Source organism: Chaetodon auriga, chromosome 19 (assembly GCF_051107435.1).
Source record: "Chaetodon auriga isolate fChaAug3 chromosome 19, fChaAug3.hap1, whole genome shotgun sequence".
NCBI classification, from domain to species: domain Eukaryota; kingdom Metazoa; phylum Chordata; class Actinopteri; order Chaetodontiformes; family Chaetodontidae; genus Chaetodon; species Chaetodon auriga.
Window position 1 is genome coordinate 15,349,157 of NC_135092.1, and position 71,571 is coordinate 15,420,727.

The 71,571-nt window shown below is 42.0% G+C and overlaps 3 protein-coding genes across 7 annotated transcripts; 1 reads left to right on the forward strand and 2 right to left on the reverse strand.

The window, feature by feature from the left end:
• Positions 1-2,359: 2,359 nt before the first annotated feature.
• ak1 (adenylate kinase 1) lies at positions 2,360-10,371 on the reverse strand. Of its 2 annotated transcripts, XM_076757887.1 has the most exons (7): positions 10,263-10,371; positions 5,128-5,165; positions 4,357-4,392; positions 4,077-4,240; positions 3,492-3,608; positions 3,220-3,411; positions 2,360-3,130 (listed from the first exon to the last, which is right to left on the reverse strand). In XM_076757887.1, exons 2-7 carry the CDS (start codon positions 5,132-5,134, stop codon positions 3,065-3,067), a joined length of 582 nt encoding a protein of 193 aa, XP_076614002.1. In that variant the 5' UTR covers positions 5,135-5,165; positions 10,263-10,371; the 3' UTR covers positions 2,360-3,064. The 2 variants fall into 2 exon arrangements, with proteins under 2 accessions (XP_076614002.1, XP_076614001.1); XM_076757886.1 differs by lacking the exons at positions 5,128-5,165; positions 10,263-10,371 and adding an exon at positions 4,502-4,619.
• Positions 10,372-11,033: 662 nt separating this feature from the next.
• gpsm1b (G protein signaling modulator 1b) lies at positions 11,034-35,485 on the reverse strand. 3 transcript variants are annotated; one of them, XM_076757841.1, is made up of 14 exons: positions 35,197-35,485; positions 24,978-25,199; positions 24,371-24,506; positions 24,001-24,143; positions 22,922-23,045; positions 21,487-21,602; positions 21,156-21,311; positions 20,952-21,060; positions 20,745-20,859; positions 18,818-18,888; positions 18,547-18,717; positions 13,403-13,565; positions 13,109-13,314; positions 11,034-12,967 (listed from the first exon to the last, which is right to left on the reverse strand). In XM_076757841.1, exons 1-14 carry the CDS (start codon positions 35,256-35,258, stop codon positions 12,767-12,769), a joined length of 1,995 nt encoding a protein of 664 aa, XP_076613956.1. In that variant the 5' UTR covers positions 35,259-35,485; the 3' UTR covers positions 11,034-12,766. The 3 variants fall into 3 exon arrangements, with proteins under 3 accessions (XP_076613956.1, XP_076613955.1, XP_076613954.1); XM_076757840.1 differs by lacking the exon at positions 35,197-35,485 and adding an exon at positions 27,002-27,266 and having other exon boundaries at positions 13,403-13,562; XM_076757839.1 differs by lacking the exon at positions 35,197-35,485 and adding an exon at positions 27,002-27,266.
• A 15,630-nt stretch (positions 35,486-51,115) lies between these two features.
• On the forward strand, positions 51,116-62,853 carry lhx3 (LIM homeobox 3). Of its 2 annotated transcripts, none has more exons than XM_076758286.1 (6): positions 51,116-51,558; positions 57,240-57,411; positions 57,560-57,762; positions 59,479-59,630; positions 60,671-60,842; positions 61,637-62,853. In XM_076758286.1, exons 1-6 carry the CDS (start codon positions 51,489-51,491, stop codon positions 62,068-62,070), a joined length of 1,203 nt encoding a protein of 400 aa, XP_076614401.1. In that variant the 5' UTR covers positions 51,116-51,488; the 3' UTR covers positions 62,071-62,853. The 2 variants fall into 2 exon arrangements, with proteins under 2 accessions (XP_076614401.1, XP_076614399.1); XM_076758284.1 differs by lacking the exon at positions 51,116-51,558 and adding an exon at positions 54,363-54,459.
• The last annotated feature ends 8,718 nt before the right edge of the window (positions 62,854-71,571 follow it).

Here is a 71,571-nt window from a genome sequence, read left to right on the forward strand (position 1 = left end):
ATTTAGAGGCACAGGCTATGCCACGGTTGGCTTTCATTTAAGGTACTCCATCACATCTGAGACCAGCCAAAAGACACTTCTACAGTAGCACTCTCCTTCAATGGCTTTCCTTTTTATTGGAGCCTACCCCTAACTCTGCACCCCCACCCATGAGTAGTGTTTCAATAACAGGAAACAATCGGCCATCGTCTTTCATCACAGGTTGACGTTGGTTCCCGCACGGTGCCACTGGGTCTCTGTGGTGCCAGCCAGCCATTCCGCCACAATACATAGAGAGAGGAGTGAGAGAGAATCAAGTGTATACGCCAGCTTTCTCGTTTCCTTATCGTCCTCTAAGGGGGGATCTGACGCATGGCTTTGCAGCGGTCATATCCGAGACTGATGCTAGACGAACAGAAGCCTGTCAGCCTTGCAAAGTCATTGAATGTACATCTGCAATCCCATAGGCAGCCAATTGACAGGGCCTTCATTATAGAAACATCCCATTTGAAAAATCGTATCTGGCTTTTGAATGTAATTCAAGGTTTTTGCTGGAGGTGCAGTTAGGATTCAGTTAATTGGTTAATTTTACACTAGAGCCACTAAGCCCCATGTAATTGTCTGTGACAGTCTAAAAAGGGGGTTATTTTCTCAGCAAGCTAGCCATGTTTAAAGCTGTGAAGGTCCCTGTATCGCCCATGGATGGATAACTGACTGGTAAGCCCCATGATTCCCATGAAAGACTGCATGACCAGGTTACATTCAGCCAGGCAGCCTTTCTTTGGAATTCATTACCTACTTATGGAGTTAATTTTGGGGGTACTGGCTTTTTTAATTTAGCACAGTGATCAGACAGCAGAAACAAAGGCACTGTGTATGCATGCATACATGTATCCATATAATATGCATACAAAGAGCATGTTTTTTTTTTTGAGCTGCTATATTCCACAGTACATTTTCCACCTGATTTATTTTAGTATTACCAGCCTAATTGAGAAAGTTGATACCAAACCGGTGTGTGATATTCATAGCTGGTTGCACATTACCCCTTATAATTATGTCAGACTCTATAGCTACACTTAGCACACACAATTATGTAGGTGCATGCTCATTTTAGGCTCATTTTATCGGTCTTGGTGGAGGCCTTATGCAGACTGTTACATCTGCAAATTGGCAATTTTCTTCTGAACCCATTTCTATACTCACTAAACCCTGTTTCAAGGATTTAACTATTAGTGCTGCAGGTAGGTGGAACATGCACTAGGCTTTTTCCATGTGGCCGATTATTCCGTTACCCAAACTTAATGCACTGATGTAGTGTTTTTGAGAGATCAAGAACTGAACATATATCTTGCCTGTCATTTATTGTAGGGCCTTTACATTGCTGTTGTATTTTTATTTGATCATGCAGGCAAGATGACTAGATGTAGTGAGGTTTGAGATGACAGTTCCATATCATACCAAATTAAAAATGGTGTAGCTCAGTGCTGTCTGGATTACTACCACAGGAGCTCAGACATTTTCAAAATGGACGCATAGAGGTTTCAAATAAATTGTGTTGAATGCTCAAATGCTCTGCACTTGGTAGTCCAAGGGGTCATCTTCAAACTTAGTTCATACTGGCTGAAGTTACTCCCTGAAGTCCAGGACTGTGGAGACTCGTAGCTTCCTCTCTCCCCCACATTCACAGACATGTGTGTCCTTCTTTCTCACTCTGCTGTACGTGATAAAGACCACTGCCACCTCCTTTCATCCCCTTTGTTTTGCACCTTTATGAGGTAAGAGCGGCATTCCAAGCATTCAAGCCTCATCCTCGATGACTTTATGAAAGTGCTTACGGACGCCTCTTCTTGATTGACTTTCCGATAGACACATCCTGTCCCCCCTCAGAAGCCGTTTTCCTCTTCCTAATCCCTACAGCGCAGAGTCATGATCAGAGCTCTCCTTGGAGGGTTGTCCGGATACCTGTTGCAGTGTTTGCTTGGCCAGCTGGATGTGTGTGTGTGTATGTGTTTGTGTGTGTGCGTGTTTGTGCGTGTCTGTGTGTGAGGAAGGTGAGAGGTAAAGGAAGACCTGCTGATCATCACAGGCTCAAAGGAAAAGTTATAATAACAGTGGTGAACTATGGCTGCAGCTGTGTGTCCTGCATCCTGTTGTGTCTACATGCTCCAGCACCTTGACCATGTTATTTTAAAAAAAAAAGTTTCCTTTTTCAACTGCGAAGCATTGTCCAAGTCCCTTGTTTATGTGTGTGTCTATGCGGTTTTCCAGGATTATGCATAATATATTCTTGAATAGCAGTGATAGATTGCATGTCATAAGAAGTGCACCTTTTAAATATTCAAACACTGGCACCACCAATGAACTAATTTCAAATATATATGTTTTTCTCTTACACTTTAATGTTCTTTTCGTTACATATACCATTTGATAGACACTCATGTTGCATGTGTACATCTTAATGAAAAAAATAGAATGTATCTGTGCTTTAAATATAAGTTGTAAATATATGAAGTCCGTAATGGTTGAGAAAAGTGATTAAAAAATTCTGTCAAAGTACATGTATGCAGAGTTTCACCAGTTTGTCCACAGTGGCTGATCTCTGCCATTGTTCAATGGCACAATCAAAACGTAGGCTATTATTTTCCCATGAATCTGGACTCCATAGGGAACAAGAGGGGAAAAGTGCAGGTTTGCCCCAGAGTGAGCATGGTGCCTTAGAGGCTGGGAGATGGTTGACACATCCTCTGTAGAGTCATGTCATTTGTAAACATCCACATACATGTTCAGCACAGAAACAAGACTTTATATAAAGAAACAAATAGATTTGTTGATGCTGCTTTAAGCAGATTCATTGTTGTGTGAGCTTAAAACTGTAGAGTCCTATTGCTGCAGTAGGAGTAGAGTTAAGGCATCTTTGATCCTTAATGGCCTTCAGTATTTTTAACCAAAATGAGTGGGAGGAGTATTATTTCTGTTGTTGTTCATGTTTTTGTCCTTATGAAACCAACTCTGAGAAAATAATAAACAAAATAAAAATAAAACAACAACAACCAGACACAGCTCATCCAGTTATGTTGTTTTACTACAGTGCATCAATAGCTTTACAGACTTGGCCGAAGACCTCGTCCACTTGCAGCTCAGAGTCGACCTGGGCAAAGCAAGATGACACAAAGTGTGAGAATATATGCACATATATATCATTTATTCAGTTTTGTCCATCGCAGCTGTTGTACTCACCTTCCGGACAATGCCACGGCTCTCATAAAAGGCAATGACTGGCTCGGTTGCTTTGTAATACAAGTCCAGGCGCTTCTTGATGGTCTCCTCGTTGTCATCAGAACGGCCGCTGGTCTCGCCGCGCTTCATAAGCCTCTTGACCATGGTCTCTGCTTTTGCGTCGACGTACAGCAGCAGGCAGGGTTTGCCGATCTGAGACCAAAGACAGTTTGCTGGTTTAAATTTTTTTCTTTGTTGCGGGGATGAATTACAGACCAGCATCTCATGCCTACCTTCTTCTCAAACTCCTCGCCCTGCTTCACCTCACGGGGGTAGCCATCAATAAGGAAGCCCTTGGAGACATCAGCCTTGGCGATCATGGCGTCCTTAATCATGTCTAAGACTGTGTCCTGAAAGCACACCCAAGACATTATGATCAACCTTCACAATGATACAGCATTTCTGGTAGAAAATACACTCAAGTGCCAGTTTATTATACTGACAGGTGTTCCTGTTATTTTGTCCTCCCCATTAATATCAGTGAGGATAGGGTCAATAACAGGAGCACCTCTCTGTATAATGCAATGCAATTCAACAGCACCACAAGCTACATCCCCCAAAATGACCATAAAGTTCAGTCAGTGCCTCTTTAAGACAGTTTCAACAAAAACTGAACCTTCTAGCCTTCGTGACAGTTGGATTTTTTGTAGGACTGTTGTATTAGACTGCATTAGTTTTTAACTCCAGTGTCGGTATACCCAATAAACTGGCAACTATATTAGCATGCATTGTAAGAACATACATATTTCCGACTCATCTGTGCACACATTTTTTTTTTTGAAAGTTATTAAATTAAATGATAGGTCCCAGTCTCTTACCAGGGGCACAAGCTCTCCCTTCTGCATGATGGCCTGGAGCTGTTTGCCCCTCTCAGAGCCAGAAGCCACCTCAGCACGGAGCAGGTCCCCAGATGACAGGTGGGTGTAGCCATACTTTGCAACTACCTTCTCACACTGGGTGCCCTTTCCAGAGCCAGGCCCACCTGCAAAAGGAAGACAAAAAACATCAGTATAGCATGAAGGGGACTAGCTGTCAGTAGTTAACTGTGTTGTGTGGTGCAAAAATGAGTCAAAATTCAGTGAGCGTGAGTGTACTCACCCACAACAAAGATGATCTTGGCATCTTTAATTTTGTCTAAAACGAGCACGAACAAAAGAGGTGTATGAGCACATACGTGTGATATGGAAAAGTTCTTCGAGCCAAAAATAAAAAGTTAAACAAGTAAAATACTTTTGTAACAAACCATCTCGATCTCCATAGTCAGATGCGGAGGAAAGGCATTCAGCAGAATCAGCGGTACACATATTTCCCATGTTTTAGGTTGCAGAGCACAGTGTCGCCTGGTCAACTGGACTGTTTTGACTGTGCTTGCTTTGCCGGAGGTTTGTACTAGTATTCAGTGTTGCCATGGCAACTGTTGTCACCTAATAATGTTACATAGCCAGGTATAACAGTTCACAGGGAACCACAGAAAAAGTCTGAGTTATAAATCTAACAAATGAGAAAGGAAATTGACAAGGAAACACAAGATTTTGACTTTACCTATGCTGTATGGTAATGTGAGCAACTATATCATATGACAGTTGCATTATTTCACATGGTGGTTTTGTTAATTGAATTGAACATCGTACTGATCTATTTCTTTAAATAAATATGGAATAGCACATCTAAGTGCAGTATTTTGTTCTGTGAGCAATGTTAAATGTAAGACTCTACTGTATTCTCAAAAATCACCAAAAGAGGGCAGTAGAGTCTAAGAAAACAGTCTGCCTCTGCCTCGTTTTAACACCCAAGATTAACAATAAAAATACAACTTAACATTTTCATTATTGATCATCATTCATCAGTCTTACGTGGTATATTATTTACCTGCCATTGTGTTGCTTTAGATGAGTGTCTTCCTCAAACTTGAAGACAGAAAAGGACAGAAGAGGAAGTCAGATCACTGTAGCAGACATTTTGACGAAGACAGAAAGTCTAGTAGAATTTGAATGAGGTCACACTTTATTCAGTGAGTCCACTGTGTGGTAAACTGACATTCTGTATATAGTGAAGGGTTCATTTTGAGGGGTTAATGTCAGGATAGATTGATGTTTTTATCATTTGATATTTTATCAAATATGAACTTGGGCTCTCCAAATAAATTGCTTCCCACTGTGAATTCTAAAAAATACTCAGTTGTTTATTTTTACCTGTATTCAAGGTCATGCAGTTATTTCCACAAAAGCATTTCGTTTAAATGTTGCATAGCGATGTCATGTATTCAAAGAATCAGTATTCAATGAAAATTCTCTATTTGTACAGTGTATATTGTGAAATACAGTAACATTATCCACTGTTACCAAGAAACCCACTTCTCTGGCAGCATCCTGCTCTTTGTGGACTGGGTACCCTTCAGTTCCAGGCCTGTTAATTCATGCTGTGAAGTTTTTCACCTCCCACACATTTGTAGAAGTAGCTGCAGTGCTAATAGTATTAGTATTGCTGGTAATGCTATTGTCTGTATTCACATATACATCTCTCCATTTAAAGGATGAGTAATACTATTTTTGTAATGTAAATCAAATGGTAAAATGTTGCTATATATTTAACCATGTTGGGTTGCACCCTTTAACAGCAATTCAATTATTGCAGTAGAATAAACAGTAGAAGCTTCTGATTGAAGCAACAGGGTTCGCTTAGTGCTGCCAGTTAAGGACAAGACTACATCAATTCTAGTCCCTCAACATTTGATCTGCTCAGGAAATGCCTATGAGCTCTGTACTAACAGAACTGAATATATCTAAAGAAGACAACAGCCACACGGCTTCCTGTTTACACTTCTCTTTTAGCTGACTAAAAGACAGAAGAATGAGGAAGGAGATCGAGGGAGCCACTGGTTCTGGCATGTCTGAATAGATATCTTTAACTAGCTGCTTGCCGGTGTCAGGTGTCACAGCTTGAAAATAGGTGCATCTGAAAGAACTGTCTCAGTAGGTGTTGCCTTTGCCAAAATGACCAAATATTCTTGCATGTACTTGCAAATTGGATTTTGCCTTTACTGAAAGTCTGTTGTCTGTTTTGCATGTATTTGAAGTAAATCTAATATCTTCGTTACAGCTTCTACTCACTGATGTTTGAAGTTATTTGGATTTGGAATGCAACCTTATGTCACCTGTAATGTGCAGCATACTGTCTATATCTACTATTATGTTACAGTGATATTCATCTTCCCATACAGTTTTGCATTCGGCAGTTTTGCCTGTTGTATTTGCTTGCAACCCAGTTACTCACATCACACGCACGTGTCCACTGTGGTAATCAAGTAACCTGAGAAGTTGCTGGTCTGAAGTTTGTGAACCCAGTTTTGTGACTAAGGCAAAGGGCCACTTTCTTAGGTTACGTGGTGAGGTCCAAGCTTAGATTTACAACCCTGGTGCCAAAAAAGTTGGAACGCTTTTAACATAAGTAAAACAGAATGTGGTAATTTGCTAATTCCTTTTGACATTTACTTAGTTGACAACAGTACAAAGACAAGTTGGGACAGGAGTGTTACTGCAGGAATATGGGAGCTCATATATCAAGCAGCACTCAGCCCATTCATAAACAGATGTTGCAAGTTCAAAAAAAAGTTCATATATAAATAAGTAAAATGTTGATGAAAGTAAGGAAATTTAATTCAAAGAGATATCCACATAAACAAGCAACATGCAGATATAAGACATTATCTCATATAAAGCGGATTGAATGCCAATGAAAGAATAACCTCCTAAATTTAAGTGGAAAATATATGGAAGCGCATAAAAAATACTATACTAATGATACTAAAACAAGCACAATTAAGATATGCAGTGGTAATTACAGTAAAATGAAACACCATAAACTAGTCATAGAAAGAGGAAATATGAAAATGAAGCAATCACTTAAAAGCTGCACTGGAGTCTGCAGATCTCACACAAAGATGAGGGACGGTAACCGAAAACGTACGCTCACCCTTAATGTAATGGACGACCAGTGCAATGATGCTAAAATTGGAGTGATATGACAGGACCCCCTTGATTTAGTTAATAGTCTGGCTGCTGAGTTATGCAGTTATGAGAGTAAGTGAGAGTTCAAACAGGTAGAAAGAGAGTTTAATGGTTTCAAGGCATGTATGACATTTTCTGCAACATTATGTTGCATTATGTTTTATCTTGGAAATCTTTCTTAATCTACTAAAACAAACTTGGATGATATTTCTGGCATGCTGCTCAGAGGATAATAGTGGCTATCAGAAGTTCTGTTTTGTTGCTCTTAAACTGTGGGAAGTTAGCTGCCATCCAGTCCTGGACACTGGATAAACAGAGTGCAGTCTGGTTAGATTGTTCATTTTGTGTGGTTAAAAGTAAGGTATAACTGTGTATCATCAGCATAATGGTGAAGCAAGATGTGTTGCCAAATGCCAAAGAGGTCACACATGCAGTAAGAATAAAACTGGTCCCAGAATAGCTCCTTGTGGCATTCCACAGGAGATGCTAGCTGCTGATCATTGAAAAAATCCCGCTGGAAACAAAACATTTCCTGTTTTCTAGGTGAGAGGAGAACCATTCCAGTGCAGCTCCAGTCATTCCTGCACATTTCCTCAGTCAGGCACACATCCAGAGATAAGGAACCTGTTTATAATATTGAGCAGATAAGGTGCAATGGCCTCCATCATCTCTTTGAAAAGTTAAGTGGGGAGAAGTGGCAATGATGTCATGCCCAAATGTGACTCAGTGTCAAGGTCATGTTGTGACTTGGGAATAAAGCAATTCAATAATTCCAATTTAGGGCTGGGGATATCCACAGATGATGCAGGAGGACATAAATGTGCTCTAATGTTATTGATCTTTGCTATTATTGTTATTATAAGGTTGCAAGAAATCTTTTAATGATTAATAATCCAATTGATTTCCATTTTGAGTATAGTCGTGGAAAAATGTTGATTTATACAGATAATAAAAAACAAAGTAGATAAAACAACATACATATATTTTAATTTGTCTTTCTGTGAAGACTTATTTTCTAAATTTCTAAGTTTGATGGGTGACCCTATAAACTGCCTATTTTATTTAGCCCAACTTTACAAGAGATACAAATGGGGGAGAGACATTAGATTTAATAAGACTTCAGTATGACCTTGTGACAATGTGGCACATGCCTCCTATTCAAACACGATAGTGCTAGATTGATAACTAGGCTTGAAGGAATGTTGGGGATTATAAAGGTGGCATTAATTATTTTACTGTGGCACTGCAGCAGAGGTTATACTATACTGCACATGGTTCAAATGACATATATATATACACATATGTGTCAACAGCTAATTTCCTGGTTCACCATGAAGATCTACATTAGCAGAGTATACACCAGTGCTGCAAATGCTATCAGCTTGTTCTCTGCCTGTGCAACACTCCTCAGTACTGGTCGTGCTGCTTCTCAGGTGTCCAGTTTTATGTCAGCGGACGTTAACCCTGTGGTCTGTGTAAATGTCACTTGGAGGATGGCATCTGAGTCAGCACAGAGCCTGTTTGGGAATCCCTCTCTGGCCTATTATGGTGCCATCGTCTGGGTCCCCTGCTTCTTTGGCATGTCAGACGTGTCCCGGTTCAAATATGGTGCAAACAACGTGACTCTCACTGTGGGAACTGCACTGAATCCTGCATGGAATTATGGAATGAAACCCACCATGCATTACATTACATGCATCACATGGCTTTGCTGCAGTGTGATTGTGTTGTGTGTGATGTGTACCAAAGCAGGCTGTATCAGTGCTGGAAATGTGGCAAGATGTTTGAACTGGACTTTATCATTTGTGAGCAAAGCTCTATGAATGTTGCACTTAGATTGGCTCCATGTTGTTTCTCCTTAAAATGCATGACTTTCTTACGACCACATACATAATGTAATACCATGCAACTGAGTGTGCTAAGTCAGAATGTATTAGAGATCCTGATACATGCAGACACATTTTAACATGTGATTTTTTGTAATTCTATCCTTGAATTGAAATATGGAGATGCTGGACTCACCGCAACCCCCACCCCAACGTTAGGCCATCTCGCCTGTCCCACCCTCCTGTCTTATTACTGTTTTTTAACATTCAGCCCAGCTAAAAAAAGACTCAGTCAGTCTGCAGCTGTTAGGGGATAGCATGTCAACCATTCTGAAAAATCACATGGGGATGACGCTTTCACTGACTGCTCCTAGAAGAAAACAGGGGTGAAGACAATGTACAGAGCACATGATCCATTAGTTCATTCTCTCCGTGTACCGTTTGTTACCAAGGCACCCTGCAAATTAATTGAGCGTACTGTCCCTTTAAGGGAGAACAGGGGACCCTTTGACGTCAGTGCAGTAGGAGATATTCCGTGATGTTTGTGAAAGGATGGAGCGAGATCACTTTGGTGTTAGCTGTGGCTGTTGTGGACGTGTTTGTGTTCCAATTTTCAAGCTTTGGCTCACTTGAATGTGCAGCACTCCACTCACAGGAATCAATAGTACTCAGCCCCTAATCAGATGTTAATGACTATTTCTGGGGCTAGAAGCATGGTAGTGCAATTAAAGAGCTAGAGCAGCTTGTATGAAAATGGCCTTTAATGGGTTTAGATGGAGGATAATGTAAACATGTTGGTGAAGGCAAACCGTCTGCAATGAAATGTCTGAGCGAATGTGTGGAGGAAAAAATAAGAAAGGCAAGACATATTTTTTAGCACAATTAAGATGTCCTTTGAGTGGCATCAGTGTGAATGACAGATAAGAGCTATGTGCCTTTGCACTATGTAGAAATGCCAGATCTTATGGCCATGTCAACCATTTTAAACAGTGTGACTAACCAGTGACAGTTCACCATTACAGTCTGTTATTCTCACTCTCCATCCCATCAAAACAGCCCTGCCCACACTCCTTCTCCCTGACATTTCCTCATTCGTCTGACAAAGTTAGACCCAGTCCCTGTCATTTCATGCTCGCTCTTCCTCTATGGAGCCTTTGTCCTCTGTACTGACCTCTCTTTCGCGCTGTGGCTCTAGATCCCAGTGCAAGGGGCTGCTGTCCCTGGATCCCCGTGTGTGTGTGTGTCTGCACAGTTCCTGCTGCACGGCAGCCCTCCCTCCCCTATGCTATGCCTTTTTATAGCTCAGCTGAGCCTGCTCAGCACCGTTGCATTCTGGGTAAGAGGGAGGAAGAACACATAAGCACAGGGAGGGAGGGAGAGACGGACGGGAGGAGGTAGGGGTGAAATTAGAAGCAGAGAGACAAGGAGGGGGGCTTTGGCAGAATGTATGACTATTCGTTCAGATGTTTGTTTTGAACTTAAAATTTGGTGCTTGTGAATATTGGAAAGTGGAAATATTACGTCAAGCATGGGTGTAGGTGTCATGATCACATATGTGTCATAACTGAGATATGTGCTTGGAAAGTGCTCCATTTGTCAATGAAAAACAAAAGCTAAATAAACATCTTTGTGTTTTAATGAATTATTTACATTCCTGCTGAATCGTGGTTATGCAAAGCAAACCGGAAGTTAACCAACCAGTATGACCAGCCCTTTGTGCTTTGTGCCACCAAAGATTAGAGCTTGGGAAATCCAATCCACTGATTGTGCAGTTCTCAGTGGGTCTAGGAATAATTTTTCTGTGTGCTGGAATGTGATCTGTCCATGCTTTAGAGATCAGTGTTACTCATATAATATTTCAAGCTTAAACAGAAGAATTCACGTTTGCAAACTTTACACTTTTACTTTTAGCCAAAAGTAAATAAAAAACAGAGCCCAGAGAAACATCTGAAACATTTTATTAAAAGCATGAGGGGACATATTCATGTCCTCAAATGGAACATAAATACAAAATATATTTATATGTACAAATTATGGCGAGAGACAAATAGAAGCGTACCAGATACTTTCTAAAAATGTTAATTCACAGAAAAAGAAAATATTAACTTTAGCTCCCAATCTGTTGTTTATCAAAGATAGATAATCAAGCATAACCACTATGAACTTGGTACATGATCCACCCTCGTTCAGAAAATCTCTAAGGTTCATAAGCTTTGAGGTACAAAAATGAGGTATGCACTACTTCTGAATAAAAAGCAAGCCCATCGTTTAAGTCAAATAGTTTTTGTACAGTACCATTATACAGATGCTCTGTACAGCAAAATATCTTTCATAGCAACAGATGGATAGAAATGTACAGATACCGTGAAATGATACCAGATGAAGTGATTTGCAAAAATCTCCACGTTTATGTCACGAGTTGGCAAAGCATTGTCACTGGAACCAGAAGAAAGATCGTCATACTGGCAGTATATCGCAAAATTATTCTTACAACGTTGTCCTACAAATACTCCAGAGAAGACTGTGCTCCGTATTTCACAGATGTAATACAACGTTTTGACCACAGGGAGGCAGCACACCAGCAGCACAAACAGAACTAGTGCTTCAATATTGTCCAAAGTATTAGATTCCTCAAAATGTGACGCGTCCACCTTTTCCTTCAGCTTCTATTTCTGTGTGAAGAAATGATAATAATGGCAGTAAGCAGTAGTTTGTTATCAGACGTTGAGAGCATTGTGGGCAGCAGAAAGCATTACTTCAAAAGCTAAGCAGAAGCGTTAACTGTAGCTCGAATTATCACACAACTTCAGTCTTCACCCTATAAAATAAGCAGCTATTTCACTGCCACCGCATACTGTGAGAAAAGATGCATTTGTATAAATGCAAAAAAACGCACATAAATAACATTTATGTGAAAAAGCATATTTCACTCAGTTTGTCAGTTCTAATGATTCTTATTCTGTTGTACAAATCAGAAAAAATGAAGTGTGGTCATCAGTCAGTGGAAAGTTTAACACTGGATGGACATCCCTAATACTGTTACTGCACAAATAACACCAGTTTACTATGAGAGGAGGAAACCTCAAAAATTGAATGATAACAGCAGCATTGATCAGAACTGACCTGAAGACAGTTCGTGTATAGATTATCATTCATGTTTTTAGAAAACTGGTTCAAATTTCAGTGCAAATCTGTCATTTCTCTGCTGTTTTCATCAACTTTGTTTCGATCAGTAACTCTTCTCTCGCTGTAGGTCTCCGCGTTAATCGTCCAGATTACACTGCATGCCCATCAAGTGCCTCTACAAAACACGTCTGACACCAGGAAATACAATCTTGAGTCTGGAAAAAAAAAATGCTGATTAAGGCATTAGATTGAGTACATATTTCATGTTTGTTGCTATCATGTCAGCCAAAAAGTATTTTCTTCTTCCCCCTCACCCGCTCATCTTAAACTCTGCTTGTTTTCCTGTTATATTTACACACATTTAGAACATAATACACCGAGCAACATTTGACAGGGTGCCACCCATTGCACATGGAATTTGTCTTGTTATTGAAAATCTCGTTAGTTCACCCTTCAAGCGCTGTCTTCAAACGTCGGCTCACGCTTCTTACACAGCTTCCCGCTTTCATTTTCTTTGACACGAAGTTGTGCAGCATTCTTCATCGAGTCCTAGCTGGAAAATCCACCAGGCGGCTCTGGGTCGGGGGACTGAGGGCTGTCCTGCTCGTCTGTGGGCAGCTGGACGCGCTGCTCGTCCATACGCTTGGCCTGCACCCTCTGGATTAGACTGAAGAAGTCTTCGTCAGGCACTGTGGGGGCGTGGGGGCCTGCTTCTGGTGGGGAGCACCGCTGGTCATCAATCCTTGAGGACTACAGTCGGAAAGATTCAGAGACTTAAGAGTGTAGAGGCAATGTGACCACTGAATCCATGCTTGAGTCTAAAGTCTATAAGACTAACAACAAGAATCTAAGAGGATTAAAGCCTTGAGTTCCTGTCATATGTGAACTTACCTGGCACTTGATAAGCATGTTGAAGAAGTCATCGCTGGGTTCTTGATGGTCTCCCTCGCCCACCAGGTGTCCGAGATTGTTATGTGTGATCCTCAGGCCTGGAAGGCTACCAACGTTGACCCGCTGGTCATCAAGACGGCGGCTCTGAGAGCTGGCAATCAAGTCGAACAGCTCCTCGGTCTGGGGGGAAGTGGTGATCGCAGGATCTAGGAGAAGAGAGGAGAGCCCGGTGAGGGTAAATATTGACAGCCAACAAAGGCTTGAGCAGGTATGCGAATGCTGGTCTCCACCAACCGATCATCTCGTTCAAGGATGGCACGGAGTTGGCGGCACTTTCTCCGTTGTCTCCGTTATGTGGCTCATCAAGATGGCAGCGCTGGTCATCCATGCGGCTGCTCTGGAACTTGCTGAGGAGGTCAAAGAAGCAGTCTTCATCGGAGGGGTCACGGCCCAGCTTCTGGAGGGAAAATGATCAGTTAGTAAAACTCTCACCTATTCAGCACAAAAGACTAAAGCGCTTATCTGCTGAAATCCTGTGACTTTAATCCACATCATTAGGTCATCAAATGTTCTCTGCTAATCGTCTGGATATCGCCTCCAGTCCTCGATGCATTTTCTCATAGACGCTTGTATTTCACTGCTTTCTTCAAAAAGCTGAGACATGATACTGAGGCCAGTGAAGCGTCTGAGGAGGATGCAGTTCACTACACTTTGTCGCGATTATGTTGAACTGTTCCTCGATCCGACAGACATGATGTGCAGACAAATGAATTTGCTCGATGCCAGAATGAGTTTGGATGAGGATTTTCATGATGGCTGGCTTGTTGATGACAAAAACATAATCTGATTAACTCACAAGGGATGGCCTTCCTGATGAGATTACCTTGGCCTGGATACTGAAGGTGGTACAATATCATGAGATGTCATGTAAAAATAAAGAACCCATTTGTGTTTAAGTAAAATTGGCCTATAAAATCAGATGGAAATATATAACTTGACTATGACAGAGTACTAATACAGTATATGCAGTGTCACTGTGTACTGTTATTCTAAAAGGTCTTCACGAGCAGCAGAACTGTTGAACACCAATCATGTGGCAGCGCTGGAAAAGAGTATATAGGTCTAATCAATGACCAATGATTCAATCACTGATCGACTGAAAGCTATTTCTGTGTTCCGTCCTCACTGCCGGTCAGCCTCTGGCGGCGCTCTGTTTGTTCTGAGATAACACCAAGAGGTGCTCTCTCACATCACACTGATTGATGCTCCCTCTCCCAGAGTCACAGTCTGGCTAATGTGTTCAAGCTCTGAAACTGAAGTGGATGACAAATACACCAAAAATGCTTTAGCTTCAAAGAACACCGTGCCAGCAAAGCAGATGCGGAATTTATTATGTTTGACCTGCGCTACTGAAGTATCCTGGCCATCAGACTACGATGTTATGACACCGAATGGGAGCTCATCTCCTGGACAGCTGTAAAACGATTTGCACACAAAGAGGAAAATAAAAGCGAAGCTGCTGCCCGCTGAAAAAAAAATCTGACAACATATGAAACTGCTGCAGAAGCAATTCACCTATCAGATAAAAGAAAAATGATCCAATAAAAAAAAAAAAAAAAAAACAGGCCTTCAGCTCTTTCTTTGAACAACATAATAAAGCACAAAAATTGTACTTTCTCCAATTTATCCTGCAAATTTCATGGGCTCTACTTAGAAATGTCTGGAGTCTGTTCCAAGAAGCAGGTTTACTGAGACGTCTGGATAACTGCAGAGTAAAAACTGGACACCCCCACCTTGATCCCTTAAAGCTTTAAAACTGAGACACTTTTTATCTTTAACACCATGCATCTCAAAGCAACGAGTTAAAACCTCCACAACATGGGCTGTAGACCAAACTTTAAAACGAACCAATGAAATATCCAAAATTCATTTTCAGCTTGTTAAAAAAAAAAAGCTACCTATGCTGGAAAAAAGTCATAGTTTAAACATAAATAACAAATAAATGTAGGCATTATTACAATATACTATATAAAATACACGTGTGATGTTAAAAAACATGTAATTCTATCAAAAGCACTGAAAGACACATGAAAAACTTATGCTACACTATACAGATTAGTTCAAAATATCACAGATGCATATTGTTTTGTGTTGAATCACGTGCCCTTGTACACATTAAACTGATCTAAATGTTAATTAAGTAAACTAACCTCTAATAAAAATGCACCAGTCCCAAATTAAAAGATTCCCAACGTACCACAGAGCCAGAATAAGATAGAGCACCTTTCAAACCAACCAGTGGATGGAGTTAAACTCCCTTTGCCTTGCAGCAGTATGTGAAGTAGGTCAGCGTCAGCAGACACCTGATTTCCCTCAGCTCTATTCTAGGAATCTTCTCTATTGCAACTTTTGTTTTGGAAAATCAAACCAGACTTCAGACAAAGCAGAACTTCTGCTGGTTACCGTTAAAAAAAAAAAAAAAAAAAAAAGTTCTTCGCTGACACCGCACCAGCTCGCTGAGAGACAGAGTGAAATGTATACACATGCCGTAAAACTGCAAACAGAATGTGTCAAAAATGTAAAAGGGAAAGAGAGTTAGTGACCTCTGATGTCCTCTGCACCATGTTGTTGCTGAAAAAAAAGAAATGAAACATCTTACCAGCAGCTCTTCTTCTCTGTCCTCTAGCTATCCCGCTCTCTCTCTCTCATGTCTCTCTGAGCTCTCTCTCCCCTCTTGCTCTGTCCACACGCCTGGCTCACACCTCTTTCACCCATCACTCTCTCTCTCTTTCTCTCTGCCCCCCTGCTGTACTCGACTCCCTCCCTCTAATTTCCTCTCCTCTATCCCTCTATTCCAGCCTTCTTTGAATCTCCACCGTCCACTCCCTCTTCCTCCTCCTCTCTGCCTCCCTCTTTTTTCTTTCTCTCTCTCTCTCTCTCTCTCTCTCCTGCAGGCCATTTTTGTCCAGCTCACCCACTGTGGGAAAACAACTCATTATGGGAAGTGGGGGGGGGGGGGGGGGGGGGGGGGGTTGACCCTGTGGGGAGGGTAGCAGTTCTGTGATCAAGGTCACATTATCAGCAGAGAGGGAGAGTTGGCGGCAGAGAGGAGAAAGGGGGTGGAAAGATGGGTGCAGGGGTACAGTTATGAGCAAATTGCATGCCAACAGCGGCAGCCAGCTGGGATCAACCACCTTCGAGTGATAAGAACCGCCAATGACAGTACTTTATTCTCCAAAAACTACCTGACAAAGCTCTATGATGGATCAATCATGATGGCGGGCGCATGAAATGCTCTTCTTCCTGTGACTGTTATTTAGTTGCTTTTTGCACACTAATCAGCTGTGACTTATAGCAGTGTCTGTCCTTGGCCCCATGGTCTCTGTGCGGATCTCCTCACTTCCCTCTCTGCATTGTCCAATTAATCAAGTAGGCCAAAGGGACAGAACATGAGAGAAAGGAACACGTGATTATGATGAGAGGGAGAGACAAGAGGGAGAGGTAGGGAAATTCGGCTGTGTGTATCAAAGGGAGAGGGGGAGTGAGTGTGTGAACGGAGGAGAATAAAAGACAAAGGCAGATTTTTCTACATTATAAACCTCTGATAGAACATTTAAAAGAAAGTATCCTCAATGGACAGATCGCTAACACACTGCGACTGTCAGAACATAGCTTTTTCCTCAGGATACATAAAGCGCTACGACTAACCAGTTCAACTCTGCAATAGAAGAAGACTGCTGTTGATTTATTTCAGCTAGATGTCTTCAGTGAGGGTCATCAACTGGTGAGGATGCTAATCTTTAGCCTGGGACATGCAGCTTTAGCCTCAGTCTTTTAGCTTAGCACAGCTTAGCCATCCACTGTGTATTTCAGACCCTTTGACAGGGTTGTTGTTTTTTTAAGATGCATCAGCTGGAGACATTAAAAAAGCTTCATTAGCTAGGTAGCAGCTGATAAAATCTGCTGGCGACAGCTGCCATTTCTGCCCGTGAAATCAACCATCGTTGGCTGAATCAAGAACTCATCGTTTCAAAAATTGCTTAGAATTTCAAGTGTTAAATCTTCCTCTGTTATCACTGTAACCTGCATGGAGTGTGAGAAGATGGAGCTTGACAGGCGTAGTAGCGACAGCAACAAGGAGGACATCACTTAGCGATCTATAAAATCAAAGAACTGAACTAAAGCAGAATGAAATTCATTGAATTGTAGTTTGAGGTGTTTGTAGGTTCATTTCTACAGGATTATGAGGAATAAGAGGAAAGAGTGGCTCCGAAACACGCCTGTCTTGATAAGAGGCAGATTTGAAAAAGGCTATGCTTCAGTGTCATCAGGATTACCAGCATTTAGCTCTGGGTGCTATTTCCAGCCTCTTGTGATCAACTATCATCACGCAGTCCAGTAATTTTCCCTTTTCTAACGTGTCAGCTTGCTGATTACAGCTGTTAGCATTGTCACAGTCGCACGGCGTGATTCAGTGCTGTGGGGACACAACAGCTGCAAAATGGCACATTCGTTAACAATCTAGTTCACGGCAAATGGAGCACCGCTGGTATTTAATGAGAAGACACCTTTCGCACTGTATCCATGCTATACTGTATAACCTCATGGGAAATTAAGGGAAAAGTTCCCAATTTAATCTCTCTAATTTCTCTCATTTCCTCTTTAAATCAGAAGCCCTGAAGACATTTTGGACAGGGGGTGAAGAGGCGAGAATGGAAAAAGCAGTTAAGTGAATTCAGCCGTCAGCGCTTCAGGTCTCCTTGATGCTTTCTATGAGGAAAATTTACACCCGTCTTTTCTCAGGTGGGTTCTCAGTGATTGAATTAAAACGTGGGCATATCTTAGATTTACAGCAAACGTGAACTACGGGCTGATATTACACATTTTGGTGGGCTGACTAACCCTCTGAGGCATGAGACAGAATGTTAAGTGTCAGCAGTCTTTTTTATTCTGCTGTCAGTAAAAAAAAAAAAGAGGGAAATACCGAAGTTTAATGCTTTAACCTGAGGCTTCTTATCAACTAAAGCTGCAGTCACTAAGTTTCAGAACTAAGGAGTATTTGTGGAAAGTGGACAGCCGGATGGGTGCGGGAACGTGTGGCGTCGGAGAAAGCAGAAGTTAGACTTCATATACGTGAATTTCAAATTAGAAAAAAATATGAGCAGACTTTCACAAAAGGCTGATACATAAAAAAAAATCATAAGCTGAAGCCAAAAAATTGAAAAGGATAGCTGCTTTCCTGCTGAGAATTAGATGAGAGCTACTACCATGAGCCAGTTAGCTTAGCTTAGCAAAAAGACTGAAAACAAGTGGAAACAGCTAGCCTGGCCCGACGTGGAGGTCAGCTTATACATGGCAGTGCATAAGGGACATAATTTGGGGTGAGCTAATAAGAAAATAAAGACAGCCAATACGAAGATGAAGCTACATCTACTCACTGGCACTGGAGGCGGGACTTGCACAGTGATGTCTTCGGTGTCTACAGGAGAGTCCAACCACGGCCTCTCATCTGATGACTGACTGTCAGGGTAGCCTTTTCTTTTACCTGGCTGTGACAGCTGACTCTTGGATCTCCTGGGTATGCTTTCCAAGTCTTGGTTCTCACCGTTCTGCAGTGAAAGAACATGCTGTTAGAGTGGGATTGATAAGTCTCTGGGGAGAGGATCACGTTTACAGGCACATTTCTCTCTGGAGTGTGTGAGAAATCACCTTATCTGAAGAGTACTTCCACAGTTCTACACTGTCCATGCTGTTCCTCTTGGTGAATTTGGGTCTTGCTCCTACGAAAAAGAAAAATTCAAGTACATTAAAGCATCTCGCACCTGGAGAATCTCTCAAACTTTAGTCTGAAATCAAATCAGGCATGTGAGACGCTCTTTGTCTTCTCTCTCTGCTGCAGCCTGTCATGTCACCATTGGTCCCATGATGCTCGGTGTGATATGCGGTTTGGGCAGACAACTGAGCAAACAATCTGAATAAGAGTCTGTTTGCCTGCTCTGCACCAGAGGGGGAAATGTAGGACATGGGTGTGAGTTTCTGCCCGGAGGAGCGTTCATGAGCGCAAACATCACGCAGGTAAAGATAGTACAGTTTCTCCAAGCTTCATTTCATGTGTTTATGATGCTCCCAGTAATCTAGAATAATAGTTCTATGTTTTTGAGGATGAAAACAGACAAAGTATTTTCCTTTACTGGCCGTAAATGTAAGACTCTTCATGTTACCCCCAAAACACACACTTTTTGCTTTCTCTCACATTTAGCCTCAGCTCAGACATAACACAGACGCTGTCGGTGTGTGTTGTCTGTCTCACCGTAAGCTGGTTTTACATTTAAATGGCCAGCTTGTGTAAACATACACTATTCCAGTTAGCTTACCCAAGCCCACACGTGTTATTTCTGTCAATCACTGGAGTTAAAAGAGCAGAATCTACAAACCATTTAAAAACTGATTTTTAAAGCCTGTTATCTGGAGTGTTAAGGTGGCTGATAAATGGGCATTTACTGAACCCCTCAGTCGAGTTTCTGCATTTAAAACTCCTGGTGTAAGCTCCACGGCCGTCATTTGGTGTTCCCATTTCTGAGAGATGGAAGGGCAAGTATAGCTCCGAGACAGCTTCCCCCAACCACAGTTTACAGAGTGCAAATAGACTCTGTTTTACATTCACACTCAAAGGCACACACACAAATACAAGCACACACACAGAGTAAGGCTTTTCATGTGCCGCACCCTTTCCCTTACCATGACTCTGGAAACAAAGTAACTTGCTTACACAACACTGAAGAAATCAGGTTACACGAGTGCACCTGAAACAGTGATAGAGAAGACAACTATGGCCCAAAGTGACCTAAAATCTTCAGGTCGTGGAGTCATCCCACCGTCAGTGAAGGCACCGCGAGATTCTGCTCTGCTTGTTTTACTAAACCTATGGTTGCGTGTCAATTTAAACATTCTATATTAAGTGAAATCAGCAGAATAAATCATACAGAATTGTACAGAACTCCATTGATAGTAAACCTGAACTCAGATGACCTTTGACACCGACTCAAATTATGTACCAATAAATCATTACTTCATTGGGAGATCACACTTGTGAAGTGGTTTAGCATACTGTATGTTTCCCAGCTGAAATTCTAAGCTAATGTTCACATTGCTTTTAAATGATAACAAATATACCCAACTAATAGATTTAATAAACGGTCAATGGACCGTTAAAAAAGCTCTTCATAATATGCAATAAAAGCTCTTCAGTAACGCTAAAGGACAAAGAGCGCAACTCTGTTCACACACATCACATCATCACATTATCTGAACAAGCATAATTGGTGGGAACAGTGGCAATGTAATGTTTTAACGACATAGTAATAATAAGCGGCTTCCAGTATTATTCCATTACAAACATCAAAAAGAGGGAATATGACAAACATACAATAAATTAAGGGCTCTACTATTTGCTCTGCGGAGAGTTAGATGAGGACAGCGACTCTCACGTCTGTCTGTTAAATATGAAGCTACAGCCAGCAGCCAGCTACCTTAGCTTAGCATAAAGACTGGAAACAGGGGGAAAGGCAGCAGCTCGAATGCTCAGCACTGACACATTATATCTCATATAAAAGGTAAAACGAACTTTCTGTATCACCTTGCATCTCAAACTCTGAACTGGAGGGTGACAGGTCGCTCTCATTGACCCCCAGCGCCTCCATCAGCTGCTCCACATTCATTCTGGCTGTCAGCTCCCCATTTCTGTCTCCAATCTGAGGAAGAAACAGAGACAAATAAAGCCAGATGGGTCAAATTAGGTTGATTGCAAGAAGCCTTAATTTCACCAAACAAGCTTTTTTCTCACTTCTTTTGAGATGTCCAGGTGCTTTCGGGCATAGTGGAGAGCTTGTTTGTGGTTCGCTAAAGACACGTACGCATTTCCCAGACTCCAGCAGGCACGGCCCTCACCAACTCTGAAGACACATGAACATACAGACAAATGCTAAAAACTCACTGTCCTCATGCATGTTTGTGTGTATGCATTAGATATTGCTCATGCTCAGTCTACCTGTCAGTCAGCTCCTGGGCTATGTACAGGTGTTTCAGGTGGTAGTCTATGGCCCTCTCATACTGCTGCAAAAGAGTGTAGGTGTTTCCAAGGCTGTAACAGGCCTGAGCCTCCATCACCTGGTCCCTCAGCTGCCTGGACAGCTGCAAAGTCTTCCTGCAGAGAAAGAAACAGAGGGATAAACTTAAGCGGAGGAAACATTGAAGATGAAGGGGATAACAAAGGGAATTATTTCTTCACATTCAATTTGCTGCAGTCACATCTTCACTTTGCAGAAACTGCTTCACTTCACCTTCCCGCCACTAGATGTCAGACTCTCCTCGTTCCTCACCTGTAGTACTCCGTGGCTGTGTTGAACTGGCCCAGGAATATCAGGGCATTGCCCAGGTTACTGTAAGCTCGCCGTTCGGCCGCTTTGTCCCCGAATTCTTTGGCTATGGATAATCGCTGTGAAAGACAGAGCAGAAAGGTCAAGTCAAACCAAATGAACACAATACTTTCACTCTGCCTCTTAATTTTAACAGCTAAATGGCAGAAGATACCATCTCATGTCACTTTCCCTTACTTTGCTCTCTTTATTTATTTTTGACTCGATGCCCTGTTGGACACATGATTGCATGAAAAGATCTGCTGCTGCTGCTGCAGTGGTGCATCAAATGAGTTCCTGTGTTTCCCTTTAAAAGCAGCATGTTCCCCTGCATGGCACACTGATGGATTTGTAGTGGGAAAGAGAGGAGAGACTGGCTTCTCCCTGGAGGAAACAAGTGGCTTACAATAGAGAGTGGCAGGAAACATGGGGAGAGAGAGCCTGAAGACATGCTTGCCAGTGATTCACCAAGAAACCAATAACCTCCTTTTTTTCTGAGAGGGGCCATCAATGTCTGCACCCTGCGTGATGGTGCAGTGTGAGGAGGACTCTTCCTCCCTGCAGTTTGTATTAAATCAGACTGTAATTACATAAAATCAGGCACAATGCAATAACAGAAGTAAATGATTTTCGAATGAGAGGGCAGTCCCCCTTTCGCTCTCGAACTGGCTGTGCACTGGCCCGTCTTCCTACTTTGCATGTAAAATTTTGGTCAGACTGAAGTCTGTGCAAGGTAAACTAGGTTAGATCTTTTCCAACAAGAAGCAAATGCATAGAGCCTCCTTCTTCGCTGAAATAAACAGCACTGTAGTCTGACTACACCAATAAGCTAAAAGCTCAAGTTGTGCATTTTGTGGTAGCCACTTGTTTGCCTCTGGGCTGCACATGACGAAAGCACACACGCTCGAGGCTGAACAGACCAATGACGATGAGCTGCAAATATCATGTGGCTTCAGGGGGAACACTGAAAGATCCCTGACTAGGACGTCAGGGCCACACAGCATGTGCACATGCCACCAAAACACCCCCAAACCACTTCTTAATGCGTATGTTAATGCTTTGGACACAGCCGACCAAATACACTGTACATAAAACAGGAAGATGTGTTTGTGAGACCTGATCTAAACAAGGGGAGATGAAAGATTTGTATTTATTTCTTCATAAGGAAACTGCACTGTGTCTCCTGATTTGTATTTCCCATCAAGTGCATTCCAGTGCAATATCACACAGTTACTGAATAGCTGCGAGGTGAACGACCTTGTGTCAGAAGCACAGTTGGGCCTTTGCACTGGCGACGCATGGTCACCGTTCTGTTCTGGCAACACCGGCGAGGCTGATATCTCTTGTCCATGCACTTGAGGTGTTGACATCATGCCGATAAACACTTTGAATTTCTCACCTGACGATGAAACTTGATGGCCTCCACGAAGTTTCCCAGCAGATAGTGGGTGTTGCCCAGGTTCCCATAGGCTCTGCCCTGAGCAGCTCGGTCTCCAAGTTCTTTCACCAAACACAAGTTCATCCTACAGAGATCAACAGCAATGTAGTCGCAGTATATAAATGATGTTAAAGTAAGTTCTTTCTATGTATGTTGATGATTTTATTCATTGTATTTGTCCATCAACAACACGGCCACTTTTTCTGAATTTTGCTGCACTTAAGATGTGATTCATTTTAAGTCAAAGCTTATCTAAAGCTAAAAGCTGAGCTACATATAACCACATAAACCACAAAGTTAAAGTGAAATATACGTGTTTCTTGTACTTCCTGACATAATTCATTAAGCATGTTTTTTCCTTTTTTACAAAGACAGTCCAAATTGACACTAAATGCATTCAATTTCCTTTAAATGCCATTGAGTCTATAGTGACCAATTCAGCTGGAAATGTGTGATTTTGAAAGAAATGTAGTATAGATAGATAAACATGCATGTCTGATCAGAAACTCTCAGAAGTTCTGAAGAACTGTACACTGTAGAGTTCAGATGCATGGAGATAAAATGTGCATAATTAATAATTGTGCTGTGTTAAGAGTGAACACATTATTCACAAAAGCCTGCTGTTCAACCAAACTGAGCAACCCAAGCAAAACTCTACCAAAACTGCAGAGCTCTTTAGCTGTGAGAGAAGATCTTGTCAAACGAACAGCAGTGTCAGTGTAGTATTTCAGAAAACTGGGCTACGAGGCAGACAAGCCTGAAGGAACCGCTTTTAACCGAGAGGCAAACATGAGCCTGGAGTTTGCCCGACGGCATGTTAAACACAGCGAGCACAGAGAAAATTATTCTGTGGTCTGATGAAAATAAACAGAAATCTTCAGCAACGATGTTGAGTAAGATTCGGTTCAAAACTAACACACCACATCATCAAATCTCACAGCATCCAGTTCTGTGGGGTTGTTTTTGAAATCTTATCTTAACTGTGATTTTGGTTGAATGCATCCATCTGTCGTACATGTTCATTGCTCAACAATACATACTCATAAAAGCCAGTGGCCCTCTGCAGTGTGTCTCTGACATCAGGAGGCAGGTCCCCTGGTTCCTGGGTGCAGCCCCATAACTGCTGTTTGCCCTTCGCATGAAACACGTTCCCTATGTTATACAGTGCTCTGGCCTCGCCAACCTACAACCAGACAATACAGAGACAAAGAGAAGAAAGGTTAACAAAATACAAGGCAGTTTTTATGTTACAGCTTGATTGAAGCTTTGGTCCTTAATTATCTGAAGATGTTACAACTTGTTACTGAGATTTTATTACTGGTTCTGTCATCATTTCTTTGTATCCAGACAAATGTACTTGTTTTTAGTTCATGGACTCTTCAGGAGTTCAACAAAAAGCATGCCTGTTACCTTATCGCCCTGCTCTTGAGAAATATCCAGATGTCTCTGACAGCACACAACAGCCTCATCGAAGCGCCCCAACACTTTTAATGTGTTACCAAGGTTTCCACTGGCTTTTCCTTCTCCAATTCTGTCTCCTATTGTTCTGAGAAAGCAAATGAACACATCTTAGATGTTCAGTGGTGTGAGCAAAGATGACATTTTCTCTGTGTTAATGGAATTTAGTTAAACGCTAGCCATTAAGGTAATGTAGCACGATTTAATTGGGAGATGCTGACAAGTAAATTTCTAATTGGATGCCTACTTCGTAGGACCAGGTCCCAGTGGGCCTGGTGAGACTCTAATGTAACATGGTAAATCTCCCCTGGGTCTTTGATCACCTCCCTGCTGAAGGAGCAGCTGCACTCACTGCAGGGGACCGGATTACTCACATAAGCTAAATATCTAGCTGGGAGTGACGGACTGGTACTATATGAAAGTCCCCTCACTTTTCTTGGAATTTTCATTGACTACCTCAACACAAAGAAATCCCTCATGTTCTTTATGCATCTCATAAAGTAAATGAAATGTGGTGGTAACTTGAACCTTTCTCTTCTGAGCCTGAAAAGATGCTCACCTGGCCAAGGTAAGGTCATGCTTGTGGTACTCCAGGGCTTTGCCATACTCTTTGAGGTAGAAGTAGGCGTTGCCCAGCTGGCTGTAGATGGCACTGAGGGTCTTCAGGTCTTCTGTGCCGACCTGCACGGCTGCCTCAAAAAACGCTGTTCCCCCTTTAAAGTCCCCAGCTTTGCACAGCCGCTCTCCTTCCAAGGCCAACTCCAAGCAGGAGGCCTCCATCCTGAAAGGTGCACACATACACACACACACACACACAGGTTCACACAAACATGCATACAGAGAAAGACAGAAAGCAGCATATGAGCACATTGAACAATGTATAGTAATGTGGACACTTATTACAGTGGCAGCACAACATCTTCTCATGGTGGGGAACAAATTGCCAGTATCACCATGACAACAAAGTCTGTAGCCATATATGTGGACTGTTGCCCTGGCAACTGAGTTTAAGACTCTTAGATGAGTACCTTGAAAAGGTGTTGCACTTTTGGCTCATTACTGCACGTCTGCCTGTTTTATAAAGATTCAGTTCATTTGCATTATTGGTTTTCTATACACCAATCAGCCACAACATTAAAACTACTGACAGGTGAAGTGAATAACACTGATCATCTCGTTACAATGCAGTGTTCTGCTGGGAAACCTCGGGTCCTGGCATTCATGTGGACGTTACTTTGACACATATCAACCACCTAAACACTGCTGTGACCAACTACACCCCCAAGCAGGACAATGTATCCATCATCCATCCACCATCTGTAACATCACAAAAACTGTTCACGAATACCTCAAGAAACATGACAAAGAGCTCAAGGTGCTGATCTGGCCACCAAACTCTCAATCCCACTGAACATCCACAGGATGTGCTGGAACAAGTCCGACCCATGAAGACCCCACCTTGCTACCCAGGGGACCCAGAGGATCCGCCAACAACATATTGGGCAGGCAGTTTGAATGTTGTGACTGACTGCTGTATGTGTGAGATTAAAAGCAACATTGCATTTTGCATGTAGTAATGCTTTCCATGAGTAATTAGCTGATATTGTTCATGGTCGGTGCAAACATGGGGAAAATCAGCAAATCAATAATGGTGGCCGTTCCTGTGTCAGCACATGATGATCCAAGTGTATCTCTGCTCCCTTACATTGTAAGCTGTAATATAATAGAAGCAACATGTTCCAGAAATAACTATCAAAAGCAAAGTCAAGAGGAGGCTTCCGGCCACTTCTAATGCATTGGTTCCCATGGCAACTGCAGGATCAATAACACTGACTCAGGGAATGCAAAAGGAATATTAATTGTGTGCCTATTGACAACTTTCTTGTCGTATTTCAATCATATTCTGCGGTATTTGGCAGAATCTAAATATAAGAATTTGAAACATCTGACGGTTATAGGATGAATCTACTATTAGATCTACTATTTTTTTTTAGATGTTTGCTCAAAATAAATTAGAAACCAGATGTTATGTGAGAGGAAGAATCATGCATTGAAACACTGATGTATTGTGGTCATAAGAGGCACAACATGGCCTCCTCAGTGAGTTGTACACAGAAAGTATACACCCCAGATTCATCATATAATCCAGGATAAACTAAAGACCAGGCAATTTGGTTGCAGCTCTAAATTCCAGATAAGGCCCTAGAATGTAGAGTTAAGCAAGGATTATCCTTGAATGTAATCTGTTTTGCGAATGGGACCATTCAAAAGTGCAGCAAAGAGATGTGTACCATGTGTAGTTTCACCTGCAGGTTCAGCAGAAAGCTCAAAGTGTTTTTCACGTCTTCCTGCTGCTAAAAACATGCCTGTAATTGCAACTGCAGGCATTTTTCAATGCCCAAAGGATTCATTGTAACGGGTAATTAACAGTTATTTACATTACCGATGTGATCTTCTGGTCAGTTTTTCCTCAACTTGTCCTGATCTAGAATCAGTGTGCTCAGCAAGGTCATTTGGTTTGCAAAACCTTGCTTGGTAACAAAATGACTGCAGAACTGGCTCTTTTCAGTGTTCTAGCAGTACCTGTGTTTTTGCTTGCTTCGTGTTTTGTCCACATACACCTGTAGCTCCAAGTGTAGAGGTCTTAGCATAGCTTGAGGTCGGGGTCCGTGGTGGACCAGTCTACACACAGCTCTCTCAGCTCCAGTCAGAGGGCAAGGCTCAGAAGCCATGAGGTCAAGCTTTGACAAGATCCGCTATGTCCAAAAGAAATGAGTGACTCTTCACACAGAGGCTGCAGTCCATTCAAGCACTTCACTGTCCCTGATGAAGCAATGCTGAGACTTTATGTGATATCAGCTGATATAGCTAATTGAGATGAGGCTTCCAATTCCCCATATTGTCCATTTAATTACTCCACAATAATCCACAGCGTCGGCAATGTTACAGCAAACCTGGACACAATCCAACTGGAATTTCTACACCGAGTCCTGGACCAGCCAAGAATTACATCTGGTTTTCGAGTTCTCAAGAACGATCCAAAAACTGAATGGTGAACCCTGTACTCCCATAGTCAAGCCAGTCGGGAGGGAATTGGAGAAAATTCCACAAATAAGTAGTTTGAGTTACGTTTGTATCTCTTAGCAAAACACGTTCATTTAAAAAGTCTACAGACCGTTCGATCCAACTGAATCTATTAAAGACAGTCGAGATGTCCGTTGCTGTTACATCAATAAATTCTTACTATCCCCAACAGAAATGTGTCCTCTCCTGTGATCCTCTTCAACCTGTCCCAGCTGTGACAGCGAGATCCATTGTTCTGCCTTGCCATTAGAGGTCACGCTTTAAAAGAGGGAGCGTGTAATGTAGGGAACATTCTGGGTGGGAGTAGGGGGGCAGTCAGTGACCGCGGAGCGAGTGCAATACGTCCAAGCATGACCACCGTCCCAATGAGAGACAGAAAGGAAGGATGAGCAAGAGACAATTGCTAATCCAGCCACCTGCATCTCCTTGGGAGAGTCCACACAGTGCACTGATTGGCCCAGACTAATCCAACAATCTGCTGACACTGGCAAAAACATTATTAGGTCACCAGCCAAGACAAATAAGATTGTGAGTAAAGGGGCAATAAGGGGCCTATAAATGTCATGTGAGTGCATATATTCAATTCAGTTATTTTCACTGGAAATAAACCAATGCAGAGATGAGAGCTCTTGATTTATGTTCATGGTATTTGTCTGTTTTTCCAGACTGTTCTCATTCCCCAGTCATCAAATACTGATGTTTTGTATGCTCCTTTGTGGGCTTTCAACTAACTCCAATGTAAACCCATGCATGGCAATATCAGACACTCAGAGCAGGTTGACATAATATAAAAAGTCTGCACTGGGAGGAGAGTGGGGAGGATGGATGGGTAAAACACAGGACTTTCAACCAGGATACCAGGGTTAAAAAAAAAAGTTTGGTTTAGGCAAGTGGATCCACAACTTCTAAAGTAAATATGATGGCTCCCACATCTCCAAACGTCCTTTATTTTTGCACAACAAACAGTGATCCTGTATGCCAAAAATGTGCTGCTCTGCCTCTGCTCACGCTGAGGCAGCTGTGACTGCAGACACCGTGTAATGCCGTGGAAACGCCATAGCTGAAACTAATAACATTAACAATGGCTCTGTTCCATGTAGGTGTGTCAGCAAGCCATGACAGCATGCACCATGCCCACACCCTTCCGCTGAAAGAGCTAGATGGAATGCAGCCACTAGTCATTTTATTAATTACACCTGTGCATTTCCTGCAGTGACATGTAAATGCCAATGCCTGCCAGACAAAAGGTCTATTGAAGTCAGGTGGTGTACCATAATCAAACCCAGAAAGCTAGACATACTGAAAACACAGTGTGTGTAAAAAAAAATAATTCTGTGGAGAAGCCACGTTTTGACATATCCTTTGTTGACCTTATGTGAAAGGGGCATGTGTGCCGACCTCCCCAAAACAGATGCTGATACCACAGGCTGAGATAACTTGAGGAGGACATCCTCTGTGATCGGACAAAAAAAAAAAAATCGTTTGACCTTGGAAGGAAGGCATCATGGCAATGTCCAGATGTCCAGAGCAGATGGTCTTTAGATTTCTTTTTCCCTTGTTGCTTATATCTGTAGCAGTGTGCAATACGGGAAAAATCCTCCATCCCAGGACATGTCCTTTTTACTGTGGTGTCAATGTATAGTAACCAGACAGAACCAGACAGAAATTTCTGTTGCTTGCTAATCCTGGGAATTTAATACTCGCTCACGTTTAAGCAAAAAATCATGTATGAATTTAACACTGCCTTGGCCACTGAATTACAAAGCCTACTATACTGATATTAAAGGGATAGATATTACAAGATAAATAGCATGCCAACATTGCTGATGTTATAAAATTTATATAATCTCTCAATATGCATTGCCATATTGCCCAAGCCTCTCTTCTTTACTGCTGATCTGAAGTGACCAAATTGTCTTCCTTGCTCATAACAAATGAGTCTTGCTGTCATTGGAGCAACATATCCAGGCCCTCGGGCCAATGCAGTCAAAACATCTTCAAGGTAAGCTGGAAAAACATGAAAGTCACGAGTCTGGAAAGTGGATGGAACTGGTTCCCACTGTAGATAAGAGTCTTTTACAGGGTTCAAGGTCATCTGCTTGGCATTAAACAAGACAGACTTAAAATAGCAACAACTGCAACAGTGGGGGAAGCCCTGCAGCTCTGAGATCATTCAGAGGGAAAAGGCTCAGAAATGTTGATAACTCCACTATATGAGCAAGCCATCAAAGGAGAGCCCACAAAGTTGCGGACTGCGCCAAAGCTGCTCTTCAGTGCAAACAGGAAAGTGGAGCAGGCACTAATAGCAGTAGCCAGAGGGATGAAATGCACAAGCTCAATGCAGTTGCAGAGGGAATATGTTTATAATTTAGCTGTCGTATCCATGATGTAGAAGACACCAAATGCGTGAACCAATCAGCTGCAAAGACTATGCCCCTTCAACTTCAATTGTTTGCGATGCTGCACACAAGGTCTCAGCATGTCCTCAGGAAGCTCACAGGTGTACCAAAAGCAAATGAGACGTTGCTTTCCTTTGCATCCTTTGCTTTTCATACAATCAACTCAAAACAGGAGGAAACCAATGGTGAGAATTTTCATGACTGGCAGGGACTGTGTGTTGTGCAATGCCAGATGGAAAGAGTACAAGTCGGAGGTACTACACAACAGAAGAGGCTGATCTGTTTCCATCTGACGAGCTTTCAATGAGGCAGGATAGAAACGTAGGATCCCTCCAATCAAAGGCGGATGCTGAGGCTTCGCAGGGACACCAGTGCCTTCATGGGAGCAAGACGGTGATAAGCAGTAGAGACAGGGATGAGGAGGAAGACATAAGGACACCGAGTCCAGCTGCAGATGGTGCAGGGGCCTCTGGAAACCACGGGCAAACTGTAAAACCCTGAGTTGTAAAACAGACTGTGGAAAGAGGGTGTCGCCTCAAGAGCGGCTGGCGACATGGTTAAAAAAAAAACAACTTAAACTGCACAGTTGTAAAGTTAGAGGCCACAATGCATCATCACTCATCTTGATCAAAGTCAGCGGACGAAAAGTAATGCATGAGAGTTAGCCAGAGGGCTAACTGACAGACAGAGAGATGGATGAAAGGAGGAGAGGCAGAGAGTGCGAGAACAACAATTAAGATTAAAAAAAAAAACACTCCATCACAGGATTTTCACAAAGTGACTTTCATTCTTGCCATCTTTGCGGTTGGTGTAAGAATGGATCTGTGCAGCACAGGCTGCCATTCTCTCCTCTGATTACCACTCTAATTGGTCTGTCTGGGAGACACTCATCCCATAATAGCCTGCCTGTGGTCTAACAGAGACAGTCTCCCCGTGTTGTTACCATGGCAGTGCACAGCACATGTAACATACTGGGCAGGTTTCAGGGAGGAAGTTAAGCTGTTGTGTGTAAGCTCTACTGTGCCATGTTTGGTCTTTCAGTGGAAGACAGTGAATGTGAACAATGAGCCTTTGTCATATCATGAATCACAATGTACTCATTGTGGATAAATACATGAACAGCGTGTTCTTCTGCCATAGAAAGCTTATACAGCAGAAGATACAAAGAGGAAACTTCAGGCTGGGGTTAAGTTTGAGCATCTAAACGTTTAGTAAGCAGAAACACATTTGGATGAACATATGAACTGAAAACCTCAGCGTCATGATTCAGCTCTTCACGATGACGAGAGAAATAAAACCTCTATACTGGATTTCTTATGATACTTTCCTCACTCATTTTGTCTGATGCCAAAACCAATATATGTTATTCTTTTTTTCTACCTAATTGCAAAAGAACATGAAGTCTCTCCTGTGATGGAATTAATATCATTATGCTCACTCTTATCGGGATGGCCCACTGGCAGATCGCTGGGCAGACTAAGAAAACTACTGCTGATGGGTCTTCCTCACGGGTGCCTGCTTCTCTCCCACGGCCAATGCTGAGCAATCACTGCAGCTTTGCAAGTTTTGAAAATCAAAAAATCCCCCACACCACAGATGTGCTCGTGACTACGTGTCGTCTTATCAGCCTGTCATACCGGCAGAAAAGTTCATTTCAGGCTGGTGCTAGTGTTTCATTTTAAAGCCTTTATTGGCCAATACGGATCATTGTGCATCCCTGATAATGTCAAATGAATTAACCCGAGCAAAGCGCAGTAACTAGGCTACATCAGCTGGAGTAGGACAGCGCAGGAACATTGTCAAAAACTACTATGACGACTGTACACGTATTAACATACTGCAGTCTGCAGGCCATACTGTGCTAAAGACAATGAGATGCAAAACAAGATTTGGAGCAACGCCATGTTCACTAAACAGGTCATGTACATTTTCAAGCAGCTTGAAATATTCATGGGAAGACTCTCCATACAGTCAATAGGGACTGATCAACCTATTCCTTTTCATACAACTAAAGCTGGAACAATTAATGGATTCATCTCTGAGTTCAGAGACTGAACAGTAATTTTGATGTTGGGTTAATCCTTTCAGACATTTTTCAAGCAAAGATGCCAAACGTTTGCTTCTAAAATGTCAGCGTTTGATAATAAGATGAATATCTTTGGCTGCCAACATAGGTTGACAGTGGGACGTCTTAAGCTGCATTTTCCATATGTTCTGACATCTTATAGACAAAACCATTTGTCCATTAATGGTGTCCATTAATATTTGCACTGTGCATAAACAATAAAATACCACAGATCTTTGTCGGACATATTGAAGGGAGCGACACACATTACAGTTACATAAATCATAATAAAACTGACTCTGAATAGTAATTATTGATCCGATATGTGACCACAACCCGAATATGAAATGCAAACAATTAAATCCTGATGATTTAGTTTAATTAAAATGCATTTCTTGATAAAAATAAGCAAAATTTTCGTTTACATTTTTCCCTTGGAGCTCGTCCTTCATTCGTGGATCCTCTCTATATTCAGGGCTCTGCGTTATTCTTGGCCATGCTTAGAAACTCTGTGCTCGGAGTAGTAATCCAGCCATAATTACAGAGTGCCATGGCGGGTTGTCAGGGAAACCAAAGAGAAACTCTCTAGGAATGTTTTTTCCTCTCGCAGCGCTCGTCTCCTTCGGTTAGAGCGGAGCTGTCTCCTTCTTCTCCTTTTGTTTGATTCTCATCTTCTGCGATTCAGTTTCTCTTGTTGTCTGTGGAGATATTAACAGGGACTTTCATCCCGTATCGTCCAGGAAACAGTAAGAGAAAAGAACATTTAGGGATGAATAATTGGACTATTCCTCAAGTTTTGTGATTTCAGGTTTGGCTTTGACGTGTCAATTTGAATTTTGCTTCAAAAATCTTCAGTACTGGAAACAAATTTCTGTATTCAAAAGCAGTAACTCCTCTAATCCTCGCTACGAGCTCTGTGAAGGACTTGGATCTAACGACATGCCGTTTCAGCATCAGGCATTCGTTCTTCCTCACAACGAGGTGACGTTCAAGGACACCTCCTTCTGATTGATAGCGCTTAATGTGCAAATGAGGACGACAGAACAGATATCTGATGCAACGTACGTGAAGGTTTAAGCTTCAAGAGCTGTTTCTACCTAAAGCTGCCATGTTTAATCAACTAGTCAATTAGTTGTCAGCTATTACATTAATCGCCAGCTATTTTGCTAATCGATTACTCGGTTTGAGTGATTTTTAAAGGAAAAAAAAGGTCAAATTCTCTGATTTCAGCTTCTTAAAAGGTGAATATTTTGTGGTTTCTTACTCCTCTACAACTCAATAAACTGAATACCTTTTGATTGTGGACAATACAAGACATTTGAGGACATCTTCTCGGGCTTTGAGCCACACTGATCGACGGTTTTCACCACTTCCTGCAACTAATCGATTAATCAAGAAAATAATCAACAGATTAATCAATGAAAACAATCATTAGTTGCAGCCCTACTTTAATCCATAACCTAACTGTTTTCAATCTATCAGCAACCAGAAAGTACAATCAACGTCTCTGACCAAAGAAAAAAAGCTTTTTATTGGAACTGTTTGTTGACCACAGACCACAGATAATATCTGTTTGTGGCTCATCTGTTTCCTCATAAGCTACAAAAGCATGCAGAAAAACACACACACACACCCACACACACACACACACACACACACACACACCTACAGCCCTCATCGTAGAAAGGTCATGTAATGACTTTATGTGTTTGTAAAATAGTGGAAAAGCAATCAGAGGGTAGAGCTGACCATACGATCAGAACCAGCATGTGAGTCACTCTATGTATTTATATGTTTGTGTGTGTGTGTGTGTGTGTGTGTGTGTGTGTGTGTGTGTGTGTGTGTTCATAACCTTGCCAGGCTTATGAATGTCACTCCCCAACTCAACACTTATTAACATTCCTCGCAGTCTGCTCTGTGTCACAGACAGTAAGCTTCAAAGAAGTTATTATAATGCACAAACAGAACTTTTGTTTGTCCTCCACAAACAAATTAGTAATCTATTAACTTCTACTACATTACCTCGATTTGAGTTGCAGTAAAACCACTGCCCTCAAACCACTTCTTCGGTAAATGTTACCATGCACTTATTTGATACATCATTCCCAAACATAATTAGTGTTTGCATAATCTGTGGGTGGTACATCTGATTCATTCTACTTGACTGATAAACAAAGATGTGGAGGGCTCCTAATATAATCAGTGTTATAGTGATTAATACGCTTCAAAATGTCAAAATATAGACTCATCATTCTCACGAGCATCACTGAAATCTGATCAGTGGGGTGTCGCGAGGGCAGAGCACAGCTGAAAGGGCCGCGCAGACCAATCAGTGGAGCCCTCCAGACACATTAATGAACACAGCTGAGAGGACGCGTTCATTTATCGATAAGTTGATTGAGAGGTAATCAATCTGCAACTTTAACCTCTGATTTTTCAAACAAAAATGTCTTCTTTTTTTGACACAACACTGAATTTTAAGACATCATGATGGACACTTTATGATGTTTGCTCAAAGTTTATAGGCAACAAGTGATTGATTAATCTAAAAGCACTGCCTCAACATACAACAGCATAGTACTAATGGCACTGACAGTTAAAAGTTTAAACTGTTTTACGGCATGCAAATAGCCCAATAACACAGAGAGGAAAAGACAGAGTATTTGCAAATGAGTGGGAACGTGCTCATCATACACAGACCGTATGTAAATAAAGGGGTCAAACCGGTCACACTTCGACAGACACAAATCTATCTTCTCACACGTGCATATTTCATCCACGTGCACATATGGTGTGATTCTGCCTACCAGCTGACACCTTTAAACCGGAGCCATGTGTGCTGTCAAAGCGTCCAACCTGGACACCCCCTTGCTCCAGCGCGCTCCCCCTCCTCCCCCGCCAGCCTTCACATCTTCCGAGGCTCCTCTCAGTCTGCACATTCCAGCCACAGCAGCTCGATGACCCGAGCCAGGAATGAGGCTTGGAACCGGGCTCTGGCTGCAACTGTGGCTGCGTCCTGAGCTTTTAAATCAGTGAAAGCTGGCTGGTCAAGTTCCGCCTGCCTGGCTCCTCCTGAGCAGAGCTGGCAGCCTCTGTTATTATTCTCCCTCATTTCTGCGCCTTCAGCCGCTCCCTCCCGTCCCTCCTGACAGCCATTCAAGAACGGGCTACGAGGCTGGACCCCCGCTTGTTCGCCGACGTGCCCCCCCCCCCCCCCCCCCGGGTCCTACCTTGAGTGCAGCCTCTTGCTGGCCAGATCCTGGTCCACACCGTTAGCAGCAGACTGAGCCATAGGAGCGCCGCTGGTCCGCCTGCCTCCTCGCTCGCTTCCTCGCTCTCCGCGGCCCCTTCACAATGATTTCCTCCAGGGACAGCTACCCTTCTTTTCTTCTTTTCCTCAGCCGCTCCGCTTCTCTGTCACTCCCTCCCCCCGTTTTTCTCTCGTTCCTCGCCACCGTCTCTTCCACTCCCCTCCCCTCCTTTCTCACACACCACAGTAATGGCAGCGGCTGAGGAAGTGAGGTATTGCGCAAATAAACCATCAAATCACACGGCCCCGCCCCCGATGTGACGTCACAGGTCAGGGAGTCGCTTGTGCGTGAGTCGTGGAAGGGGTGAGGAAGGGCAAGGAGTGTGTGACACATTTCACGCGTGCTCAAGCGAAGTGTTTTTATTGTTTTCTGTCTTTGAACCGTAACTTCAGCAGCTGAGGAGCAGTGTTTCAGCCTCCTGTCCTCTCCGCATGCAGCTTTGCAGCGTGTCTTACCTCTGAACGCAGCACAGGTGGGAGTGGGCGCTTTGTTTCACCTGAGCCCTCACCCAGCCCTCGGCGGACTCGGGCTATCTGAGGGGCTAAAACAAATGAGGAAAAAAGGCATCAGCTGCATGCAGTGGGGCATCAGTGTGCAGAAAGCTGTGATGCATTCATGGTCACTTCCAAACCCTGGTTAAGATTAATATTGTTTTATTATGTGACCCAGACTTGAAAGATTTAGAGTATAACTATTAGCTGCCGTAGAGAGCACTTTATCATGTTTTATCGAGCATAGGTGCATTCAAGAGAGCATTTTTGCTGTATTTCTTCAAATATTGCCAGCACTGCTCCACCTGTGAAAGAAAATGGAGTTGAGGATGGGATGTCGAAGCCAGGACTGTGTGAGACTGATAGCTGGTGTGGTTCATTCAGTACAAACCGCTGCTTCATCAGCAGCAGATTCATCTCATTGTTTTTCATCTGAAAATGTGACCTGTGCAAACTAACTGGACTGTATTTATATAGTGGATGCTATTTATTTGACATTTATCTTGTGTACGGACCACTCAAAGCGCTTTACAGCACATTTCAACATTCACCCATTCAGACGAGCATATACTGCTAGCTGAGGCTGCCATGCAAGGTGCCAACGTGCTCATCAAGAACAACAGAGCACTTTCTATCCATGGCGCCCCAGAATGATTCTGTGCTCACACACACTGATGAAGCAGCCTTCAGGAGCAGTTTGGGGTCCAGTATCATGCCCAAGAGCACTTCAACATACAGACTGGAGAGGCTGGGGATCGAACCACCCCAGGGACCTAATGATTAGCAGGTGACCCGCTCCACTTCCTGAGCCACAGCTGCCCCTGATGAATCCAAATTAGTCATTTCAATAATGAGAAGCGACATGTGGTTAGCATTTATATGTTGTAAGGCAGTGTTGCTATCACCAGTAGAGGAGGCATAATGGCTAATGTTACAGTAGCCAGCATTAGCATCACATTTGTTTCGAAACTGAGCTGGGCATTTTGTAAAAGCCACCATTTGATAAAGCATAATTCAGTTTGTTAACATTACAGCACTGAAGTCCAGTCACAGAGCGTGGTAAATTTGCTTGCACAGCTAATAGATTTTTAATCTATTCTCATGTGCTCATAATAAGAAACTGACTGAGAAAATAGGTTTTATAAAGCACGATGTGAATGTGTTGCCAGTACTGTTAATCCCACTGCCAATCAACCAACCAGTATGTAGCTTAATGCAGCTTTCACCTGCTTTACACTCACCATTTTGTCTCTTTTTGGTCCGTCAGAGTTAACCTTACCCTCACAATGACTGTGGACAAGCTTCTTACACTTACACAAATCAGGATACTGTATCCTACCCGAGGGTCGGTTATGCAACAAACAAAAGAGAAACAAGTTTCCTCTCAAGGCTGCTGGAGAGGGTGCAGTCAGACAATGGATGGATGTGAGGCCTGAGAGGAACAGACGACTTTATTAGAAACAACTGAGCCTAGCAGTCTGAAATATGAGTGAATATTGGTGAGAAAGAGTCATCTCCTGTCTCTCTCCTCTCTCCAGCTCCCTCTCGATCTCCCTTTCCCAGATGTTTGGATCTGGATCATTGTCTCCCAGGCAATTCAATCTCTCTCTCCTTATGTTGCATGCAAGCATGTCTCTCTCTCTCCTCCAGTGTGTTTATTTGTCTCTCTATCTGTGCGAATCCTGCGTTTGCCTCTGTTTTTGTGTCCTCTTTCCAGGTCTCCATGGTGGAGGTCCAACCTACTGGCAACACCTGAAGTCGCTCACATCCCCCTGCATCGTATCTGTAATTCTGTGATCATAAGATGTTTGAATTGTTATTTTTTGTTGTTCTACTCTGTACACATCTAGTGCATGTCCCTCCTCTGTTGGTCTCCGTGAGGTTTCATCCATTTTTCCCCATTAAAGGGGTTTTTGAGGTACTTTTTCTTTATCTGAACTGAGGATCTAAGAATAGATCGTGAGTAAGTAGCTGTTACCTTGTTTGGCAAAGTTAAGCTATATAAAACTGACTGGCAATCGTCTTTGGTTAAATATGACTAATGCAGCATTTAAGCCGCACATGCTGCCTACGCTGACTGGCGTTTCTCACTGTTCCGTCTTTTGATATATCGTCAGTGTAAAGCTCTACAGCTACTGAGATCTGCCACATTAGCAGAGTCAGTAGTCCCAAACTGCAAGCACAGCGACTTTTTACTTGCCTGACAATCCTGAATCATCTCATAATGCCTCCAGCTATCTGCACTTCAGCGCTGGAACAACCTAAACCTTAACAACAGCCATACTCGTAGTTTTATTCTATCCTATGCTGTGACCCCTCTCAAGGGGTCCGAACCCCAAGTTCATAACCTTTGAACAACAAGTGAAATACGTCAAGAGCCTCTCAGATTTTGTCAAATGTTATCTGTTTCTGTTACTCTTCATATATAATGTTGCTGTATGGAGTTAGTTTCTCACATATTAGATGCAAAATGTAAAATGTAGTTTCATTGTCAACTTATTATGAAATCTGTTCAGGCATGTTTTTGTTTTGGCTTAACATATAAAACCAGTCATCTGAGCTCCACCGAACGAAGAGGTCTTTGCAGTACCGAGAGTTCACCATAAGAGGGCAGCATTGCACTCTGCATGCTGGAGCATCTTCCAGTCACAAGAACACGTGAAAAGACCTACAGAGGGTGGACACAATAACATGAACACATGACAGTAAGATACAGAACAATTTGATGCCAAAGACATGCCACAGACATGTGCGCAATAATAAATCACCACATTTAAGAATAAATAAACTACTCTCCATCTGTAATTCATTATTTGCGTGTATGCGCGTAAAATGCTGTAGGATGATCTCACATTCATTGTTTCAGCTTCTTAACATGATAAATGATAAATGATTTTCTGTCACTTTGAGCTGCAGCACATCTGCAGCCCTGCACCTCGGCTCCAAGCTGCCGTGCTGGGATGTTGACAGTCCTGTTGTTCTCACTGCAGTGTATCAGGTCACGCCTTGATGCTTTCCTTCCATGGCATTAATATGCAGAAAACAACATGGCAGAGTATAATAAGATTCAGATATGTGAAAATGCTTTTAATGTAGAGAGCTACACAGTACTGTACTTCCCAGCCTCCTTCATCCACCAGAGCTGGAAAACAAGTGTTTCCTTCTAAACAGAGGCTAAGACAGATTAAATAACATGATTAAAGGATCCTCTTTTCTAAATGAATTCATGTCTTCTATGAATTTTATAATTTGATGCAAGAAAAGTTATGATAGAAAACAGCCGTAATTATCTGAAAATGATAAGTATTTATTTATTTTAAGTGTATGTCACACTGTGTTAAATGAATTTGCTATTTATCCATGATCACACCATTTACAGTTTCATTTTGTGCATATACTGATCAAACTAATGTCAATTTAATGTCAAATGTCTTTATTATTGAGAACTGCTTTGACAAACTAAGGATAATAAGAAAAATGTTCCCAGAGGACGAATAGCAAGCCACTAATCCTCAGAGTACTGTACATTTATACTGTCTGTTTTCGTCTGCTATTATATTATTGCAATGGAAACCACTTATTTTAATGAAATTCCACTTTTACATTTGAAATAATAAGCTCCTCAAAACAGCTACTTCATGCTCTTAAATTCTGGTGTTTTCTCTCTTGTCCCTGCTCACTTGCTTTACGTTTTGTTGTGTTTTTGCTTTAATCCTCCAGCCGTATATCTGTTGGATATTGTGCATGGCGGCACTGCCTACCACTCATTACAGACAAGGAGCAACAAATGCAAAATGGGATTGAGGTAAGCTGATTTCAGATTTAAACTGAGCAACTCAAATTTGTTTCTCTTTTTGTGAGGCATCCCGTTTTACAATAACAAAACCATCTGCCTGCCATCTGATAGATATTCTATATTTTGTATTGTTTGTCACAGGGTTGAAAGAACTTCAGTCAGTGTGTATCTTTAGGAAATATAATGCAGATGCAGAATAATTGCTGCCTTATGAAGTTTCACCACATCCACAGCAGTCAGGGAATCACTGTGGGTAGGACATTTTATTAAACTGTATTTCTCTCTCATGTGTTTTATCTTAGATTTTCAGCATTATCAGACATTTGTTTGTGGCATCAATTGTGTGATTGTTACCATTAGGAGCCATAGGTCGTCTTCATCATCTGGGGATTATTTTTTGCCAGTTTCACAACTCCAACTGCATAAGCACTCATTATAACAGCATTAATATTAACAGATACACAATCTATGTTGTTTTTTGGGTTGTTTTGTTTTGTCGATGCTGCCAACCTGAACCAGCATCAGTCAGCGCTGGAGCTTCTCTGTAAAGCTTTTGTAGGTGCCTGGTCCTTTATTCCTGCTGATGAAAAAGATGTTAAAGAGGGGTTTTACAGTGTTAATGCAATCGCCACAAAAGAGACAGAAAGTACAGTGAGATCTTTTTAAGTTCAGTTTGCTCGACTTTAGCCAGTTAGAGGAAAGCTATTGGCAAAATCTTTCTGAAAATCTTTTTGTCTTGAATCCAACTGTTCCAGCACGATGAAGTCAGCTTCCCCTGATAACAGTGTGGGATTCAGTGAAGACTGAAAAATAAAGTAAAAAGCACCAGTTGATTGATTCTGACCTGATCTGCTGTGCGCAACTCCAAAAGTGTTCTGGACTGCGTGTTCCAAAAGCTGTGTGTATCATCAGCTTCATAGGAAAACGTGTGCTTCCACTTGGTTTTTGTGGGGGTTTTTTCTGTTGTTACACAAGGAAAAAAAACCTGTTTGGTTATTTTGGCACATGAAAAATCAATAACTAGTGCCACAAGAGGGCTGCTGCTGTCAGGCAGGTACAGGCCTACAGTATGTGTATGAAGGAATGAAATGAAGTCCCAAACAAACATGGCAAACGTGAAATAGCCGAACCAGCAGATCTTAGGTCAAAGTAAAGAGAAGAGAGGCAGACTAGTTAGAAACAAATCTTTCATTTTTAAGACAACATGCATGAATCATAGAATGGGTCTGCAACCAGAAAGTCCCCAATATCATGAGATAAAGACCAAGTTTCCACCTAAAAGATGAGAGCTGATTGCAAACAAGGAGTAAACCTTTATGGCTGCATGCTGTTAAAACAGCACCGACATCATTTGTCCCCTCCAGACCAGTATGTCCGTTCCAAATACAGCTTATTTTAAATGAGCCCAAAATGACTCATTGTATTTTACTTACAGTAGGTGTAAAGTATTATATATGCAAACTGCTAAATATGCAAATCTTGAGCTTATATATAGATTAAGGCAGTTTAAGAAGACTTGGCCTCTCATGTGAGGCAGTCTGAAGATTACTTTCAATCTGTGCCCTCACTGATTTAATCAGGGGGATTTACAGCTTTCTAAAGAAATGCATATTAACTTTATTGTCTTTTTTTCTTTTTGGTTATTATTTCATTTCTTGCACTCCATATATTCAAAACTGTGTAGTCATATAGTCAACTTCTTGTGAATGTGGGGTAAATGAGTACAGTTTCTTTTGGGATTATCATCTTTAATTATCACATTCATCCATTTTTAGAAACAACCATATAGGCATTTAAAAAAATAAATTAAAATAACAGTAATTGGATCTCATGCTTCGTCATATTTGTTTTCATAACAGACTGATATGCAACAGATATCCATGAACTGTAGGTGCAGGATTACCTGGTGAACACCTGACAAATGCAATACAATAGCACCTTTTCTCTGCCAGTGTTGTTTCTTACTATTACCTATCAAACATCAGGGCTTTCTAGTATCAGAAAGCAGGACAGCAGGCCTATGTGGCTCATTATAATACACTATGTTAAAACCAGGCTATTTTATGTGCAGTTTGGTACTAATGATAAATCAATCTCCCTACAAAACTCAGTGATGACAGGGGGTTTGGAAGGAGAAAACAATTTGCATAATGGGAAAATCAGACCTAATCTTATCCAGGACCTCAGCCTGGGAGCTTGGAGAGAAGATGAAGGGAGGGTGGGAGGGAGGGAAGGGGAAAAGCAATGAATGAGCCTTTTAAATCTGAGAATCCAACTGGAGCTGAAGTCGCTCAGCTCTATCCTTAAACCTCTTTGAACGCTTGTTATCTTGCAGCAATCCCCAAGACAATGCTTGGGCCTCCAACAATCCCCTTATAGTATACGTAGAGGCATATTTGTGTTTGGATTCAGTTGCCCATAATGTTACACAGACATCTATGATTTTTAGCAAATTGTGTAAACATCAACTGTATCTTTGCAATGAGCTTCATGCATCCTGTGCATTAATTGCTGTAAATGCACAGTGGATTGCAAGTGACTCATATGATATAAGTATCTGTCATTTTTCTCTCTATTTTACATGCATTTTATCATATAGTCTACTGGATGATACACGGTGTATAATAGTACATTTTGACTCAACATGCATGGCTAGACTTTCTCCTGGTGACCAAGGGGTGGCAGTGTTGTGTGCTCCCCACTGGCATGATGGACTATCATTAAAGTGAGACCTGTAAAGCACACTTACATGCATGCAGACAGTGAGGAATTGGATGCATGAAATTGAATCATGAGTCGTGAATTAAAACAATACTCACATGCATAAAAACATACATTAAAACAGTTTCACACAGTCATTGTTCTTCCTGTTCTTACAGGCCTGATTAAACCGTTCCCGATGTGATTATAACATAAGTGATGAGGGACATAACCCAGAGTCTGTGGTCTGAGAAATTTCCTCTTTGCATTTCCTGCTGGGGTGCAGGAATGCTCACACAAAGAGAAAAACTTTGGATGATAGCAACTGTTTGTCAAAGTCGGTGTTAAGGCCTCATATGGACTTCGTCTAAACCAAGGAATGCAAATTTGCACAGAACAAGTAATGTGGTTTTTGTCCCCCACGAGTTGTAGTACATTGGAATCACATGTGGAAAAGATCACTTCACAGCTAGCATTGAAGGAAGCAAGAGGAACGACTACAGCAACCCAAAAACTGTGTCAGTGTACTTTTGGACACATGTTGTTTTAGGAAAGACTTGAAAAAATGTGAATCTGTCCCTCAAGCAACAAATCTTCATATTATGCGCTTTGCATGCCAAGTAACTGTTCTGAAACTGGAAGGAAGTTGCCATATATGCAAATCTTTCTGTCTGACTGATTAATAAAGACTCTAACATGTCTAACACGTTTAACATGTTTAAAAGGTCGTCCACATTCCTGTTAGTCAAACTGACTGAACTGACAGTCAGATTTTTGTCATTGAGGGGACCACTGTGCATGTCTCCATCATCTTCATACTGTTTGAGGCTGACGTGTCTTTAGTTACACCTGTCATTATGGCATCCGCTGCCAACATGAGTTTGCATGGAGGCAGTCCGCGTTGGTAAATGTGAAACAGCGCTCTCCATCCCCACCGAGCCTTTCAAAGTTCGCAATTTATATGTTCTCCCACAGTCTTTTTTGAACTCAGTGTACTATCTGCACAAGCTTAGAGGTTGCTTAGAGATTACTGCATACAGCATATGGGGAAGAAAATTATTGATTTGTGTTCACAGCTTATACTCAGCCCCTCCTGCCACACTGAAAACTGGCCATTACCTCCCATAAGCTGCTGTACAATCAAAGGAAGTTATTATCGAATCAGGAGAAACAGAGAGTGCACACAGTGGAGTGAAGCTGGTCTTTTCTGCCTTCCAGTGGCAGATTTTAAAAGGGGACTGCTGCAGGAGGCGATGTGTATGTGTGTGTGTGTGTGCAAGGGGCGCAAGAGAGGAACCATGGAGGCAAGTGTGTTATTTTCAGGTTAGCATCTGGGTATGTCAGCTTGTCGCGTGTGCTTCTATACTGTACTGTATATCAGCTTATACATCATCTGTCCATGTGTCCGTCTGTGTGTTTGTGTGTATGTCACTCTGGTCTGTCTGTCTGCCAGAGTGTTAATGCTGAGCCCTCGTGAAGCCGCTTGCATCTCTTGTTGTGGCTCCTTGTTCTTGGCCTACTTTGGGAGAGGTGAATTGAGGGCAACTCGAGTCTATGGGTAAGGGGATTAGGTCTCCAAACATGCTCCTCTCCAGTTTGGGATTTTGCCCCTATGCCAGACACTTAAAGTCTGCCAGGGATTAAGATAAAGAGAGAAGTAAGAGCGGCGTGTATTGTGGTGTGCGTGGGGAGATGTTTTTGACAACAAAAAAAGGAAGAGGAGGGGCGGGTGGTGGTTAATAAAAAAATAAGATGTATGGTGGTGATATGATCTAATACATCCACACAGCATTTGCTGACCTATTTGCCTGTGGCTCGTGCCATGATGTCGGTCAGTATGTTTTCAAGGGATAAGACATAATAATGGAGAAGCTGTTCTTTTCATTTCCTTTGTATTAATGGATGATCTCTGCTTAATTCAGCGGTTTAATTAGGAACTGGCTTGGATCTTAGCTCAGTGTTGCATATTGCAATATTGAGTTGCACAAAAGCATCCAGTGTTAAGAGGCATCCTGAGAAGAATCACAGTCCATCTGACACGAAGGCCAAGCTTACAAGGTCAGCACATTTGCCACTTTGATCCACTGACTGAAGTTTGAATCCTGCAGTAAAATAAAACATCATCTGCAGAATATGACATTTTCGTAAATCAAAGGTTTGCTGATATACTGTAGTATCTAAAAGGAACCTCAAGCAAAACAACAAGTGCAATCAAGAATAAATGAAGCCCCCAACAGATCTCTGGCACTGGGAACAAAGTGGCACATCCTCTGAATTATTTATTAGATAGGATGATAAGAGCATCAGGTTGAGGTATTAGTGTTCCTGAACCTCTTATTTGGCTTTCAGGAGTCTTCGTAAGAGTCTGTCTTTTCCTTTGTCTTGACAGAAATAGGGGGGTTCCTCCACCCCTCCACCCTGCGTCTGGAGGCTCCTCCTGGGTAAGAGGTCGCTGCTCCATCGCGCTTCTCCAAGAAAGTGGGTCATGAGTCTGAGACTGTGGGATTAGCGACCGTCAGGCAGGCGTGTGCCGGGCCGCCTCTTATCCGTAATGTTTAGACCCCCCCCCCTTCAGTGGAAAAGAAAGGCAGAAAAACACACATACCCTGCACCATAAGCCATAAGCCTGTTAGTCTAAGACAAGAACTGACTCCCATTGCAGCATGGTCATCTCTGACGGAGTAATTGAGGAAAAAGTACAACATATTGCAACGACCCAACTTTTTAGAAGTCATGGAAATAAATATTCACAACAATCACAACATGGTATTGTTGCTGGAAAATTATACAAATAGAAGAAAAACTGTTGGCGTGTCACCTTAGGATGTGTGATTTGTACAGTGTTCCTAATAAACTGTTTTATAATTTACCGAATCCCAACCAGCTCAGCAATACTGACATCCAATAGCGACACCATGATAAATGCTAGCTTTTAAACAGCTGACCCCGTGCTGCTAATGGCAGGCTGGTTCTCTGGCATTCTCTGACATGGAGTATGATTAATCTGCAAATAAATTACTAATAATAAATACATTCATTTTGCAGCAGAATGATTACATCCATCATTTGAGGTCACCGTTGCCTTGTACAGTCGCTAATCAGTGTCCCTCTCTCTACTTTCTACCTACTGATGGCAAAAGAAAGGGATACTTCAATGAGGGACTGTGGAGACTTGAGGAGGCTTTACAGTACAAGTTGGGAAAAGAAAGATGGGGTAGTATGGGTGGACCTGAGAGAGGGGTTTAAAATGAAGTAAAGAGAAAATTGTCTGCTGTGTTTTGGAATCGGTGCTGTTCATGCTGCAGAGAGGGAACTATAATTCATCTACTCATCTCACTATTTTGGTCCAGATTGGGGGTCCAGCTAGCGCTGTGTCTGGAAGGGTTCATTAGAGAGAGAGAGGGGTGGGACAGAGATTTTGATTAGAGTTTGATTATAAGTGCTTAAAAATGCAAACACTTGTTAGGTCTTACAAAGGCACATAAATAAAAAATATGTATCAAAATTAGAACATTAAAGGCTACAGGATAATAAATACGAGTGATGAAACTGTGCTTTGTTAAAACAATTTCTTTGCACAGCACAGAAACAATAAAGGCCCAAATCTGTTTTATGAAATATTTCTGTTGAGGCTTCTCATGTTACGACGAAGACTTTCCATATTTGCATTTTGAGTTCTGAAACATACCAATAACATTAATAATGGCTGCATTGCATACAGGTGTTCCAGTGTCAGAGGCTTGGTTTTGTCAGTGCTGGCTCAGCATTACATTTGTGCTTTTTCCACCTATGACAAGTCAAAATGTCAATCACGGGCAAGGTCTCTGAAACTGTGGATTAATTACTGTCCATCACAGATGCTGTTAGAACATGTTATGAACATTTTGAAGATTAGCGTTAAAAGCACACTAACAGTCAGGGTTTCTAATGGTCCTTCTGTAAAATAACTTACTATGCTCTTATTTCAATAAGGAATATTTTATTAATTTATAATCTTTTATATTTGATTCAACTTTTATTTCTCTGTTTTCAAAGAGTTCTCTGCACTAGACAGGAATATCAGTTCTGGAGGGGAAAGAACAAATGTGTTTTTAATTATTGTCCTAAATGTAGTCCTTTTTAACAACTACAGAATCCAACAAAATAAAAATGTCCATTTTTTCTGTATTTGATTCTGTTAAATTGTACCACAGAGCCTCGGCCATGGACACCATCATTAGTGCTATGGATGCCTCTTCTTGATCAAAACATGTCACTGTGCAGCACAATAAAAATGTCCTATCAAGCCTTCCAAAGCTGATTTGGTCTAGGTGACTTACTTTAAACCAGCACATAGGTGTATATCACTGGTAAGCTCCTTAGAAATTTTCTCCACTAAGTTTTTCATCCAAAATATACCACCTGCAAAGCAGACAGACCCCACAGCAGGCCAACATCTGTAATGACAAGCCGGGTCAAGCCTCAGCTCTGCCTGAAAGGTTTGAACTCTGACCTCTCAGGCATTATGGCTCTGGGGTGGCTTATCATCGCTCTCAAAAGCTGATATTTCCCACCCTGGACAAAGACGGGTAAAGCACAGCGTACCCGGTCAGCTCCCCAGACGGCGCGTCGGAACTGAGCAACAGCATCCCCCATTTAAATGGACGGACAGTTGTTGGCCTTTATTGTCTGAGCATGAAACCAGGGACACATGTTGGGTGGTAAAAGTGTCAAGGCCTGACTGAAGGGCCATTGTATTGGTTTCCAGTGGTAGCAGTCAGGCTTTGTCCCCTGTGTTGTTCATCATTAGCATATCAATATTCAAAGGGGCTGATGCTGGGCAGAGGTGGCAGCCTTTTTAGCCCAGAGTAGACCCTCAAGCACAAATAATGGAACCTGCATTCTACTCTTAAGAGCCAGCTGTTGAGTTAAGACCATAATGCTAAGAGGTGCGATGAATCATAACCGATTTAAACTTTGAATCACGGCTCTTTTTCTTTAAATGAAAGAATTTAAAGATAATTTCAGATGTCTTGCAGCTCACATGAAACGCTTTTCAACCGGTTCTCCAGTTCTGTCGGGTGAATAACAAAGGGCTAAATAGTGTCACCCATTCTACCCCACACCACCCCTCCAGCATACCTCCCTCCCCTTCCTCGACTCAGGCCAGCTGACCCCAGGACTGGCAGGCCGGGGGACAGTTAGCCTTGTGTGTTATTGTGTGTGCGCGAGGGGCAAAGCCACCAGATAGTGTCGGTTACTCCGAGGGCCAAGCGGAAAAGCGGTTGGGCAGTTTAGCCAGCTGCTGGGGGAGCGAGCCACGGCTGGCCTGGTCAGTGAAACCTTGCCAGATGGAGCCATTTCAAAACAATGAGAGCTGCTTTGCCATGGTTGAAAACTAGAGGCTGGTTGCTCAGGGGACGCAGAGGGTGGGCCTTTATCTGCAGTAAATGATGTGGTGGTTGGGTTTGCAATATGTAGAAATATTCTGTGGGTCAGAAACAGCAGAGATTTTGGTTTCCAGGTGTAGTCCAATACCGTTGTTGACTTATCTCTGTGGCAGCAACTGATTCTAATTCTGTCTGAAGACATATATTTCAATATCTATTGAAAGTTAAAAGGTTTTCCATTCTCCTCTGTTCTTTTGCATGTGCACTTTCAGGGCTTGTTTTTCAAACTCAGATGTCATTTGCCTTCCATCTTCAGCATCCTCTTGCTAATATTTCTCAGTCTCTTTCTCATTTTCCCTCTCTCTCTCTCTTTCACACACACTTGCTCGCTTCCTCTTTCTCTCCAGACAGCAACAGGCTGAGGTGTCCTGGGACAACTCTGCTTAGGAGTAACCAAGCCTGGGTAATGAGGCGTGTGATTGGTCCCCTCCCTCCTGAACAAGGCCAGTCTTTGGAGGACATGATTGATCGTGACAGGAGCACAATGGCAGCCTGGTGTCAGAGGGGTGGTATGGGTGCACACGGACCCCCCGTGGTAACACTCAGTCACCCAACTCAGCTGTGCACAAGCAGTTAGACACACACACGACATGTATGCAGATATATGTACACGATTCAGGACTGCACAGCACTCAGAGGCACCTGTGGGCATACGCGAAAATGACACGTACAAACAAAGCAAGACCACATGCTCCAATACGTGCATGTAAAAACACAGTGACAGTCAGCCAGACTACCTGATATAATCTGAGAAATCTCCCTCGGGAGGTTGGCAGGAGACTATGCAAGTGTCAAGGCCTTTAATGGGAACATCCTTCTAAAAAAGTGGTCATGGTGCAAATTTAGCAAAATCTTGCAGATATTTTTTTACTTAAAGTAAACATAATTTATTTTTCAAATCCAATGCAAACAGTATTTGAAGAATTTGACCCAACATACAGTATTTTATAGCAAATATAACATTCAGTTATATATTGTATAAGTACTAGCAGTCCTCTGAGTGAGTGTTTTTCTCCTTGTTTTTGCAATTTTTGGGGGCAGGTGCGAGAAAGAAATGAAGGGGGGCGGGTCTCTTTGCTCCAACTGAGACCCCTTTCAGTGCAAAAGAAATATACTATTTGCTATTCTGTTTTACATGAAACACAACATATCTGAGTAAAGAGTCATATTCATAGATCTATTCCATTCTCTTTTCAGGTAAGTGCCCTCACTTGAAGAAAAAACAGAGGTTTCACATGCAGCAAACCGATTGTTCTTTTGAAGTAATCCTTAAGGGCCGAGGCTCGTCTACTCCACAGAGCTCTTGTGAGCCTGTTGAACGGGCTCATATTCAAGGTCAAAAATCAAGTTCTAATAGGTGCAAAAGGCCGAAGTCTTTATGGAGAGCCATTAGTGGCTGATTGCAGCTGCTTGCTCAAGTAGGACCCAGGTGGATTAACACTTTACCAATTTTCTGTGATGATGCTCCAGATGACAAACAGAACAGAATAAAAGCTTCAGCATGTTTTAGGGGTCGGCTCATCATAATATCCATTGCAAGGGAGCGGAGGACACCGGAAAACAACACATTTATATCAGAAAAGAAACTGGCTGTAGACAAGTATCTTTTATTTGTGGTTATCGCACAGTGCATCCTTCAGATTCCTCATGAAACATACTTGAACTAGAGGGCAAATATTCATTAATGATGTTTCATAGATTATTAATTGACCTTTATTAGTAACAGAGATCCTAACAGATTGTAAACATGCATTAGTCTCTATACACAGCTTCACCACACACAGTGTTCCAGTGAAAGACAATCTGCAAAGACTCTCTTCTGCCTGTGGATGAAAGGAGCGGCCCTGTTGTTGTGCTTGTAGTCTAAGCTTCTTTGATGCTGCACTGGCTTTAGGTTACTGTGTACAGCTCCTTCCAGATTTACAAACAGATCTCCCTTAATCTGCATAAAGGTCCGCACTGACTTGTTGACCAGAGATTATTACCCATTAAAAACACAAAAATCTTTTTGGTTCCCATCCATGAAAACAAACATCCACAAGATTGTTTTTTTTTAACTTGAAATCATGTGATTGACGTCACGTGAATGTATGTAAAGTGCTGGATGAAAGAGAGAGAGGGTGCGAAGTCAGTGAGGTGTAATGAGAAAAGACAAAAAGGTGGTTCATTTCTTTTCAAGTTTGGGAGGCTAATTGCCCTGAGTGGACTAATGAACAGCGTAGGTCTAATTGGCTTACACCACTTCTGAACTGGCGTGCTGGGCGAGTAAAATTGAATCAAAGCTGTAGCACCACGTCAGAGTACTTCTGTGCGTTGTGGTGGTAATTGGCACAGCGTCAAAGGCATGAGGCATGGCACTCAGCCAAGTGACCGCTGCGCAAGCGCGCGCTTGGCTTGAAATTTTACAGGGAAGCATTAATTAACGACAGCATTTTTTTTTTAAACATACTTTACCCAACTATTAATATTATTTACTGTGCATCAGTGGACACATTTCTTCATCTAGTTACTGAAAACTCAGCTGATGAAAATACTTAATCAGAGTTTTCCTTTTAAAACAGCGTTTAAAAGTGATTCATGTCAATAACTGTCAACGAAAGCAGCTGTGAGGATGTTTAACAGTAATGTCTAACATCATATAAACTAATGGCATATACAAGCCTGAGTGCAAAGATGTTGCCGTGTGAAAAGTAAATAGAAACAGGATGCAATCATTTGCAAACGAACTGTGTTTCTGTGAAGTCATGTGTTCACAAAGTGGTGAACCTCGCTTCATCCTCGCTTGTGAATGACTGAGCCTTTCCAGGATGCCCCTTTCACACCCAATCATGATACTTTCACCTGTTACCAATGAACCTGTTTACCTGTGGAATGATCCAGACAGGTGTTTTTGGAGCATTCCACAACTTTCCCAGTCTGTTGTTGCTCCTGTCCCAGCTTGTTTGATGTTGCTGCATCAAATTCACAATAAGCAGATATTTACAAAAATCAATGACGAGGTAAAACAATGAATATATTGTCTTTGTGCTGTTTTTTGATTGAGTGTATGACAGGAATTCAGTTTTATTTATGTTACACAGCGTCCCAACTTTTTTTTTTTTTTTTCAACGCTCCAGCCACACGTATCATTAATGCGATGCGGTCTGTTTTTAACCAAACAAAAGAGAGACGCAGCGATGGAAACGCATGACAACAATGTCCGGAGCAATGCCAAATTGCCCCATTGTGCGCCATGAAAGACAGACACGTGCACCACAACACAGTTAAGGAGAAAGAGGGGAGGACAAGTGTGCGTGTGCGTGCGTGTGTGTGCGCTTAAAGATCGCCACGGGGGATATAGGAGCAGCACACACGCCTCCAGCCTGTTTAGAGAAACTCCCCTTTCAGCACCCTGGACAGAGGCAGCGCTGACCGCCGCCTCCTTCAGTTGAAGTGAAGTCAGGCTCACAGTCAGGTCAGCTGACGCCGCTAATGGTCAGACACTTTTCCACTGTCACCCGCCCTCACCTCGAGCTTATCAACACGGAATCAAAGAGCAACTTGATGAATATTCAAAGTTTCCGTTCTCGGCGGCTGACGAAAGGAGAAAGGTCGACGGGCGCCCTTTTGAACGTTTTGCAGACATCGAGCTGCCATCGAACACAGCTGAGCTCACTCTAGAGGATAAATGTGCAGCAAAGTGCGGCTTTGAATCCTGTCTCAGTACCTTGTTAGGCTTCTTTTTAAATTTCCATATCGCAGGCGTGCGTCTGCCGGCGCTGCTTTCATCCGTTGGAACATCGGACCATCCTCAAAATGTTGCTTGAACACCCGGGCTCAAGTTGTCCAAACACCGGAAATTTCTCCCGGTACAGTTCGGGCCAAGGTAAGAGCAGAGTTTAACTCATCTCACTGTGCGGCTGCATCGTAATGTGGGTTTGGGGGAGATGAGGGAAGTGCTGAGTTGTCACTGGGGGTCCGTTAATGAGTTAGGCTACAACTGGGCGTGAAATAGAGGATAATTGTGCAAATCGGCCCAGCAGGACTGAAGGCGGCTCTTGCTGTGCTGGGTGACAAGCGTGAAACAGCCCATTAAGAAGTGCTTTTATTTTATTGTGAAAAGCAGCCACTCCATAAAATCCACCGGCTTTCAAATATTATTGTAAGTTTGATCACATGAGGCTCAGATGCGCTCAAACAGGAGACAGACATCAAAAATGATGAAGAAGAGTTGCAGAAACTCCTCCATTATTCACCATTATTGATGCATGCTGACTGTTTGGAGGCGCTTCTTTTTGCGTTGCGTGTGGGAGACGTTATGAATCTGTAATGAGCCTTCATTGTTGGAGAATCACACCGACAGATGTTATGCGCGTGCTGTCATGTCACACCGCCGCCTGCGGTTGTAACTGGAGCGCAGGCGTGCAGGGAGCGGATACGCACGGACCACCGGACCTCTCTGCGGGCCGTGCGACAGGCTGGCAGCAGGCGCGGAGCTGCTGCTGCTGCTGCCGCTGTCCACCCGCAGCCCACCGACACGAAATGCTCAACAGGTGTCACATTCCTGCCCCGACAGGTGGGACACCTGCAGGTTTCCAGTGGAGGTGGTGATGGAGCGTGCAGCAGTGGTCACATTCAAAGCTTCCCCAGAAATATAACTTAAATTATTATAGTGGATTTGGAATATTTAGTGGCATTCAGAGATGGCAATAAAACTAAAAATAATAATATTATTATTATTACCTTTTCAGTTTCTGGTAAAAGCCTATGCGTTATTGTAAAACGGCGTCCGTTTAATGTAAATGTGTAAAAGTAAATGTGTGCGTGTGATATTAAAATACAATTTTGAATCAGGTCACCTAATTAATTTGACCATACTTTTAAATTCAAACTAAACCTCAAGCTAAAGGCTTACATTTATTCTGTCGCCCTGACTGACCATCACTCTGACTGTCATTTTATCGCTTTGTTGTCACATTACTGTCGGCCTCACCCCCTCAAAAGTGAGCGATCAATATGACATAAAAATTATTACAAAGCTTAAAAGTAAGAGGGGCACCCATGAACCACACACCTTTCTCCCAAACGCCTTTCATATACTTCTAAAATACAGGCAAATAGGACATTGATTTTAGATTCATCAGCGGGCCGCGAGGCTGTGGCACTACCCGTGATTTCCCCAGGCGCTCTTTTGTGCCAAAGATCAGTGTCAATAAAATTCATTGGGGTGTTGGCCCGATCAACATGTTATTGAACAGCCAATCTCTCCCCTAAATAAACACTTGTCTTTGAGCACTCAACGCACGAGATGAAGATTGCACGTGCGTGTGTGTGTGTGTGTGTGTGTGTGTGTGTGTGTGTGTGTGTGTGTGTGTGTGTGTGTGTGTGGGTGTGTGTGTGTGTGTGTGTGTGTTTAAGAGAATTTAAAATCACTTATTTAAAACCAGATCTGATACAAAGCTTATGGTACACATTGCATCATAAGGAAGTACATTACACTGCTGTCAATTGATGATAACAGTGTTAATAATAGTAGTCGCAAAGAAAATAGAGACGTTTTTGTTTTCTACCATGTGGGAAAAAATGTGGCACCTGTTTGGAAAATCGAGCGATTATTTAGATATTTCTGAAAATAATAGCTGGATCAGTGCTACACTCTTTTTCCTAAAAAACACTGATCTGTGCTCTCCTGAAAATACAAATAAATGAAGGCAAGGCAAAAGTCTGAACAAGACTGCAGTGATCCCTCAGGGCCTAGTCTTTTTCCTTTACGCGTGGCAGGACTGGGGTCTGAATTAAAAATGGATCGGCATGGCGAATTCTCGCGAGGGGACACTTTGGTCGATTTACATAATAAATCAAAAACGTAATGGTGTCCGGTGTTCCGCTTTTCTGAGGCAGCAGATCTAGTTGTTATTGTTATTGTTGTTGTTGTTGTTCCCAAGTGCTCACTGCATGAGTCCAGGTTCTATGCGGACATCAGGAACACTTCATGTAATAATGTTCTATCTGAACGAAAGCTTTGTTGGCCTTCAAGATCAAATTAGTTCAGTAACTCAGTGAAGCAGTATTACACCTGTTATCAGAATCAGCTGCAGAGTATTTGGCATAAAAGCAGCCTGTATGCTTCCCACAAAACTGCATGAACATTTTATTCTTTCCTTTTCGTGTATGAGCAGGTCAGCAGAGAAAAGAAAAAACATTAAATAATCATCATGTACTTCAGTGTCACGGTGGGAATACTGAGAGAAATGAATCACCAATTATTTTGTCTAATTTCACCAAATTAAAAGAGGATGTGAAGAAAATGAATGATGTTCGCTCCTTTTCATGTTGTTTGGGGAGCAGCAGGCCACAAAACTGTGACGCGTCTCTGAATAACGTTCCCACCCAGCACTGAAACTCTATTGGCTTTTCCTCTCACCTCCTCCTGTTTATTCCTCTTCCGGGTAAAGGTACTCGGTAGGTGATGTTAATCTATCTCCCTGTCGCCCGGGAAACGGCGCGGCGTAATCCCGCACAGGCTTCAGCACAGTGAAGCGTAAAGGCAAACTCGGCGGCACACTCGCGCTCCTGCGTTCGCACGGGGGCTCGCGCTACACACATTTTGACGACACCTGCCTCTTACGAGAACGTGGGTACATCACGAACAAGACAGATTTGCATGAATGTGCGCGTAAATCATGAGCGATGGATGGACAGGGCGAGCGCAACTCTCCTAAAGAGGCACCAAATAGCACGGAGATGCTCCTTGCTTTGCTGTCGCACAGTGAGGAGCTACAGAAAGGTAAACGCAAGCCAGCATATGGTCCATTTATTCGTTTTGCCTTGTTTATATCGTGCAGAATTGTGTGTGTGGCATGTGATTATATTGGACTAAAATGGCCTTTAAGCGTGGCTGTAGGACTAACTGCAGTCTGTTGATAATGTTTCCACTATGTACAGTAAATGTAGGCTATGGTATCTGTTACATGCATGATGGATGCTACAGTGGTTTTAATTTGGGCAAATTGTCCTGTCGTGCCAATCACTTTTACGGCTGCTGAGACAGAGGACACGTGCCATTTCTGCTGCTCCAGATGCAACTTTTACGCACCACGCTTCAACCTTTGATTTATCTGAGCGGTCGTTTAAATGTGTTAGATTTTACTTTTAGTGCACTGTTTTGGAGGGTAAATCAGGCGTAACTCTTGGAAATTGGCTTTACGCATTTTTGAATGAGGGATAAACCTTTGTTATAAAGATTCAGAATGAACACATCACTGCTTTTAAAGTGCGCACTATAAACTTAGAGCTTTTCTCTATGAGCTTTTGTCAAATTGTTCCCTGTTTATTGTTCACTTTGGCCATAGTCCCACATTTTATCTCCATTTCGTGAACGGTTTTTCTGGCTTGTGCATCCCCAAAGTTAGCTGTTGTGAATTTACGTAAGAGATTTCGATTGGGATTTGCAAGCATCTATATCTTTAATACACCAAGTACCCACAAGGTAAGCAAATTGCTCGGACACCTCATTGGTTTGTACCGTGAGACTATAGGCCGCAGCTGTCTAGTTTTACAGAGCGCGCTGAATTAATGATGACCTGGATACACCTGTTCTTGACGTGGCTCCCACCACACTTGTGCAGGGCTTCGCCGGTGATGCCAGAAGAAATGGGTCATCAATGTTTCATGAATTGTCCACTGCAGAACAATAGGAATGCGATTCCTTGCACGGATGGAATATGAAGTGGTTGAGCCTCTTTTAATTAGTAATAAAGAGGCTTGATGACGTCTTCCGTGACTATCTAGTTGTCATTATTTTTAATTCACTTTTTAATTTTTATTTTTTTATATCAAAATGTCTCACTTAGCTGTTTGTTTAATCCATCCTTGTTGCTTTGAAGGAACACTGTTAAAATACCTCAAATGGGTTTTTTGGTGTTAAATACTGTTTGTTTGAATTGTGCGTAAATGTAGCTGCTGCTGGTTAAAGGTGATTACACGTGACTAAACAATAACCAGCCGACAATTACTCGATGAATGAGCTATTAGGGGGTTTGAGATGCCTCTCATATATATATTTTTTCCATTACTATTTTTTTTTTTTTTTTAAATCCTGCAAACTTCGGTCTGCATAATTGTGCATTAGATTTATGCTCAGAATTGCCTCCATATATTTGTGTGCGCTATTTTTCAGCATAATTTATAAGCAGAATAAGTGTGTGAATGCCCATTTATATTATGAATTAAAGGAAAAACAGTTCGGTTGTCTATTTATTGCTACAGTTTACTCAGATATTTATTTCTAATTATTGTATGCCAGGTTTTACAAATTCATCCCTTTTGGGGAAAAAAATTACATTTAATTGTCTATTCATTTAAGCCTAAAGTGGTTTCAAGTGAAGTTTGACTTAATTGCAGGCGTTAAATGTATGAAAACAAACGCCCCACTGGGAGTCTGACTTTGAGCTGAAATCTTATTTTCTATTCTAATGTACATCTATTCAAATCTATTTTTCTTTTAGGCACGTTGTGCTTCTTCTTTTTTTCCTCCATCACACAAAAACTACAGTCGAATTTAAGATGCTTGAAGAATTCTGTAGCTAAATATCAAAGTCTCTGCACAAACACTAGTGAGGCAGTAATGTCAGGAAACTGAGTGCTTTGCAGTCGCTGTTAGAAACCATCACACTCAGCACAGGACGGACACATGCTTAGAGGAGCCAATTTTACAATATAATGATAGAAAACACGCGTTCCCACGCAGTGCTCCCTTCAATAAGTCAGTTATTTCTTTAATTTACCTTTTGTTTCTTTGTTTCTCTGCGTGTTTAGTCTGTGCAATGCAGTTATTTTCATCTGGTTTTGTGCTATTTAGCGCTGTTCTGCTGCTGTACGAGGCTAATAACGTATGTGCTTCATTTCCATTTGTATCCAAGTTTTGTCTATTTAGTAATCAATTTAGTAATTGCATTGTTTTGCTTGGCATGCATTTGGATAGATGGAAATAAATGTATATTATTATCATTCATATTGTCAGTAAATTCTGGGCTGCCTGAGCAAAAAAAAGAGAAGAACAAGAGGAAGAAGAAGAAGATGATGATGATGATGATGATGATGATGATGTAGTGACGGCAAGGGTAGAAAAGGTCCTACAGGGTATTTTATTTAATTCCTATTGAGAATGGTTAAGGTATAATGTTTTTCTAATATTACAAACTGCGTTTACAGAAATAAATCGACCAGAATCGTGAACTTTCGAAATACAAAAATAATAATAAAAATTAATGTAAAAAAAAAAAAGGGGGGGGGGGGGGGTAGGATAACTAGGATCTCTTTACGCATGTCGTGGTCTTGCTGCTGATCTTGATTTCAGCTGTAAATTGTGATGTGTCCATCTTGAGAGTCTTGCATAATTAGTTATGCACAATAAGAAGCGTGTTCATCCACAGATAATTACTTTAAGTAGTGCGCACATGTTAAGCGCAATAAATAGGCTCAGTTGTCTTTCTGCGTATGTGTGTGTGTGTCAGATTTCGAATAGACGCTGAATTGACTAAAATGATTCCATCGTGTCTCCTGCAGAAATCCCAGTGTGTGCAGGCTGCAACCAACACATCGTGGACCGCTTCATCCTCAAAGTGCTGGATCGCCACTGGCACAGCAAGTGCCTGAAATGCAGCGACTGCCAGGCGCAGCTGGCGGAGAAGTGCTTCAGCCGGGGCGAGAGCGTCTACTGCAAAGAGGATTTCTTCAAGTGAGTCGCTTTGATACATTCTTAGGACTTTTTTTCTGCGTTAATCTCTTTTTTGAATAATATCTCTGTTGATATGAATTATGTTTAGACAATAATGATGTTTAGAAAGTTATTAGAGATTAATGTCAACCGTCTAATTTCCCAAAAGGAGATTCGGGACAAAATGTGCGGCCTGTCAGCAGGGGATCCCTCCCACACAGGTGGTGAGGAGGGCGCAGGACTTCGTCTATCACCTGCACTGTTTTGCCTGCATCGTGTGCAAGAGGCAGCTGGCCACAGGTGACGAGTACTATCTGATGGAGGACAGCAGGCTGGTCTGTAAGGCCGACTACGAGACCGCCAAACAGAGAGGTGAGGTTCCAATGACCGCCTCAGCACTGCGCACTGTTTCACAAATGGTTGCGTTTGCAGACCTTATGTAACTTATGCGATAACGTTGTCTGTGGGTTGACGTGACAATGAGGTCGTCCATAAACGTTGACCCACCTGTGATAATTGCGTCGTTGCCCGCAACCCAATCGATAGCGAAGTGCGTAAAAGTGGAGGCCTCGAGGCAACGCTCTGCTTGGAGGAATCAGCTCTCAATAAGTTTTATTATTGTGCCGGGGATTAAGTGCAACCTTAGAGACACAGAAAGAGAGAGAGAGAGAGACAAAGAGAGGGGAGATATTAAAAGAATAACAGAATCTTTGTCATGTGCAGTGCTCACATTAAACTTTTAATGTCTTAATTATAGTACACGTGCTGCTCAGTAGTAATGATTTAAATATCTTAATGTATTTCAATGAATTGGGTTAAATGACAAAGGCATGGTGTAAAGCACTTTCTTGAGAGAGAGATTCCATTTACAAGAAAAACAAATAAGTCACACCATTGAAAATGCACCAGAACAATAATATTTGTGCTTCTGGGGTGGTTAACATTTAATGGATTTATCCTAAACTTGTGTTTGTATCTAAAATAATTGTTACACAAATTTGTATTTACTAATAATTTTCTCACATTACACAAATATTTTAACAAGTTATTAGCAAACACTGTAAAAAGTTAAATTAAGCCATTTTATAAAAATTATATTGTTGCCATAAACATGTAACTCACAGACCTACCGACACCAACCTACAGTATAGAAAACTGTAATTTGTTGCTCAGTTACAGGAAATATGGGCTTTAACAACTGGACTGTGATTATTATAATATACAATTCACCAGATGAAGCATGTGCATTGCTTTGAAATATTTGATTTTAAGAAGTTAAACATACTTAAATGTGTTGCAGATTTTCGTCCGACACCATTTATATGCCCAAAACATTTTCATTAGATACCCTGATCACATTAACTCCACTGAAGATCCCAGCAGGCTGCGTTCCTGATAGGGCAGACTGGGCATGGGCGAGTTTTATCTCCCCATCTGTTTGTTTGAATTTACTGCCCAACACCAAGTGTTGATTTATGCAGCGAGTTAACGCAAGTTTTCACTAAAAACACACACGTTTATTTTACTAATGAGAGGGCGCAATTACTCGGGCAGCATCCATTTGGATGATGGTTTTGTATTTTGCTGTGCTGGCCAACAGATGTGCAGACACACTGCAATTATGCACAGGATGCCAGATTTTGGTTTATAGGCAGAGGGGAATTCATCCATTTATGTTAAATTACAAAGTTGTATATTATACAAGCTGTTTTATGCTATCAGTTGCTGTGAATATGTGTTTTTTAAACAGCTTTTCATGCGGCCGACCCAAAATACATAATTTGTCCCAGCATCTCTGTATCAGAGGATCCCTCTTGATAGTTTTGTTTTTATAATCAGAAATTACTTTTTTATTATTATGTCAGAGACAGCAATGAATTGAAACACTGCACATGGACAAATTGTGGATTAGACTGTGAGTCTTTACTGTGTTCATTAGCTAATCTGCGTTATTTCTGGTTAATTATTGCAAAATTACCATTTTTCTTGAGACTTCAGGCCTGAAACCTTAAATAAGGACAACTTTGATGCCCACACATTGGCAGAGTAACTTTTGCTTACATTTTGTGTGGTCCGTTCATGTTGCAGAAGCAGACTCGACTGCAAAAAGGCCACGAACAACCATCACTGCTAAACAGCTGGAAACGCTGAAGAACGCCTACAATAACTCTCCCAAACCTGCCCGCCACGTCCGGGAGCAGCTATCATCAGAGACGGGCCTGGATATGCGCGTTGTGCAGGTAAAGCAGATTATTATCCATTAAGGGCTATTCCATTAGTGTCCTGACTGCATTATCAAGGGACAATTGTGGCCAAACTGGCACAAGCCTACTGTACGAATAAGTGAGTGTGCTGGGGGGAATTTACGGCTAGATGGAGTAAAATGAAGTCCACATGAAAGTCAGCATGCTTTAAGTGCAAGCTCGTTAACAATGCTAAGAGGGCCCCTCGCATATTGTCTGCTGCTGAGGAGCCTCACGCTGGTTGCTAGGTGGTGGTCATATATATTGTTTTATTTGCAAGGACAAAAGTAGAGACGGAAGCCACTAAAATGCTCCTCATTATTCAGTGCAAGGGAAGGGGTGAAGTGGGTTCACTTAGGGCGGAATATCATTAAGGAGAATGTAAAACTGCTTTTTGTGCTCGTGACTGAAATGAATTAATTTTGTGTATAAGATAAAATTAATAAGAAATGGGGCCTTTATTCATTTTGCATCAGATTTCATGGACATTTGCAAGCAGCGAGGTTACAGGCAGTTTAAGTTTACGACCACATTGTGTATGTGTTTTCTAAAGTGCGAGCTACAATTTATGGATCAGATCAAAACTGGGTATAGAAAAAATTTAATAGATTAAATCAGTGGCACGCTAACCTGTCTGCTCCCTGGGGTGAAGACAACTTGTAGCAGTCGTGAAGTTAATTAAATGCGTGATAAATCTGGTGAAAGGGACGCTGGTCAGAGGATTACTGGTCAGTGTCGCTGTATCAAGTCTCCCACTTGGACTCACAAAGACACATCCAGACAGTCCTTGAAAATGATTCTTGTTTTAATGCTTGAAAGTATAACGTGCATCAAGGAAAGAGCAGAGGACTTGTGTATGATAGGCATCATGAGCAAAAACATTGTGGGCTATTTGTATACTTATGGAGCTCAGGACTGAGAGGATTTTGTAAAGATGTGTTTAATTTTGCTGCAGCTGTCTGAATTGTGCCAAATCTGTTTCTCAAGAGTGTCCAAAACTGCAGCCAAATAAGACATTTGGTCTTTTTACCCTCCAGGTTTGGTTTCAGAACAGACGAGCTAAAGAGAAAAGGCTGAAAAAAGATGCCGGTCGGCAAAGGTGGGGGCAATACTTTCGCAACATGAAGAGGTCACGAGGAAGCTCCAAATCCGACAAAGACAGCATCCAGGAGGAGGGCATGGACAGCGACGCAGAGGTGTCCTTTACAGGTAGAGTCAAGCACACAAAATGATTGGAGGAGACGTGAACGATGGCTGGGTTCTATTCAAGTGTCCCAGTGAGCAGCTGAGTGAGGCAGCTAAATGGAATTCAGCCATCATGGATTTAATTATTTATACCTGTGTTTTAACCACCAATAACATCTATATTCCACTTAGGTTTGCATTTGTCTTTCAAAGAAGGTGCTACACAATATTAATAGGAAATGAATAACCTTATATCTGCTTACATTTATATTATAGTGTGTTGAAGACCACATTATTATCTAGCTAACAGGGTTAAATAACCTCCTAAATGTCTGATTATATAGAGAATGAATGTATTAACAGGAGGCAGGAATTACAGTGACCAGACTTCCAATAGTGGATTTTACCTTTTAAAGCAAATTAATAGTAATAACAATAATAATATATTTAAATGTAATTTTTTTCGCCATTTCTTATTTTCCACTATCTACACCTGCTTATCATATACAGGGTACTCATATGGAGTAGTTAATGTAATTAAGTTTGTTCATTGTTGAGCTTGTTGTTGTGATAATTTAGAAATGAATGATTAAAAGTCCTGGTTACACCAGAACAGCACAGCAGGTGAACTTCTGTGGCTAGGCAGCTAACTGCTAACACGTTAGCCAGGTATCCAAGCTAGCAAAGGACGCATGTTAGCACAGTGGCTAATGGGACAATAAGTTCATACATCATATTTAAAATGATTTGTGCCTTCATCGGGTTTGATGTTGTCCAGTCAGAATAACAAATATCACCTTCTTGTCCTTGTTACCCAGATGAACCCCCCATGTCAGAGCTTGGCCTCACTAATGGCATCTACAGCAGCCTGAGTGAGTCCTCTCCAGCCATGGGAGGCCGCCAAGGGGGCAACAACCACAGCTCCTTCCCCGTGGAGCATGGCATCCTCCCGTCCCAAGACCAGTTCCACGACATCCGCTCCAACAGCCCCTATGGCCTTCCACAGTCGCCAGGGTCACTTCAGGTGCTACCCAGACACCAGCCTCTCATATCCAGCTTGGCCTACCCTGACTCCGGCCTTTCTGTCATGACCCAGGGCGGCGGGCCAGGGATCAACCCTGCTGTGAGGGTCTCCATGGGAGCCGCCAACGGCCCCAGCTCGGACCTCTCCACCGGCAGCAGCGGAGGATACCCGGACTTTCCTGCCAGTCCTGCTTCCTGGTTAGATGAAGTGGACCACGGCCAGTTTTGATTGGTCAATGGCAAGAAATTGGACTTTTTTGATTTTTTTTTTTTTTTCTTTTCTGTGTCTTTACAAACAGGAAATTAGTCACGCAGGACAGTGATTGTGTAAAGGACTAGACTACTGTCCTTGGATCTCACCAATATCTGGTTAACAGGTCCTCTTCATATCTGCGATCTGGACTGGATTTAAAGCACTTGGCCTGTCCTCCACTAGCAAAACCATATTTAAAGCCAGAAATCTGTCAAAAATGTTCAGTTTCAAATACCACAATAAGCTTTTTCACAACAATGTAGAGACCACTGACTGAGACTCGGAAGGTTTAGACATCGATCATTTGGATCTCACCAACATTTCCCGCTCTTTATTCTCATCAGCTCTGTGTTCAGGTGCAGAATTCAGTTCAGCGTTCAGAGTCTTTAAATGTCTGGTTGTTGCCAAATGTCTATATATACTATATATAATGGTTTATCATTGTGGAGACTTTATTTTTATACAAAACCCCTTCTTGGACATGCATAAGAACCCAGATATGAGGACTTTGTACATTCTTAAACAGGGATATAGGCAAAAATGTAGATGTTGTCTTAAATGGTACCTAGGGGTCCAATTACTTCTATGCATTTGTGTGTTCTCAGACGTTTCTCGTTCGTGTTGTTCTACCGAAAACAACCCCAAAGGAAGAACTGCTGTAGCACCCGGGGTCTGATGTATATGTTTGTTTATGTGGAAAATGTTTTATGTCTTATTTATTCCCTCTGGTAATGATGATGATGATGATTCCTGATTAAATGACAGGACTTTAATAAATTTGTCACCAAAATCAAGATGGAGTTCGACCCTCTTTGGTTGGATTAGTGCATCGCATGAGACATAAAGAGCAGTGAAAGCAGCAAATTTGAAGCTGAGAAACGTGAGCTAACAAACCAGGTAGCGTCATTTATCTTATATCTTACACGCACCGACCATCCTATATATTTACCCTGCATATCAACAGCACATCACAGCGCTGATAGTGAAACCAGAGCGAGCCCGCAGTTCTGCCTGTGTCTGCAAATTGAGCATCTGGCTAACTACCAACACTGTATCAGAGGTTCAACAGCTCTTTAGTGGAGAAATTTGATGCAGACAGAGAGTCAACTCATCAATTCAGAGATTACTGGGTCTTGTTTGCCCAAATGCCCCTATGGGAAAGGAATCTCCAATCCATTAGCCGAGAAGGGATCAAGTGCCCCTTGTGAATTTCCTCATTTGTTTAGTTATTCAAAGTCAGGTTCAATTAAGTAGATTAAACAGTATATGTGTAGGTGGGTGCATGCATGTGAGTGTATGTGTGTGTGTGTGCACAATTGCATGATTATGTATTTGTTTTTATAAAGGCTCGTGATGCGTGTGCGTGTGTGCAAACACTCTTGCGTGGTTGTAGGTGACCAGAGGTGGAAAGTAACTATGAACATTTACTCAAGTACTGCACTTAAATGCATCTTTGAAGTTCTTGTACATCAGCTACAGTATTTCAATTTTATGCTACTATATGCAATACATTTACTACATTTCTGGAAGAAATATTTCCTTTTTTACTCCACTACATGTATCTAACAGCTATAGTTCTAAGTAACTTTGTAGATTAAGATTTTACATACAAGAAAACACAAAATTAATTGTTTGAAATTAAACTATCAAGCAGAATGTGAAGTATAAAATTAGTCTTGCACAGTCCAGCTTTGTATACAAATGCTGCATACACATCAGAGCATCAACTATCAAAATCAACTGTCAGTATATTTGCTATTAACTTTTGAACTTCTTTCACTTTCACAAAGTACTTTTTCTGCAACTAAATATAATAATAATAGTAACGATGGTCATTCTACACTTCATTCATGCAAAATCAGACGATCATGAACAAAATAACTGATGGTTTAGAACAAAACATTGAAAGTGAGTAGTTCTGTTTGGCTGCTTATTGTGTTTCCACATGCACGAATGTCTGTCTGCATGATTGTGCAGCTTTGTGCGTGTGTGTGTGTGCGTGTGTGTGTGTGCAGGTCTGCAAAGTATGACATGCATGAATGTGATAGCCAGCTGTCCTCCAACCTTTTGTTTTGGAGTGCAACCTCCGACTTCCTCCGCCATCAATGGCTGCCTGCTCCGCTCCTCAGGTTCCCAGAACAAGAAAAGGAACACCAGACAGGATATTCAGCTGAATCCTTCCAGCTGAGTGGCAGGTATCACTGTTGCCTCTCAAAAGCGACAGGTGTGTAACTTGACCCAAAGAGTGTTTGGCAAAGACAGAAAGGCGGTGAGAGTGAAGTGTGAAAGGCTGTGTTAATCTCCCAGATACCCGGCTTGGTCACTTGACGAGGCTGCTTGTATTTGGGGTTAGACAGGCTGATTTGTCAAACAGGAAGTACTTTGTTAAAAGGCCTAATCTGTTGATTGTGATTCTGCTGAGAAGCAGCTGAGAAACGTACCACCTATGCTGAAGCTACATGCACTTGCAGAACTCTTAAGAGGTCTTTGAATTGACTGCATCTTTAAAATGCCACACAGCAGACAAACGTATTTCTCAGCCAATGATCACTCTTCCCTTCACCTCTAGTAGCTCTGTCAGACAGCAGGTGTGAGATTTTGGTGACCACGGGATGAACTCCTCTAAACAAATAACTTGGATTATCCTACCCCACTCTTTCAGATTGAGTTGGAAATCCACCATTTTATGAGTAAACAATTAGATTAAGTCGGGCGTGCAATTTGTCAGATGGGTCGTACGAGACCAGCCGAAGGTGAGAAAAGGAGCTGTCAGCGAGGTGTTAGTGTCAACAACATAAATGTGGGCAGCTTAACGATGATTAAGTAAATGGTGGGGAAATTATGTGAGAAACTAGAGGGAAAAAAGGGCTTGTGTGCACATAAGTGAAAGCATGACCAGCATGACACTTGAAGCTCGTTGTTTGGCAGACAGAGGCTGCGTTAATTCCTCCTTCCTGCTGATGAAGCGTAAAGCTGCTGAAGATGAGGATGCTGAGAGATACAATAGTGTCATTTATCTTGTATCTGGTACAGTGATGTGCAAAGGTAATAGAGAGCTACTGCATGTGCAGGGAAAGAAATGGGAAATAAAGCAAAGTGCTGTTGTCTGGTTGTGGACGTGAAGCCGTTTGAAGGCCAAATGCTTCCTGACTTTAAGTATGGTCTGATGTCTATTATGCTATACTGAGAATTAACATCCATGACATCCAAACCTAACACTTCTTTTGTTAATATCAGAAGGCTGGGATAAGCAGAAGCAGGATTCTCTAAAAAGTCCACACAGATCAAACTTTTTTAAAGAATCTACATCTTTACCTGTTTATAATGACATGACCTCGGTTTCAGTGGGAGACACAATAAATATGATTTAACTGTAAACTTGTTTGTTTACCGTCATGAAGCTCATGCATTACATTAAATAAAACTGCTTTTTTTAATGACACAACAAACTACTATCATTTTTTCCAGTGCTGAACTATTAAAACAATTTACACAGCATCATTTCCAGACTGAAATTTACACTGAGCGTTGTGTCATTACAAGCTTGGGTGCTTTCGCTGGCCCCAAATGAAGCTGACCTTAATGTTCTGTTCATATTTTTGTATGAGACTCCTGCTCCACTGTTGTTGGCAACTTACACAAGGACAAAGAGGAGCATTTTGTCCTGCCTCTTGTTTATGTTTGTCTAAGGCGCTATACCTTCATCTCTATTCTCCTCTATGAAGGTTTGTCCTATGGACCATTTATTCACTGTTTACTTGACTCGAGTGTCCTCACCGTTTGCTGAAAGGTTGCTGTCTTAAATGTACAAAGATGAAACCATAGGGCAATGAAGTAATCTGTACTTGAGTAGTCATTTTACACTACAACTGAATGTGGCACCAAAATCCTCTCAGATGTCTATATATACAATATCACTGTCACCAACGCCTCTGATGAACAGATTTAGACAAAATTGTGATTGAATTAGCAATAAAAAAAAAAAAAAGCAAAAAATAATATTACCACTTTCAGAGACAGACTTTTCATTTTTAAAAATATCTAATCTCTCAGTGCTTGAAGAAAATGTAGATAAGTCTGTCGTGTTGAGGCAGGATTTGGACCCAATAGCAGACACATAGACAGGGGTCAAGGGTAAAATGGGGATTCATTGAATGAAGGCAAGGCAGGTGGAGGCAAGAGGCTGGGCAGTGTGGTGGCAGAGACGCTGGAGCTGGAGATGAGTGAAAGAGAACTCACTGAACATAAGGAAAAAAATGAGAGATCAAGCACCAGTAATGGACACCAGAGAAACAAAAACTCAACATAAACTTCAACTCATGCACTAGCAAAGCAACCAACTCTGCCACTAAGCAGCAGAAACAATCAGGCAAGCGAGTCCTCTGCAGCCCCTACAGTCTTTATGCTGTGCTTGATTGTGACGAGTCCCAGCTGAGTTGGAGCCGCCTCCCAAGCCACCTGGAGAACCAGGACACGCTGGAACCAAAGCCCACACCTCTCCACAGCACACCAGAACATAGTACAATATCCCAAACCACCACAGAAACAATATTAATTCAACAATATCGATTCAATATGAACTCATAACTTAGCAAAGGTAAGACCTTTATATGTTTTAGGATGAAATCAGATGTAATAATGTAGTTTGAGATATGTGTTTGTACATATACATATATATATGTGTGTGTGTGTATGTATATATATAGAGAGAGAGCTGCCATACAGTAATGATGATTTTTCAGTTTAATTGCAAACAAAAAATGAAAAATATATTCCTCACAATGTCACCACTGCTGGCAGTGTAACAGCATAACAATTAAAAAATAAAAACTAGAAATATAAATCATAAAATAAATTGTACATTTATATCCCAACGACCGTTGAGGTCGCCCATTGCTTTGTCACTACTGTTAAACTGTTGCTTTTGACTGTCCTCTCTGTAAAGGACTCTCAGCCTGGCAGTACGCCTGTTGTCTCTCACACATGCACACACACACAGATACACACACACACACACACACACACACACACAAGCCCCCCCAGCCCCATGTCAGATGGTGCTGAGTAAATCAGGTCTGACAATAACACCTCCCTTGGGTCCCACACATCACAGCTACAATTCAGACCTAATGGAGCAGCAACGGAGGGGAGGCCGCTTGGTGCGTGCATGTATGTGTGTGTGTGTGTGTGTGTGTGTGTGTGTGTGTGTGTGTGTGTGTGTGTGCAAATGTATGCATGGATGCATGGAAGCAGCAGCATTCTCTTTTTCATTCTGGGGAGGGGAGGGATGAAGGGATATGGGGGAGAGAGGAGGACGAGGAGCACAGTGGATTATCTGTGGTACAGATATCAATCAATTAAAGCAATGTGTTAATGAGTAAGATCCTGCAGTGGTTGGGGCTTTGTGGCTGTATGGAGGCAGAGATGAGGAAGGGAAAGGTGCTGGGATGTGGAAAACTAAGAGACACATTAGTCATACATCGAGCGAAAATACGATTTGGGTCTTTTTTCCAAAACATGGAAAAAAAAAAGTTATATTTTCACACTTTACCAAAGCATAAAAGCTGCTTTATACTTAACATAAACAGCAGGAGTGTGTGAAGAAGCAAACAAACTGCAAACACTGACCAACAGGATACTTTTGTTTTATGCTGTAGATTAATGGCAGCAGCGGCATTAAAGCAATCTAACTAATCAACATGGTCATTAGCGTGTGTTTTTACTGACAACTTTAATCAAATCTATCACGGCTCCACCTCTCCATTACCCGCCAGCTGCATAATTATCTCTTCATTTCATTCTCAGACTGGAATGCAATATCTGGTAATCTGTCTGCAATGGCTGACTGAAATGCATTCAGGAACATTCATATTAGAAATGTATCGGCTAATGCATCACTCAGCGCTTCTTCTCACTGCTGGCATTTGGGTGTTTGTCATTTTTTATGCAATCTTCAAAGCACTTCATACAGGCATTAACCCGGCAGTGCGTACATGAGAAGCTTACTGATTTTCAGACAGCGTGTTTGGTCAAGTGTTATCATTAACGGCTGCTTTACAGTTTCAGTTGAGCTGTGTGTGAACCCAGTGGTATTTACCAAATTGCTTGAAAAGTTTATGTAATTCATACATTTTTTAATTACCTAGTCTATCAATACAGAGTGGATGAAATGCCCCCCAAAAAATATCAAGCTATTTTACAAGACATCAGAGCCCAAGATGATTTCTAATGATGAAACTTTATTTTTTCTGACCAATATATTTTAAAAAAGCATTTCATTTTTAATGAAACAGAGACAAGTGACCAGCTGTTTCTGCATTTTGGAGCTGTTTTGATAAATGACTAAAACAAAACGATTATCGAATCTGGATTTAATTAATTTCCCATGGATCAACTGCATAATTGAGCAATCATTTCAGCATTAATTGTTTTTTTTAGGTCATAAATCTTCCATCTACAATTATGTTCACAAACAAATTCCCTGCTAGGATATAACAGCAATGATATAGTATTGCTTGCAGGCACAGGGAGAATATTTCTATTTAAATATTGATGCTTTAACTGTATTCCTGTTAGATTTTGCCTTTTTATTACTGTTGTCAGAATTCATAACAGCACGTGTTTATATTTGCCTCACAGTGGGATAATCACCCTTTTTCTCATTAGGAGCCTTGGCTCTGCAAAGGGCCATCTTGGGGCCTTTTGGCATCTATGAGGTGTTAACAGCTCCCCACGGGAGGCTGTCTGGCTCTCACATAACCCCCGACCTCCCCGCCCAAGAACGCAACACTCACCAAACCACTCAGACTCACAGATGGTCGCTATACCAGCAGCCAGCCATCACGCTTTTCAATTATCGCTACGCTGGGGAAAGGCCATTGCTCAGCTGTCAGCGCTCAGTGGCACAGGGGATAGGGGAGGAGGGAAAGAGGGATGCGAGGCAGAGAATTCCTGCATCCAAAACTTGGAAAACCCAAAGAACAGACTCCAGTGTTCCCTCACATGGCGGCAAAGCAGCTGTAACATGTCTGCTGCAACCATCAAAGAGTCCTGGTTCAGAGTCTGCTCTGATCTGTGGCTGAGGGAGGCGATAAATCACGTCACATAATTGTTGTTTTTGAAGCCAGCAGTTGAAGTGGGAAAAGGAGAGGGGAGATGATTGTTGCCTCCATGAAGTGGAGCGAGGGGAGGAGAGACGAGGAGGGCGAGCTCTGCATGTTTGTTTGTTAGCATTTAAATTTGAATTCATAGTGAGGAGAGGGAGAAGAGGGCAGGACACTGAGCATCCAGTTCGCTGTTCTCTCTCTGGACAGTTAATGAGCAGTACATCAGTGCATCAATATTTTAGCTAAACTATTAAAATGCACCCAGCCAATAAATCCTCATTTTCACACTTCTGCTAAGCTAAGCTAAGCTAACTCATTGCTGGCTGTGGCTTCATATTTAATATATGTATGTATTTTCCAAAATGTCCGAAAAGTATACGTTTATGCTTTTCGTGTCATAACTGTCTCAAAAATGACTGAAAAGTGTTAATAATGAAGCTGCACTGAATTAGTAATATTTGCACTCCAGGTGATGTTCTACCTTGAGAAACTGGCACCGGTGTTCCAATCTTTGGCACAAACGCTGTCCTCATATAACACAGTATATCACCCATACTGTGCATCATTTGCTTAATGTTATTACAGCTTGCCGTTGCAGAGTAAATCAAGCGGCTGCCTCAGTTTGTTTTGCTCACTCTGCCCCTCCGTCCCTGCTTCCAGCTACTTCTGGAGCATTTCTGAGGAACTTTCCTGACCTGCCATTCTTCACCTGTCCACCAGATGCCCTCAGACTTCCCCTGCCTCCATCAATCCTGGTCACCTGACTCCCACGGCTGTCTGCTCACCTGCTGACACACCTGCCTCTGATTAGCTCATCAGTCTGTCAGCGCATATAATCTCCTCACCAGTCGTTTCTTTTGCCAGCTTGTCATATTGTGCATTTGCGGTCTGTACCTGTTCCTGATTTGACTGCCTGTTTATAACCCACCTCCTGTAAGCCTGTTGATTTGAACATTGATTTAACAAACCCCTTTTCTTTTCATTTGGGTCCTCAGCATTGCAGCTTGGATTTTATTTCCATTTTCCAACTGCATCCACAAATTTAGATCCCACCTTAATCTCCCCTACTGCTTATCCCTGTTGGGCGCTGCGTCTGTGGGGCAACAGGTAATCAATGAGGCCAGAAACATATGGCCGGAGCCAGTTCGTCTCATTAAAAAAACAGGGAAGACATCTGTCACATGATGACGCAACAACAGTTGCAGTTAAGCAGGTCAAGGTGTGTAGATTTATCTGTCTAAACAGCCCAGTTTTAAGGTGGTTTGAACAGATTTTAGATGAATTCCTTTTTGTGATCATAAACAACTGTGAGTTTGGTAAACCCTCCACTTCATGTATAGTTTTATTTTGATGTTCTGATGCCGTAATTTTATTAAATGTATGAAATGTGAGGACGTTGAAAGCATCTGAAAAATAGCACGACTGTAAATTCATCCATTGTATCCACCCTGGACGTACGCTAGGTCTATTTCACCGTGTTTCCAGCCATGCTATTCGTCTTTCCCGGAGAGAAGAAGTAATCCCGCTTCAGCGCGCGAGCCCCCCAAGGTCGCCCCCATCAGTCGCCAACGCTCAATCCAGGTTGGAACATTTATTCCAGCCCCTCTCTCCCTCAACCCTTTGCTGTTGTTTTCTTTCCTTTTTTTCATAATTCATGTCAAAGGATCTCTGGAGAGATGAGTGAGGGTGGGGTGTGTTGGTGGGGGGGACACACGGCGGGTGGAGAGGACAAGGGGGTGGAGAGGGCACACACTTAATCCCTGGGTCAAGATGTATTTATTGAAGATTAATAACCGAGCAGCAATCTCATCATGCTCTCGATGATTTTATAATTTGGTTTTCTGGGGGTAGGGAGGGTGGGGAGAGATCAGGGACAAATGCAAGAGGGAGTCATTGAACTATTGTTAACGTGGAGGCAAAATACAGTGCAGTGCTTCATGTGCTTTAAAGTGTAAACCTCTCACATTGTCACCAAACCTTAACCATGTGGGACAGCGTGCTCTCACCTCCTGTCCAGTGTCTGAGGTGTTTCTTTAACCAGCTTCACAGATTGTGGATTTAACACAGTATTTTTTTATTTTTCCAATATAGCACCATTTCTTAAATGTATCTTAACTACGACAAGCGCTGCTGGGATGTTCGTTGTTTCTTGCAAATGTAAAAATTGTGTTAACTGTGATTAAGAATTTCAAAAACAGTATGAAAATGTAACTTAAAATGTACATTATTTTTATCCTTTGTTTCATTTAAATATATCGGCAAGCAGATACATCCCTCAGACTCTATAGTGGAACGAGATATTTGTCCATATTGCATATGTAGAGTGGCAGCATCCATCTCATTCACTTAATGGATTCGTTGCACACTCGGA

Excerpts from the sequence above, each read along its gene's own strand:
- ak1 (XM_076757886.1), bottom strand. The coding sequence starts at position 4,571 with ATGGGAAATATGTGTACCGCTGATTCTGCTGAATGCCTTTCCTCCGCA. Across the intron at positions 4,241-4,356 it reads CAAGATCATCTTTGTTGTGG|GTGGGCCTGGCTCTGGAAAG; the intron begins GTGAGTACACTC and ends TTCCTTTTGCAG. Across the intron at positions 3,609-4,076 it reads AGGGAGAGCTTGTGCCCCTG|GACACAGTCTTAGACATGAT; the intron begins GTAAGAGACTGG and ends GTGTGCTTTCAG.
- gpsm1b (XM_076757839.1), bottom strand. The coding sequence starts at position 27,150 with ATGGCTTCTGAGCCTTGCCCTCTGACTGGAGCTGAGAGAGCTGTGTGT. Across the intron at positions 23,046-24,000 it reads AGGGCCACTGGCTTTTATGA|GATGAACTTGTGTTTGGTGA; the intron begins GTATGTATTGTT and ends TGATCTCTGTAG. Across the intron at positions 12,968-13,108 it reads ACATGCTTATCAAGTGCCAG|TCCTCAAGGATTGATGACCA; the intron begins GTAAGTTCACAT and ends TTCCGACTGTAG.
- lhx3 (XM_076758284.1), top strand. The coding sequence starts at position 54,363 with ATGGATGGACAGGGCGAGCGCAACTCTCCTAAAGAGGCACCAAATAGC. Across the intron at positions 57,763-59,478 it reads CGAGACCGCCAAACAGAGAG|AAGCAGACTCGACTGCAAAA; the intron begins GTGAGGTTCCAA and ends TTCATGTTGCAG. Across the intron at positions 60,843-61,636 it reads CGCAGAGGTGTCCTTTACAG|ATGAACCCCCCATGTCAGAG; the intron begins GTAGAGTCAAGC and ends CTTGTTACCCAG.